Genomic DNA, 70460 nt, shown 5'->3' with positions numbered 1-70460 from the left:
CAGGGGCTGAAATATCAGTGGGACTGCAGGGAGTATAAGGGAGGTAAAACCTGCCCAAATGTTAAGGAATTTTGAAACTGATTTTTTCATTTGATTGCAGGGCTGACATGTGGAGGAAGGAGGGAATAGAGGGAGTGTAGCTTCCAGCCAAGTTCAGATAAACAAAATTCCTTCTGAATCTCAGTATCACCTAAAACAAGACAGATGAACTTGCCTGAAATTGTCACCTGTCCTTGTCATTTAGGGATTTCCACTCTCCTTCCTGTGTGTTTGTTCCCAGCCTATTTTCCTGCTTTTACTCTGTGCCCCAGTATCATCCTGCAAACATCCTGAGCACTGTGTTCTCTTCTGTTTGGTTCAGGCTCCTAAGTGGTTCTGTATCTGCTTTTTCCCACTTTTCTCCCCACGTCTTTTTCTTTTCCTTTTTTTGTTTTGTTTTGTTTTGTTTTGTTCCCTTCCCTAACCTGTGACAATAGGAGTCAGGGGAAGCAGTGTGGGGATATGTTAAAAATCTAAGAAAACCCTAACCAACTGAGTGGCATGGGAAAGGTGGACATGGACTGGTTGTTTGCTGTCTTGTTCAACACAGAAAGGGGCAGGAGACATGTCTCTGAGAGCAGGTAGTTAATCTGTGGAACTCCCTATCACAGGATATTCTGTATGTTAAAAATGTGCATGTGCAAACCTGTAGAAGAAAAATGTGATGAATTCAAAGACATGATCTTAGTTCCAGAAGTCCTTGAGTCATAAACAGGAGACTGGGAGAGTATGCTGGGAAAGCATCACTAGATGCCTTTCTTACACTCTTACACTCTTAAGATATCAGGTATTGCTTGCTGTCAGAAGCAGAATATTAGGCTAGGCGGACTTCGAATTAACAAGTATAATATGTCTTAAGCTTTTTATTAAGAATAGAAGGCAGGAGGCTTTAGCTGTCAAACAGGACTACAAAGTGTAGTTCTCCTCCTACTATCCACCTCTTTAACCAATCCAGGGAAGCATGGTAGATGTTTCTTATATTTTGTTGCCAGCTACTCTAAAAAGTTCATACAAAAGCTCCTCTCATCAAGAAAATTTATGTGGTGATTCAAGAGTCCTTTCAGCAGTATGTTGAAGCACAGAGACATTATTAAATTAGGTTAAAACTGATTAATTCAGTATAATGGGGGTAAGCTCTCAGGGATGACTTTAAAAAAAAAAAAAGTAGTTTCAAACACTAGTTGATCTGATAAAGCCTAAATAAATATTTATATACCTCCAGTCATTATCTTTACCATTGCAAATTTTCTGTAGAAACAGCAATCAAATGGTTAGAAAGCCTTGGATTGCCTATAGGCGATCCCATGCCTCAGGTTTTAACATTATAGAGGTCATTATCTCACCCATCCTGTAAACATTTTGTGTTTCTTGCATAGAGAGTCTGTACTGAAAATATTAACCACCGGTCTGTGGAAACCAAAAAGATGCAAAGGAAAGGAAACCAGTTTTCTCACTGAAAAGCTGGATGGTTGGAACTGGGTTTGGGAAACACTCAAATCTGTGTAAGTCGTCTGAAAAGTTAAAATCCTAAGAGAAAGGTGAAAACTTGTTGGTGTCACAAAGTGTCTTAAATAGAATTATCTGCAGTTTAAATGATCAAAATTAACCCCTTTATCACACATGTTCCAATGGGCTGTTCTATACAGATGACTAGATAAATATCACAGTTGATGTAATAAATACCTGAAAGTGCCTGTAATAAATACAAGAAATAACCTGTCTTGATTATTCAAGTAACTGCTGCTAGTTAATTAGCATGCTCACATTGTTTGGGCCAATGGATTTTTGCAGTTTCCTTTCAATAGTTTCTCTGTTCTTTCCAATTTTTTTCTTTATCCCATTGGACAAAGTGATGCAATTGTGCCCAAACAATTCAGTGAATTTATTATGAAAAGCTAATTTTTGATTCAAGGAGATTATAGTCAATATTACATTGAAAATTAAGCACTTCTCGGTTTCGCTTGTACAAAAAGAACTCATTCCTCATCAAAAAAAGGTATTCTGTCAACTACTAATTGCCTACAAAGAATTTTGAACAAAAAATGTAGCACATGGGTAGCATATGTAGCATATGTATGTATCATACATGTGTGATAAAATGTGTGTAATAGTGTAAATGTATAATATTGAAGTTAGAAGATATATGAAACAGTAAGAAACCAGAGGATAGCAATTTTTTATTTTCTATTAGGTTTTTCAATAGCAGTCATACTGGGATTTTGTTTTCATAGTTGTTGAGGAGGGTTTTGGTTTTGTTTTTCAAAGAATGCCTGAAAAATGAGTATAACATTTTTTCATAATTTTCAGCTGAACCTCCCACACTGTAATTTACGGCCATTGCTCCTTGTTCTGTCATATGACACTACCTACCAAGAAGAACTTGTCTATTACCTCTGTAACTACCATTCAGGCAGAGATCAGTCCTTGGCCTCTTTTTTGCCAGGATAAGCAAGCCCAGCACCTTCAATACCTCTGTTTAGGTCATATGTTCTTGGCCCTGAGCATCTCTGTAATCCTCGTCTGAACCTCCTTTAGATTCTCCACCATGCTTTTGAAGTGGAGGAGCCAAAACTGGGTGCAGTCTATCCAGCCCCATCTATCTGAACATGTCCAACCTCACTACGGAGTCCCCGCACTCCTCCACCACCGGTGACTGTCTGTTTTCTTGCCAAATTGTGCAGGTACACCAGATGTCTGGGAGTATGGTGTGCCTGTGCAAACCAGTGCAAGAAATGGTTTAAGAACTTCAGCCTTCTCCTCATTGTCATCTGTAGGTCACCTTCCCCAGCTGTTAGCAAAGCCATATTTTTCCTTACTTGGCTTTAGAGAAGTTGACTTCTGTGCAGGATACTCCAGTGACAGAAACTCCATCTCCCTATTACCACATAGATAGGGGCATGACCAGAAAAACCAGAGAGTATGACAGGTTTTTTCCATGGATTAAGAACTTCTGCAACTGTGCCCTGGGGACTGTAAATAGCTAGTATAAACCAATGCAAATGCGCCATTACAAATCTTGCCAGTAATGATGTGAGAATCAGTGGAGTACAAAGATGAACTTTACATATCGTTAGCACCAATCTGCCTCACTGCATTTATAGGCAAGGCTCTTACCTAGGAAGTCAGTTGGCACAACTTAGATTTTTTTCTTTTTAAAATTCTGATAAAAATTTACATTGTGCTGCACAGACATGTTTCTCAAAGATCAAGTTCATTTTGGGATTTTAGAATTATGAAAACTTAAAAGTTATTGATAATCATTTCTCAAACACTCAGTAGGAAGTATTTTTATTACAGTGTTTTAGCATGACTGACCTCAGTATATAATTTAATATATTTATTACAAGTGTGTCATACAAAACACTGGAACATATAATGTCAAAGTAAAAGTTTACTTTCAGGTTAACTTCTCATCAGAAGACTGAATGATCTGTAACACAGGAAAAAAAATAATCAAGACTTCATCATTGTTACCCTGTAATAGCAGAAAATTAGTATTGAATGAGGATGGTGACTATATATTCTGGAAGAACTTACCTTGTAAAACAGGCACTATTTAGTTTATTAAATGAGAACTTTTCCACTGGGGAGGTAAATCAGTTTGAATCTCTATAAATACTGACTCTTGCATTATGTAAATGATTTTTTTTTTATTGTGGTTTTTTTTTTTTTTTAATTCTACATTATCAGTGACTAAATCTTTCTGCTATGAGTACAGTGACCTTTTTGGTTTGTGTTGCATTGTTTTTCTCTCCGCACAAGGAAAGTAAGTACAATATGAATGCAAAATAAGTTCCCAAGAGATGCCTGCTACTGAAATCAAAAGATGGGCACAGTGTCATAAAAACCTTTTATCATTCATCTTTCAGACCTCCACTCTCTGAGTCTGAAGGCTATGTCCTAATTTTTCAAAATATATTCCAATAGAAAAAATAGAATTTTTTTTCTTCCATAATTCCACCTGTTTGCTTAACTGAATTCTCTTATTTCGGCCTTTCTTTGTCCTGTTACTTCCAGTTCTAGCCTGAGAGATGTCTAGTTTGGCTTTCCAACTTCTGGTTATCATTTTCTTTGTCCTAGCCACTCTCGGTTCTTTCCAGTGTAAGAGTGACATGAAAGGGTTTAGGTAATAATCTTGTAATGGATTGATGCACCAGACTGAAACCTCATTTCTTTTTTTCCCAGGACTCCCTGGGAATCCTTTTGCCACAGCCTTTTTCTCCCCAAGGAGGTTATACAAAATTGTTCTTGTGGCCATTCATTCTGTCAGTATGAGTGGACAATCTGATTCCCATCAGTTCCCGTGGGTAGGGCCATGATTCCCGGAAAAAATACTGTCAGCACAGCACTTCTTAGAACCATTACAATTACTTCCAAATTCCAGGCCAGAAATGCCTATATTTCACTAGCATGTCAGTAATCCCAATACATACACAAATATGTAGCGATCTGGATCCTTCCAGATAACTGATGTGGTGTAATTGTCTTCCTCCTATTATTTATTCAAATTATCATTTTACCATTAATATGTTTGTGTGAATCTGAGTATTTATATTCCTGTGGCAACTTTGTTTGTTTGTTTCTTGGGAAAAATGGCTTTATATAAAGTTTTGCATTTCTCTGTCAGAATATAAAATATATACAAATATGTAGATGAATATTTATTTTAGATTGTAAGTCTTTATAATCAAGAGTCTTTGAAAAACTGTAGAGAGTAAAAAATATTTTAAAAGTATCCAAGATGCAACATTTTGTTTTTCTTACTACTATCATTACATGTCACAATATAACTTGGCAAATCCAGCGTTCTGGAAGTCTACATTTCAAGAAATGTAGTCTCTATAAAATAAGCATGATCTACAGAAATTAACAGATTTTAATGGAATAATTTTTTAAATTATTTTAAGTCAAAATGAAGATTTTGATGTATTGGCCATCGTAATTTGGCTGAAATATCTAGAAAATCACTTTACTTAAAACACGAAGGAACAGTTCTCTCCTGAGTGAATCTTTAAGAGAGAAGAGCCAATATAGTGTAATAGCAGCTGTTCAGCAACACCTATTGCTTACATTACATCACTAATGTGAGGCACCCTGTCGTTAAAATAAGAGTTAGGAATTGGCTCTCCTGATTTTTTTCTTAGCATTCTATAATTTTGCTGAGGATATGATCTCATCCAGCTCTCCACACCAAATAAGAATCTGGATTGGTTGATGAGCATCGTAGTTTTCCTTCTGATGAAGTATCAAACTGTATTAAATGGCCGAAAGAAAACCTTCAGCTTAATTTATAGAGAAAGTTTTTAAATATTGGTTTTTTGGGACTAGTGGATGGATGATAGTATCTTCAGCAATGCTGTTTCTACACCAGTTATTTTTTATTTCTTCTCCTTGGCATGTTAGGGTCCCTATCTTGCATTCCTGGCACTCAAAACTCCTCGTGAGTGGATCCAAACATGGAAGCATTCCAGCACAACGCATGAGAGACCCTTTCACATTACAGAGCAGAGGACATGCAGGAAAATATTGAAACAATAAATTAACATTACATGAGATTTTTAGAAATGAACTCTTTCTCTGGGAACAAGTGCTAGACCCACCTGTCATTCACCTGTGCCTAAGGCACAGGCAGGAATTCTTAATCTAGAAAAGGTCCTGCTGACAACAAGTGGCTATTTGTTGTTTATTAAAATCAGTGTGCTAACACCAAAAAAGCTTGGCTTTTGCCGAGGCATGGAACTGTTGTACATTTCTTTCTAACAACATGTATGATGTTATCAGAAGGCTGATGACTGAGATGTGAGATCCGTCAATCAGCAAGTAATTTCATTAATATTTTTGCACTGATTTAATTAGATATGGGTTTTCTTAAATGATTTAGTTAAGCTGATGCAACATCCTGTAATGGACATAGCCTTTCAGATGTAGAGACGTTCTTAAGTAATGTAAGTAATCATAATAAATTATGGTAATATATATTAGTAAATTAAATAAAGGGTCTTAAATCAATTGCATCACTATCTGATTGAAAGTTCCCTTTCTATTTTACCATTTTGCCACATGTTATGTATCACACAAAAAGTATTCTTCCGTAAAAAATCCAAGCTTTTTCCTTACAGATATACGCGGGCACTGTGCATTTATCTGTGTGGGAAAAGTGACCACGATAGCTATTTCTGAATAAACTATCCATAATAGCTCCCTGTGTGGATATTCTAGTCTGGAAAAGTCATGGGTCAGACAGTAAGTCGTTGCAGAATAGCTTATTCTGCAATAGCAATTCCAGTCAATTTTCCAGCGTAGCAAAGCCCTTAGTCCACAGCTCCAAACTCCTGTTTGTGCCAGAAGATTTTGTCTTCAGAGAATAGTATAAATTTGTTCTATTCAATTCTTTAAGGCCCAAATTCAGCACTGAACTCCCTTAGGGATCAACACATGAGATCAGCCAGGGAGAGCTTTATATTACAGAATTTGTATTTATGTGCACAGACTCTGTAGTTTTATTAACCAAACATTTAATTCACACCTTATAGCTGTGAGCTGTACACATTTTTGGCGGTGGGACATCCTTGTGTTTCCTCTGGCCCAGTACCTTCTAGAGCCCAGTCCTAAACCAACTGACAGAAAGTTGCCTGGAAGGAGATCCATCAAGCCAAACTCAAGACGGTTGGTTGCTTTCATCGCCAACAGCAGTGAAACAAAGCAAAAGCGAGCAAAATGTCATACCTTCCTCCATGCCCAAATACAGAAGATGGTTTACAGCAGTAACATCCAGCTGACACATTTGAGTTTGCTCTGAGTACAAGAAAAGAGTGGTCTATAAATATACAGAAAGACTTTGAAAAATGTTTGAATGGACTAAAAATGTATTCTGGAAAGACAGCACAGAGAAGTGTTCACTGAAGGCCAGTTAACGGGCTCACTGCATCCAGAACTACTTATACAACGACTCAGTAAGACACATTTTGGGCTGGATTCAGGTTTATATTTGAATCATGGTTTTTCTCTCCTCCCCTAGTAAAAATAATAAAAAAAAGCAAATCAAGATAAGACATCTATGCTACTTTTTTATTTGATACATTTTTTACTGAGCTTTAGGACCCTCAAAAGTAAAGGTTGCCATTTATTCAAAATTACATCACCGTGCCCCTGGCATTTTTGTGGTGTGGACCAATTGACATGAGTAGCTTAATTAAAATAACCAAATGCATTTTAAAGGATGACATAAAGTTGATTTTAATCTAGGCTTCCAAAAATGAAGTCTGTTAATCAACCGCCTCACCCTTTTCGTTATTTATATGGCCCACAGTACTCAGTGTCAGAACAGACTCCTACGTCACCCTCTTACTTCATTTTCCCCAAACATTATTAAATAGTTAATAACAAAGGTCTAAAGTCCATCCCGAGTTTTACCTGTTGGCATAAATCTGGGGCCATGACAGCACCGGTGTAGCATTCATATAAATGAAAGAACAGATTTGGGCTCAAATATTTTAATGTACAGCAGCTGGCATTTTTGGGTTTAAAGAGCAAAATCACACCTGAGTTTTCATGCTTTCTAGGATTTTGCCCACAAAAGGAAAACAGAAAATAAACAGGATATTTTGCTTTTTGAAATCCAGAAGAAACGGTGCAGCTGTTTCCAAGACTGCTATGTTCAAGCTGTCACATGAACATGGAATAGAAGACATTCTTGCTTGCCAGTTGTTTTAGCACAAATGTCTTCCATTTGTGTGTTTCAACATATTTTCTCTTTAGCACATTTTTTTTTAATCAGAATTTTTCATAATACCATGTTTGTTCAATGATCAGTTAAAGCCAGATTTGGATTTTTACAAATGTGTAGATTTACAAATAAATTTTTAGTTTACAAATCAATTCATTAGATATTATTACTGCTTCTGTGGTATGACATGTAGCTACCTGAGAACTTACCACTGTTGACAAGGGGATTTGGTGAGATTTTTACCATATAGACGATAAGAGCAACTGATTTCAGGGAGCTGCCAGAGAGAGTGGAGGGAATTTACTCTAACTCACCTGTAGCGCCCTAGTCTTATTGTTTATTTATCTGCTGTATAAGCACTTCAGCCCAGATTTTAATTTGATTCCCATTCCTAGCAACGAAAAATGGGTAATAGGTAAATGATAGGTGTTTATCTCTGTTAGAAATAGATGGACATTAGGTGCAGAGAGTGGCACCATGTATTTGACTGATCTCATTTATTATTCAGCTGTCCTGGGATTTTGATATGGAAGACAGCAGAGAAAGAGTTTAACAATTTGTCCAAAATAACAGGCAATTATATTTATTATTTTTATGTGAGAGACCTGTAGGTTCCTCAAAAGCAAGGTAATCATTTTGTCTTGCAGCAGTCACTTACACTTAGTACACAGATGATGTGGACCTGTTAGAGCAAGTCCAGAAGAGGCCACGAAGATGACCAGAGGGCTGGAGCCCCTCTCCTGTGAGGACAGGCTGAGGGAGTTGGGGTTGTTCAGCCTGGAGAAGAGAAGGCTCCAGGGAGACCTTAGAGCAGCCTCCGGTACTGAAAGGGGGCTTGTAAGTAAGATGGGAACAGGCTTTTTAGTAGGGCCTATAGTGACAGTATAAGGAGTAATGGTTTTAAACTAAAAGAGGGTAGATTTACACAAGATATAAGGAAGATTTTTTTTTACTATGCAAGTAGTGAAACACTGGAACAGGTTGTCCAGAGAGGCTGGGGGTGCCTCATCCCTGGAAGCATTAAAGGTCAGGTTGGATGGGGTTCTAAGCAACCTGGTCTGGTTGAAGATGTCCCTGCTAATAGCAAGGGGATTGGACTAGATAATCTTTGGAGGTCCCTTCCAACCCAAACCTTTCTATGATTCCACGATTCTATGGTACATGAAGGCTTGGATGTTTCAAAGTATTTTCTCTATGTTCCTTCATAACTTGCTCTTCAAAAGAATAATAGACGTAGCAGAACGCCTAATTTCCCCATATAAAATCCTACTCTCATTTTCATCCAACTTTTTAACTTTTTGAAGCCTTAGAAGAGCTACAACTGATTTTTTTCTTCTTCTTCTTTTCAGGCAGCTTATATGCTTACAGCCTGAAGTTCCTGTTTTAAAACTGCAGCAAGTATGAAATGTTGCAAAAGTAACTGGGACTACAGAGGGAGAATGAGGCTGAAGGAGTGTCCTATCTTAGTGTAAGACCAGTTTAGGAATGAGAAATACTGGCTATGACAGTAATGGGCAAGCTCAAACTTCTCAGCATGTAAAAACTATGTCTTCAGATGTTCAGTCATATAAAGTTGCCTGTGTGCAGCTTAATTATTGTCAATGAACCAGAGTGTGCATGGCATTTATGTAAAGTGGGAAAGAACATTTTTTAATTTACTTTGTGTTTCTTTGTCTCAGATACCTGTCTTGCCCTGCCACCCAAAATACATTACTGGCCCTAAAAGCATTAGAAAATGTTGGATCTTAAAACCACTGTGACAGAGGTTAGATGAAAGTTACTTTTCCTTTTAAGGCAGGCCTGTTAAGAGTTTATTTCTGGCTGAAAGATAAAATGCAAAAAGAAGGGATGGTAACAAAACCCACTTCCTCTTACAGTGATTTGGCTCACCACAGAATAAATATTTTACAGGTGTTTCTCCCCCCAGAGCTAGGTAAACTGAAAACATGTATTAGATTTGGTTTGGGTTTTTTTAAACGACCATGTTAGTTGGAAGGAGATATCCCATTTGAAGTTGTTGGCTGTTAGCAGTGAATGACTTTTCATCTTCTATTTCTCTGGGCTTTGCCCATTAGAAAAAGATCAGTAACTTTTCATGTAACTGGCAGGTGATAGATCTGTCTCCTGTTCTGTCCTAACCTGTCCTAACTTATTCACAGTAAAATCTGTTGGCTCACAAAATGTCTGTCCTTCCAAGGATTGTCCAGATCACAACCAAGGAAGCTGGAAAGAAGTTGAAGCTTGCTGGAACACAGTAGGCATACTCCCAAGAATCTCTTAAATGGCTGGTAGGGACTTTTCCCCCTGTTCTTGCTGTCGCTTTTAAGCCTCCATCTATCTCCTTAGCACTCCTTTCTGGCCCAGATACTTCTGCTTGCACTGAATCGCTACCTTTTACTGAGGTCTCCCTTTTTTTAGGCTTGAGTGAAAGACTGCATTTCACATGCTGTTTGGCATTCGTTGAAAATAGGCATATCAGGTCCACTGGTATGCCTACCAGTCTATTGAAAGAATTAAGGCCAGAAGATTTTGGAGAGAAACCTTTACCATAGCAGTCATGAAAACTTAATGTAAGAGGCTAACTACATTTGAAAAGAGGAAAAATCTTTTCATAAGGTATGCAGTGAGGAAAAGGAAAAAGCATATATATGTGTTTACATATTTTAAGTATTATTTATTCTACTGATGCAGTTATTTATATATGAGAAATGAACAGCAAGCAACTTAAAATCTTGGCACTAAGATAAATGTACATTTTTGTTCTATATAGCTCTTTTATTGTGTAGTATGTAGTGATAACAACAGGTTTTGATCCAGACAGGTTCTTCTTCAGCAGTTACAGACAGACTTTGAAATTGGCGTCAGCTCATACAGACTATTTCATAGCACAGCTTCCTCCGAAGAGTATCCAGATAAGAGCATATTTTTAGAACAGGAGACAGTCTTAAGGGAACTTTTTGTTAACAGCGTATCTTTTAAAGAAACCAAATCTGAAAGTATTTCATTACCCATCAAACTTGATTTATCAAGGATTGGTGAAATCACGGTGTTAAATTTAACAGCTTCGAAGTAGTAACTTCTTTTCTTTGCCATCTGTGGTGCCCTCTACTGCACATCTTTGTAGAAGCAAGACATACAGATAGCTGCATTGCTTACACCGCTTTTTTCACATTTTTCTTTACTTCTTAACATCTAATAATGTTTCGTATTTGTTTTCCTAATAATAAATGCATTCAGTATTTGTAATTGAAATGCTTTGTGTGTGTATGTGTGTGGTTTTTTGTTTGGGGCTTTTTTTTTTTTTTTTTGAGGGCTTTAGGAAGTGAAACTGCTAGTTCATTTATTGATTGTAGTTCATTTACTGGTTGTATTCTGGATACTAATTTATATGGTTATATATAAATATATATGTGTGCAGTATTAAGGTTGAAGCATGGAAGTGTTTGTTATTGTTGCTTGTTTTTCAATATCTGTTTTCTTAACTCAGTTATAAGTATTGAGTATTTTGGTTGTGCTTTTTTATAGTTGCTGTTTGCTGCTATGAAGAAGAGGTAAGTCATTAAATTAGCTTCCTACAAGTTGATGTCTATAATTTTGTTTTCAATCTATTGCTAGAGGCATGATACAATTTTGTCAGTTCTGTATCAAACAAAAATCTGTTGATTTTGATGTTGAATTGTTGGAAAGAGCTACAGAGATTTTACATAAATATTTCCGGAGTGATCTCAAGGTACCTAAAGGCCAAAGACTTAAGATGAAACATCTGAAATTTTCAATTTATTAATTCCTCTTTCTTTTGCTAGCTCCTGTTAATTGAATCACCTTGTGTTCATATCATCATAGCCTGAGGTCTTCCTTGAATAAATCAATGCATGAATTTTTTAATTACCTACCCAAGCTGGATTTGGACGGCTTGCTTTTACAAGTACCAAAGGAGAAAGGTTCAGCAGTAGTAGTGAATAGAACAGCAGGAGAAGCCAGCTGCCTCCAACATTTCAAACACTACATCATCTAACTTGCTAACAAGTCTAAGCATTGTAACGTTTGAAATGCTGTTAGCAGTGAGCTAGATAGAGCACAGTTTCCAATATTACTGACTGCTGTGCATAAAAGACAATGTTATCAACAGAGAGCTTTAAAAAATTTTCTCTAGAAAGGACAAGCCTTTAGATATTTACCTCCTAAGTAACTCTCAGAATGACCACTATCTGTCAGCCAATTATGATGACGATGACGTAGTTAGGAGCTGAAAATGCACATCATAACTGCAAAGGTAAGAGCAGTTTCTAGGATTTGCTTTTTAGCACCATTGAGCTATGTGAAGGAGCCAGTGAAGGAGCCCTGATCTCTGCACTCAGAACCCACCAAAGAAACGGAGCGTCCAGTTCTGCTGCGGGAGTGCCTGGGGCTGCAGGGGGGCTGTTCGGCCATGAACGGGAGCTGGCCACGCACTCGTGCACTCTTTGGGCCTTCACAAGGCCTCCCAGAGGTACCACATTTTCTCTTTAAAATCACAAAGAATTTAAACTTTCTGAAGTGAAAGAGAAGACTGGAATTTTCATAGGAAAAGGTGAACACCAATACATCCAGGACAAAACACACCAAGATGATAATTGCGTGTGGGGTTTCTTTTCAAATTCTCAGCCTGTGGCTGTGTATCATCCATTTTGAGGTGATGCCCTCTGGCCAAGCACACTACGTGAACCGTGGAAGTCCTGGTTCAGCCATAAAGCTTACAAAATTTAACATTTTTTTCTTACATCTTGGCTTCCTTGGAAGCCAGCAGTTCATGACTTTTAGAATTGGGGGGTTATTGTTTGTTCAGAACAGAAGTTTTTAAGAGTGTATTGAGAAAGATTTGAAAAGATATCACAAGTCTATTGTAAAACTTCAGAATTCTGAAGGCAAATGATAAAACCAGTGTTAAATCTTTAATCTCAATAGAGGTTGAATTCCATTTTGGCAAATGAAGCTGATTTTTCAACACCTGGAGTTGCACTGGAGCCTTCAGCTTTTTCAGCTTTCTTCCAGCCACGTAGAACACTCAGGAAAAGACATTGATATTAAGGGAAGAAAAAAATTGCTGGTCATTCAGAAAACACGAGAAAAGTATTGATGAGCCATGTGGCCACCTTCTAGCCAGTCTGGCCAGATTTATTCCAGAAATCTGGGTGCTACAGATCTTGTGCTTATGTATGTGCTCAGGCCTTGCAGCTCCAGAGACAGTGCTGAGGTTTAGTTCCCAGCTCCCAGTGGAGGATGAGGTCAGTCAGGAAGGGCGGGAGAAGGTCCTTGGCAGTGAGAGTGGGTGGGGCCATCTCCTGTCTATTAACAAGAGCAGGAAAAGCCATTGGTCAGTCAGGAAGAGTGGGAAAAGCCATTGGTCAGTCAGAAAGAGCGGGAAAAGCGCTGGGTCAGGCAGGGCCAGCTCCTCTCCCTTCAGGAGCGAGGGGAAAGCCCTGGGCCAGTCAGTCAGGAAGGGCGGGAAAACCTTGACTTTGGTTTCCACAGACATTTTCTGCTTTTCCTCTCTGGCCCTATGGTTTTACCTCAAATCATGAGTTTTAAGTCCAGCAGACTTAGCCTGTTCTAATTTCTTTGGTAATCTCTTTTGCCTTCTTTTAACATGGCTTCATGCCTTCCAGAGAAGTTGGATTGGTCTGCACCAACCTTCATGGTGGACCACAGTATGTGTTCCACTGAAGTGCCAGCTGGGAACAAGGCTGTCTTCAGGGAAACAAGTCTGTCTGGTTGTGAGAGCCACGTTCCTCGGTAAACGATGTGAAAAATAGCACCCACACTCTTTCTGTGGTAATACTCAATCAGGTAGTGCACCAGTGCACCTAATGGGCTTGTGCAGAACTGAAAAAACATACTCCCCTACAAAAACACAGGGGGCCTCACACTGCAAACAGCATCTCCATTCCCTCAGACCTCTCCAAAAAGTCTGTAGCTACAGACAGAAATACGGAAAACTGACAAAACAAACATACTGAATTTCACTAACAAAAACCACTCACAATTTTTTAAAAGACTACACAGTATATCAGCCTCAGAGGCTGGAACAGACTGGGAGCATCTTAAAAGTATTTTAAGAGGAAAAGGATAATAATAATAATAATTAATAGTAATGACTTGGAGAGTTCTTGGTCTTTGTGGCAGGGTATGGAAACAGCTTGGCTTTAGAAATGTAAGGTTCTGGGCTTTGGAGTGTGTTGGTTACATTGTAGATTTTTATTTGTAACTGTTTCTCTTGCGTATTTATGTTGCTTGCTTGCTAAAGGTGTGGTAACTTGAATCTTTTACACTATTAATGTTGAAGATCATTTCTTGAGCTATACAGAAAGAAGTATCTAGTCATGCTGCAACCTGTTAGAAATGATCAGGCAAACCCTGTGAAATACAGTCCCTACCCCTTCTCCACTCAGATTTCACTGTTAACTAAACCACAGTGAATTTTAAGTAGGCATACTTGGCCAGTCTTGTATGTTTGCTTATTAAAATTAAGTTAATCTCTGCAAACAGAGACAGAATACCAGCAGGAGGTACACAGAGAATCGCTGTCCCCTTCCTCCTGTTTTGCTGCATTTACAACTTCTGTTGGCCAACAAATCAGGAAATTGGGATTGGAACAGAAACCTGGACTTTCAAATTCTGCAGCAAACACTGAAGTACATCTGGAATATTAAGACAGTTACAGTGGCTGGAATGAAATTAATAAGTAAAATATTTATAAGTATCAAAACAATGACATGGTTTAGATTTCCTGTCTACCTATCTGGTTTTACATCCCTCTGCTCACACATATTTTTAATGTCTTCAGCACTCTAATTTTTGTTATGTTGGAGGTCTGCACCATAGTCAGCTTTGCCTACCTATTTTCCCACTTGCTGTATTACACATTCAGCATAATGGAATTTCTCTTTTGGGTATGGCAGCAAGATACGGGATTTAAATTTGGAGGTAGAGGCTGTGAGTCTGAAACTTAGGGAATCTTGGACTTGATTATGAAGGTATGATATAGTAGAAAATGAATTTACATATTGGCCGCATGACCAAGCCCTCTTGTATTATCAGCACTGCAAATGCTTCACTGTTTCACCTTTGGAAAGCCATTAGTCTCTCTGTGTCCAAGGTTACTAATTTGAAAATAAAAAAATCTTACATTGTGTTTATTGAACAGTTTAATATTATTGGACAAAAATGTTAGTAATACTGGTAGAGGTTTTTGGTATAGATACTGTCACGAATAACATTTTAAATTAAAAAGTTAATACTGTTCAGAAATTGCTTTCAAAAAATGATAATCTAGTTTCAGCAGAATGAGGAGCAAGTGGAGGCTGAGCTACAGAATTAAAGAAACATATTCAGCCAATAGAAGAGATTTTTAATGACACATCATTATTGTTTATGGAGACATACAGGTTTTAAAAATAATTCCTGCTGATTTTGTAATAGTGAGATAATTAATTTTGTGTGAGGTGCACTGGTATTGACTCATCTTTTCTTAGCATATTACTCAATGGCAAAATTGAACTTTGGTCATAAAAATTTGAGATAAAATAAGTTTTTTATATTCTTTTAATTCCTACCTAGACTTAACGATGGTATAGAGTACACTTGTAGTTTAAAGGACAGATGAGATATTGGAGTCAGATTGCTTATGAAAATAAAAAGCATCTGTCATAACACTCAAACCAGCCTACAGTTTTGCTGTAAGGGATCTGCTGCAAGGTTACTTTATCTTTTTAGGTGAAATATACAGATTTTATTCTTTTCACAATGCATCTGTTGAGACTAAGACTTCATCTAATTAGAACCCTTAACAGTTTGCTCAGGGCAACAGATCAAAAGGTTAATGTGCAATGGTACAACAGGAAGTATTTGTACTCTTCAGCATTTTTTAAATTAACAGCATTTAAAAACAACTTAGCCCGAATCATAGCCAAACCCAATATTACATCATTTATAGTAAAACATTAATCATTAGTCACAAACCATCCAGTTGGTCTGAAAGTTCAGCTGGTGAAAAATTTGATGGTTTCAGGATTGAATAGAAATGTACTTTTAATTGTGTCCTCAGTCATGCATCTGGAATGGAAAGTCAAAGATTTTAGGGGAACAAAATTAAAAAACAAAGGAGTTCCTCTACATTTTTGAAACAAATACATTCTTGAAGCAGTTTCTGATTGCACAATTTTTGTAGGAATGGGGATAGATGATCAAACCCCCAAATAGAACTAGATTTTATCCTATGGTCTGTATCATTAATTTTCTTTGTTTCAGTTCTGAAGTTCTTGAAGCAATAGAAAATGTTATTGAAGATGTACTTAAAAGTTTGGCCCAAAAAAAAGCACCTGTTCTCACAGTGGCTAATAGATCAGATTGGAGGAACATAGAGTAAGTACTATATTTTGAAGTCCTGCCTTATATTAATATAAATTACACGAATAAACTTTGAGTATGTAACTTCCAGAAATGTTAATCATACATAGTTCTATAAGTATTAGAATCAATAAATAATTTGACTTCTCAAAAAGTAATGGACAAATAAAAAGTAATGCTTAGTAACCACTTTGCGTGAACAGGCATCGTGTGTTAACTAATAGCAGACCATAACATAAAGGGGAATGTAAAACTACTGTAACAGAGGTTAGAAAGGAAAGGGAGGTCCTATAAACAGTGATTTTCTGGAAGCAGTAGAAACCAGAAATGATAAGTTGTTTTAAAGTGAAAAAATCTGTTTTAGGCTGGAAACAATTACTAGCAATTTCATCCTCCAGTGCCCTTTCTGTGCTCTCTCTTTTCTTGCTCCACTTTTTCTCATGCCACCTTATTTCCTAAAATGATAGTGATAAACTTATCTTTTTGTTCTCAGAGAAGATGCATTTCATGTCTTTCTTACCTCTGTGTTGTGTTCTAAGTTCATTACCAGGCAAATAAAGCAAACCAAATTTCTAATGTGTTATCTAAATTTCAGACCTTATGCCAGCTTATCTAGACAGGATCAGAGAAAAAAGCAACCTGTCTTCCTTTATAACACACTTTGTGATTTGCAGAAGTTGCTTTTGCTACAGTATTTTTCCAAGGAGCTCATTTAAACTGAAAATACTAGAAACTGAGAGATTGTGTTCTATAATACAGAAGCAAAAGGATATAGGAAGACAAATCTGTTTCTTGCCTTGTATTAGCTTTGGATGTCAGTGGGTTAAAGGAAATTTAGATTGACAAGATTGCAGAGGTGCTTGTAAGTGGACACATTACAAATGTAGCAAAGTTTCCATGGGTAACACTTTGGTAGAATATTCATTTAATGAGAACAATAAACGTCTGTCAACCAAAAAACCTGAGGGGCCTGAAGGTAATCAGTTAACTGAAAGGCTTATATGTTCCAGGGAATTTAATGGTTTGTATCTTGATAGTTTGACAAAAATGTTTCACTCAAATGTCTGTAAAATTAAAATACTGTAACAAAGTTTTGCAATTTTTGGCAGTCTTCAGGGAAATGGCATTCCAGGCTAGAATAACAAATGTGAAATGTTATTTGCCATCAGAACACATAGGCAGGAAAAACATTCAAATTAAAACAAGTTAACATCACAGTATGTTAAAAATAAGACTAATCGATCACATTAAAAAAAGCTGAACCATTATTTATAGTGGAGAAACATAATATGCATTTCTGTTGAATAGTGACCTATATCCTACTTTAATACAGCTGTTTAAGAACATTAAAATAAAAACAAATGGACAAATAAAAATAAAACCAAAATGCCAGAATACAATACGAAAGGAACAAATTATAGTCAGTGGGGCTTTATTATATATATTTTTTTTAAGGTAGCCTTTTCATACCTAACCTACTCAGCTCGAATCTGCTGGGAAGGAATGAGTAGAATGAGAGAATGATTTCATGTCTGAAATGTTCTTTGTAAACATTTGTAGATGCCCAGAGAGGTATTTACCTGAGAATTATGTCAATCAGTGAGAATGCCAGACCTGAGCAGTAGAGCTTCCATTGTCCAGCTATGTCTTTCCAGGGAAAAAAAAATAAATTAAAAATCCCAGTAGTGGAAAGAATATTTTATAGAGAACTACTCTTCTGGGGTAAATGCAATCCTGGGATGAATATCCAATTTAATGCCAGTTTGCCGTTGTCTTTGTGAAATGCCTGTGGGAGCCACATTGACTGGGTTCTTCAGTGTGCTGTTTTCTGAAAGGAGTGTTCCTTATTTAACCTGAGAGAGAAATCCTCCCATGAAGTTACAGTGTATGCTGCAAGTGAAAATAACAAATACGTTTTAAATGTTGCAGCACAAAGGCAAGAAAGTTACTTTAAACCTGGCAGGCAGATGCTGCGCTGTGCTGTTACTGCTGTCACTTCACAGGCGCGCACTGTGGTGTGGTCTGCCACCCAAAGGATGCACGGAGCAAAACCTTTGACAAAGACATTTAGAAACATCCTGAGGTTTTAGATAAAATTGTAGCCATTTAACTACCAATACTTTTTTGAAGTACATACAACACTCTGAAATGAAAAAGAATGCTTTAAAGACAGGTCTTCCATATCATAAGGCACTAAAATACTTTTAAATAAAATAATGAAATGTCCTTCAGAAAATAACTGATTCTTTCAGTGAAATGTGCCCCTTCAGACATGAAATGGTGAAACAACAAATTGTGGAGCTCATTTACATTAAGCAACTGTTTAGAGAATAGGATGGACCACATTTTTGTTTTGAACACTTAATAGAATAGAATAGTTATTCTGGTAATAATTTAAGGGCGTAAATCAGATAATATTGTTGTAATATGAAATACTAACACTTTTCATACATTCTACATCAGAAAGTCACTGTGTCAGACTTGATTTGTATTCCAATAATTATTCACCTATTTTTCCTGTCATTCATTAGTTTGCTTTCCTGTTAAATAATAATTGATGATGATATATTAGCAGTAATGAACATGTATAAAATATTTTTCTTGTCTCTGCTTTGTCTGAAAACTTATGTATTTTAGGCTTAAATTTAGTCTTGAAGCATCTTCTTGAGAAACTCTTCCATGTTCTGAAAGCAGTGATCAGACGAGGGGCAGCTCAGTAGTGTTTTGAATGGTCATTTTGACAGATGATGACTATTGCCTGCCTTTTTCCTTTGGCCACTCCAACTCCACCCAAGTTGGGGGTTTCTGTACCGAGTCTAAAAAGCATTAGCATATTTGATTATAGGAAAGGGGTCTGATTCTGAATTACCTTGCAGAGAACAATTTACATATACTCAGTAAGTTTACAGTTTTAATGTATTTGCTTGCAATGTCTCAGATTTAAAGATTCTGTAGGTCTACAGATGATACCGCATTGTACTACAAAACAAATAAGAAGTGACTGTCCTAGATCAGCACAAAAATTTGGTAAGTTAAAAAAGTCCAAAAGCAGAAAACTTGTTTTCTCTTGTATTTTGGTTTAAAACTTTGTAACAAAAACAACAAACCATAAAAAATATATCATGCACAGTGATTTAGAAGTGTATGGCTAATATAAGCTGGTATTATGACCAGCTCTTCAGCTTTTCTCTTCGCTGTTATAGTGAGTGACGACAAAATCAATACAGCATTCTTACAGTTCCTGCCTTCCCTGAATGAATATCAACTGATGGCATATTGAAAAGGTCCTAATGTAAAAACATCACCCTCCTTCCACAAGCTAGCTAGTAAAGGAATCTTGGAATTCAGAAAATAACCTAATTTCTTTTTCTAACTCAGTCATTTAATTATTTGGCCTGGACAGCAGGGCATACATTTCCTCACTTAACTCCATCACATTTTTTCTGATTTTGTTAGAAATTGAATCTATTAATTAGTACAGCCTCTCTGTATTTTCACAGCATGTTACAATATATGTCTCAAAGTTTTATTTTATGAGACACATATATGGGTCAATATAAAGACAATTTATTGTATATGCATTTCTGAAAATGGATAAAATATTTTGTAATATGTATTTTTTCAGCTCTGATACTCAAAGTATTATCTATGATCTATAAGATGGTGCAGAGCAATGCTTATGCAACTAAAAGGTAACATGCTACATTTCTGTAATTTCAAATAAAGTTGTATTTTAAGAATGTTACTGTGAAAAAGCAGCCTGTAGGATGCAAACCCGTAGGATAATGTAATCCTGTATGTAAAATGCTTTAGATTGATCTGATTATCCATGCCCTCTATAAAATTCTTAGAAACCTACAGCTGTATCAGTATTATAATTACAAATACAATATTTTGTCTTGATAGAGATATCTATTATTCAGATACACAACTGTTTGGTAGCCAAAGTGTTGTGGACAATATAATCAATGACATTTCTTGCATGCTTAAGATACCTCGGAGAAGTCTACATATAGTAAGTGGCTTATTACAAATGTTTTTATCAATATTTCCAAATTATATAGATCAAACTGAACGGTGAAATATCAAGAAAAGTTATCAGTAGGATAGGAAACACGTAGCTAAAATAAAAGGTGTCATTTGTGCAAATGAAACCTAGTTGGGGTTTATCATAGCACTCAAAAGGGTTTTTTTCTTCAGAGAAAATTCATAGTTTGCTTGCTCCAAAGAGTTTGGGACAAACTGCCAGCTACAAGCACAGGACCTTTTGCTATTAACTAGTGAAGGCAGTGCTTAAACTTCAGAGTGCAAGACATCTGTTTAGCAGCATGTACTCAAACAATTTGCTAGCTTGGGGGTTAAATGAAAATTTTAAGTACATCAGAGATGTAAAAACCTTTCAGATTTACTTGTCTCTCATGCCTTAAAAGAATTCTTTTGTATCTAAAAATGCAGTTGTTGACATAATTTATTGCAATTATGCCTTTATGTCCATTGCTTAGTGCGTAACGCAACAACACTGCATAGCGTTTAAAAGGTTGATGGCAGTCTTTTCAGAAGTTTCCTGTTTTGACTGCACACTATAGTAACATAACAGCATGTAACTTCCAATTTACTGTATACAACTTTTTTTTCAGCTGTCTACAACTAAAGGTTTTGTTGCTGGCAATTTAAGTTACACTGAGGAAGACGGTACAAAAGTGAATTGTACCTGCAGTGCAACAGTATGTATTATAAAACAGTAACAGTAATTCATAGCATCTACCTTTGCAAGATACCCTGCAGTGCTTGTAGCTCAGGTTACTGTATACATTTATTGTACAAAGCTGTGCTTGTGGCAAATTGAGACATTACAACCTGGGTGGAAAGAGTTGCTCAACTGTATTGCTCAGCTACATACTCACTGGGAATATATCCTTTGGATAAGGATTTTAGCACTGCCTTCTACCACGGCAGCCTTGCAGAGGAAGCCATATATATTGTGTATCTTAGGCTTTATATCACACTGTTCTGTCAAATAAGTGCTCTGAATCAAAGAATTCTGGGCACTCTAAGCATACTTTGCTTCTGTCACACATTGGTTTCTGGCAGAGCAAGAAACCAAGTCTTACAGCCTGAGTTAACACACTCATATGGTCCTCAATGAGCTGCTTCTACTACACTGGGCAGACTCCTCCAGTAGCAACAGCACAGATGAGAGACTGAACTGACCCTCTATAATTAGAGGAAGAAATCTCTTTCTGGATCCAACTTATGTTCTCTTTTACAGAAATTTTAAGATGATACTCCATCAGCATAAGAGCTGATATTGGCTTCACGTGCCCAGAACTGTACAACAAAAGATATATAACATCAAGCTGTTTGGTCTCAGGATTATTACTATTACAGGAATTACAGATAGTAGAAGGGCTTGTATTGTCAACTAATTTTATCAGAGGTGGTACTGAGCTAAAGGGAAGTTTATAACCATGGTTTTGTAAGAGTCAAGAGCCTAACGCGGTTTGAGGAGATGAGATTCAGCCAACCTAGTCCTGAAAGATTTCCTATAGCTATGCAGAATATGAAAGCAGGAACAGAACTTAGACTTGCTGACTGTTGTCATGATTTCCTGGAAAATGTGTTCATTGTAAGCCTAAATCAGTAATTTCAAAATGGAAAGATATCCTTATCTGCCTATTATACTTTGTTTTTAGGTAGAGTGTAAAGTCCCCTGTTATTAATGCTTTTCTACAGCTCTTCATATTTTTATTTGCTGAGTTGTTCCACCCTGGCACCGGAGGTGATTTAGCAGTCAGAAATCAAAACAGACCACACACTTCAATATATACATACTCTTCTGCCAAGTTCTTCCTCCAGTTCCTGTTTTCTCATCCATATGCTTGCCAGATTGAGCCAATCCTAATATGAGATGTGAAGTAAATATTACTATGTCTTCAAATTGTTGCTCTAAAATACTTATAAAATCAAGTTATTGTTAATAAAAGAAAGGAATTAATGATCTTCCAAAAAGAATACTTAAATATTTTAAGCCTGTATTAAATTTGCAGTCTTCACACCAAGCTGACTTTTTTTTCTGGCTGAGACATATAGAAAATTAACGAGGACATTGTTATCTCTGAAATGCCCTTATGATGAACAATCTTCTGTGACAGTAGCACAAGCGCTTTTGAAAAGCATCTTGTTATAACAGGAGGACTCCCCCACAACCATACAATAGAGCAGGATATGAATGGTCAAATACGCTTCTGAAGAGGTGAAAATGTCAAGACTGATCTTGTGTATAGAAGTTGAACAGTTGTTTCAGGATGCAATTCTGTCCTTCCTTACCTAGTGTTGTTATTTTAAAATATATCATTTTCTCTGTTTAAAATGTTTAATCTTATTTTTGCTGTTTTAGGCAGTCACTGTGCCATCTAATGTTCAAGGAATTAAAAGTATCCTTTGAGCAAAAACTCTTGTTGTAGGCTGAAAAAAAAAAAAGTAAAACCAAGGAATATTCCAAGTTAAACAACGTTCTGGTAATTTTTTCTTTGCTTGCTGGCTCTGAAATCGAGTCGTGAACACTGCTTTTGGCTCCAGAACAGGTATTTTAGAGCATTTAGTTTTAATTGATTGGTGTGATGGATCATTTTACATGCAGCTAGCCTTAACAGAGAAGATTTAATCTCACATGCCAAATTTGTGTTAATTGTAGAAAAAGATGCAACTTTTCAGAGACTGCTGGATGATGACTTCTGCAATAAATTGTCCCCATGTATAATGATTACGGTATGCATTTTACATTTCATATTGTCTAGCTAGATATAAGAATGTAAATAATACTTTAGCATTGTAGTGGTGCTCGAACTTGGTCAAAAGACCGTAACAAAATTAATATGAAACATATCTAACATTATTTTTTAAAATTTTATTGTCCTCATAGGAATACAAAATACACTTTCTAAAGACTTACTTCTTCCAAGCATCTCCTTAGACTTTGGTACCTTATCACATTCATGTGCTGCTGCGAAGTAGCTGCCCCACTCAGTCTCAGAAAGGCTTGACTCTTGAGTAACCTTTTGTCCTTCAGGATCCTAGGTTTAACAAACCCAAATGAAACAGAATTTTGTGATTTTGGATTGTACTGAAAGAGCTATGGAGCCTGGAGAATTAATAGGCATATGTAAATGGAATATGCATACCTACTTGTTCTGGGACAAATGTGGCCCACAATGAGGAAGAAACATATCCCCCTATCAAGAGAGATAAGCATATATCCTGTGCCACATATTGTCTGGTTACAGTCAGAGCAGGAGCTTGTTTGATATTGTTTCATTAGTGCCATAAATATTTTTGAGAAGAAAAATGTGGCCTTCTTACACCAGCTTGCACAGATAACAGGGTACATTACACATCAACCTGTGTACAAACTGACACCTTAAATAGAGGACTGTATGATACTTTCATGGTGTCTGTAATCCAGAACATCCGCGGTGCTGTTCTCCAGCTCGTTCCTCCTTCCCTCCTCACAGACACAAAACAGGACCATAGAACTTTCCCTGCAAAATAGCTGCTGGAGAAATATTTCTGCCATGTTTGCTTGCTTTTAAATAACAAATGTAAACACATATGTACCCAAATGTTGTTTTAATTAATTTTAAACTGTCTGCTTTTGTTTTCTTTCCTTAGGGAAGAGGCGTACCAGATCTTAATACACGACTTTTGGTCAGAAAGCTGTGGGATTCTTTTCAAATTCCTATTTTCACCCTTATGGATGCAGATCCACATGGTAAATCTGCAGAGGTTCAGTGACATAAAAGAAAAGCAAAATTTGTTTAGAATGTCTTTTCTTACTTTTGTGGGAAAGTACTCAGAACACAGAGATCCAACACAATCAGAAGGTTACTGGTTTATGCAGAAAATATGTAGGAGTACAGAAGGAGTTTAAATGAAACATCAGTATTGGCTTTACATCCCCACTGAATATACCATTACCCTTGCTGCACTTTGAGGTATTATTAAGAATCTTACCTTGTACCTAAAAAAACCCCAAACCACAACAACTTATATGATACATAGCTCAGAATAAAGCTAGATTTTGAAAGTACCTGTGGTCCTAAAAATGAAGGTAAGTGTAACAGAATCTTATGATCCATTGCATGATTCCATTGATTTTAATGCGAGTTAGGCACTTGACCACTTCTAAAGGTCTCAGGAGGTCCTAGTTGTGTCTTTATAGAGTTAAATATCATTGAAAATGTTGCTCCATCAAGGATTCCAGCTGTGGCTACACTATTCCTTTTGTAAAATAAAAGAACAGGAACTTTTGTAAACGTTGCTCTGTTCGGTATAAAGAAAAATTTTTAACTACATTATGATCCTTAGGCCAGACAGACATGAAAAAAATAGATGTTTGAGCAAACTGAGTCTTTTATTGGTTTTAAAGTAGTTCACATACACTTATAGTAATAATTTAACAATCAGGTCAATAGTTTACAGTAGTGAAAGCTAGAAACTATGAGTCTGATGCTATCAGGAATAAAGCTAATCTTAAAAAAAGTTCATTGCATTCTGAATGTGCTATTCTATTACATCAGTGGCAGGTCTGAAATTTTTCTCATTTCATGAGAGATTCTATGTGAGTGTGTATGCCTTAGTTTGAATTCAGAATCTGAATTCAAACACACACAAAATGTAGAAAATTTCTTATCTGTCTACACTGATCCCACCTGAAATTAGGGAGGTTGCTGCAAAATAAGAAGCAGCTGTTCAAGCAATAGTATTAAGAGATACAGATTACACAGGATAAAGACATACACTTTTTGTGATAGGTGTTGGAAAATGTGTACAAGAGCTGATTATCCTTGGTTTTGAATTGATTATGCAGACAGAGTGAAACATTTAACTATATAAAGGTGACATATTATGCTTAAATTCTGATTGTTTTGACATACTCTAAAAATAATTTTAAAACATGAAGAACCTAAATCATAAAGCTCTAACTGTTACATGATAAAATTGAATTCTTAATGCAATCTTTTTAAACATGCCCAATGTGCAGCTAAACAGAGACTTGACATTTGGTATTCTGCAACCTAGGTGTAGAAATAATGTGCATCTACAAATACGGATCTGTGGTGAGTATAATTTTTCCACTTCAAATACACTGTTTTGCGTCCCAGCCTTGGAGCAGGAATGTATGAAATGTTATAGCCTTTGTTAGAATGGTTACTGCCTTGTATCATTTTGTTTCAATATGAAGACACAGGTGTTAGGCCTTGTGTATCTGCAGAAAGGGCTTCTTGCAACAAAAAGAAACTAAGTAACAATGGCAGGTGTTTCATTTAACTATATTTCACAGTTTTCCCCTGCTGCACAGGGACAGGCAGTCAAAACAGAAAAATGTTCTGCGTTTTGCTTTGCTTCTGCCTTAGAAGAGAAATGAAGGCTGGAGGGGCCCTGGGAGGAGGAGGAGGAGGACATAACCTGGGAGATGGGTGATTCTCCGCAAAATCATGTTATGTTGGTAAAGATTTTGTTTTGGGGTGAGAATTTGCTTGTAGATACATGTGTTAGTGTGGAACGTTATGGAAGAAGAGGCAAAGGGAATAAGAAGGCATTATTATATTACATTGCTAAAAGACATGGTACAGGATGACAATGTGGAAGGCAGAGGGCAGAGGCAGATGTGTGATCCATTTAGTAGAGCATTGGAGAAAGAACATTCAAAGTAAAAACAAAACAAAAACTTCAGAAAAGTGCCAGCAATCAATGATGTCAGAGTTCAGATATATGTCACAACATATGCCTCAAGGACATCCAAGGAGACAGAACTTCCAAGTCTTCAGGTGAGCTGTCACGCCTGCAGCTCTCCTACAAAGGTGTGTAAACTGCTAAAACACCATATTCCAGGATTAAATGAAATCGTCGGGTTCATTTGAATGTTTATTTTGTTCAGTTACAGAGCAACAGGTGTATCAAGTGAAATAGAATATGTCAAGTTCATTACAAACAATGAACTTTACTGTATTCCTTTATGCAACATGTAATTTAACTGTGATACTTTGCTGTAGGGTGCTATAGATGACAAAAGTTTTCACGGATTCTAAAATGCAACCTGACAAAATCAAGTATTACACCACCACCACTTCTGGCTCAGAAAGTTGGAGTCACAAACCATTGGGAGCAGGGGGAGTATCCTGAGAAGTATCATTAACTGCTTATTTGGTTTTACACTTTTCCCTAAGATATTTACTGTAGCCATGATACTGGACCAGATGAATCTTTGTTTGGGCTGGTTTTATGTGATGTGGTATTTTCCAGTAGAAAATATCAGAGACTTCCAGATTTGATTGCTCTTCCTGGTTTTTTTTTTTGTTGGTTTTTTTGGGGTTTTTTGGGGGGTTTTTTGGGGGTTTTTTTGGCAATCAGACTCATATTGACAGTAACAAACAAAACAAAATTATTCAAACTAGACCAGCCTAAACTGGACTAATTTAGAATCTGTCGTAGGCTGAAGGGTGTAAATCTTAGCAAAGCAATGGTTTCCAGCAAGGGGACATAGTCAGTTTCAGTTGCACTATGTTCTCCTATATCATTCTGATAGTGAAAATGCCTAATTATCTTTGCAATAAAATCTGACCATGACCTTGGAAGGCATGTATCTCAGGTAATTTAAACTAAAAGTCACTGAATGTTATAGTTGACCTTTCTTATTTTAGTCAATGTCTTTTGAGGCCCATCATCTCACCGTTCCATCTATAAAGTGGCTTGGTCTCCTTCCATCTGATCTTGTAAGGTTAGTTATTTCCCCAAAAGAAACAGAAGTATTCTTTTGTTTCATAGACAGGAAATGCACTCTGACTTAATGCACAAAAAGACAACTGACACTTGAGTCTGTTATTCTTTTAATACAACATTTTGGCTTAATATACGGAAATAAATTGAAATAAACATTTTTAAATACATGAGAAAATTTAACAACTTTTTTTCTTTTCAGATTAAATATATGCAAAGATGTCCTGATTCCATTTACAAAGCAAGATCAAAATAAGTTAGCAAGTATACAAAAGAGACCTTACATTGCTTGTCAGCCAATGTGGAAAAAGGAAGTATGTATAAACCCATTGTTTCCTATTTCTTACTCTTCACAGGACAAATCCTATTGTCTGCAGTCCTGTTCCTCTTTATGGTGATAAACCCTTAGTACAGTGGAACCAGTAAGGTTTGGCAGCCCTAAAGGAAGGCGAGACTGAGAAAGCGCGTAGCCTGGGATGTGTCTCTAAACCAGTGGGCCTCCATGGCTCACAGGCCAGAACTGGCAGCATTTTAAGCTTTCCTGCCATTAGCCATCTGATGATCACATGGGATTGTACTGCTTTCCTAAATATTACAGAATATATTATGTCTTTACAAGTAGGGGAATGCTTACAGCAGTTACTTACTCAGTACTACACCTCTAATCTTGCCTGTAGCTTTTAAAACATATGTCAACTCAGGCCTATATTGTGTGAAGTGGTTAGAAAGGAAGAAAAGGTAACATGTACCTTCTTCCTGTTTATACTTGTAAATTGTTCCTGTTACTGTAAAGTACACACCAGAGAAGACATGAGCATACGATACAATGAATCTCAGCTTAGTGATAGGGATTTTGCAGCATCATTTCCAGTAATACTAACTTTACAGTTCTACATGCACATCCAATAAGTGTAATTCTTACTTAAATAATTACCTAACCCTGGACCAGGCTGTTACAGCATCACACTTTCTTTTTTTGTTCTTTGGTTTTTTTTAGCTGGAAATTATGGCAGCATCTAAACTGAAGGCTGAAATCCAGGTTTTAACTTCTCTTTCACCAGATTACCTTTCAAGAGTCTATTTACCAAACAAACTGCGATTTGGTGGATGGCTATGAATGCAAATGAAGTGTTTTTCTTTATACTGATTTATTTTGACTGCTCTTAGAAGAAATGCAGAGACAGAGGAATATGCTTCAGCATCTCATTATCACTGTAGCTAGATTATGATCATCTCTTTTTCCTCTCTCAAACTGTAAGAGAAATAACTTCTTTATTTCTTTTTCATGAAACATACCAGTGTTTCCATTCTGTGGCTTCTGCAACATTACAATGCCAAATGTACATACATAAAAGGATAATACGTTCTTTCTGGCCAGAAAATGTTAAGTTCAAAAAAGTATCAGGGAATTGCTTTGCCTTCTGTCTTGAAGCACAAGATGATGTTGCACTGACCTTTTTATTTTTGAAGAGAGTAAAAGACTTTCTTAACAATTTATTGCACATGACTCCTTTTGGAAATTATTTTAAGTGCAGCATTGTGGCATTTTGTGTTTGCTGTAAATTCAGACTGAAAAGTCAGAGATAATTCTTCATTACTGCATCTTTCAAGCAGCTATAAATGTTCCAGCAACTAAATTACTATGTCTCCAATGAACAAGTAAGCAAGCAGATGTTACTGATTAAGAGTTTAATAAACAATCCTGTTAATGATGCACATCATAACAGAATCCCATTTTCATTTTATTTAGTTGGCTCTAAAACGGTAAAAAGGAGCAGGAAACTGTGGTGATTAAAGCATACAATAAATTTTACGTGAGGAAACCACATCGACTGCATAGAAAATACTTCCAAAATTGATTACAGAGTCATCAGTGTGGATCTCTCAGTATTTTCAGCAGACTTCTCTACTTGGGAGGTTTTTTTACTAAAGTTCCTCCGCTATTATATTCAAAAGGAATTTAAATTCCTTTTTATTGAGTGCCCATTAATTCCCGGTGCCCGGGTGCACAGCCAGCCCGGCCTGGAGCCAAGCCCAGCCGGCGGGGCGAAGGGCCGGCTCTGCGGCAGGGGGCAGCGCAGCCCCCGGGCCCTGGCCCCGCGTATGGGCCGCGCACCGGCCGGCCCCGGCGGCTCGCTCCGTCTTCGGGAGAGCGGGTGCCCGAGCGGGTGCCCGAGCCGCGGCCCAGCCAGCGCCCCGCCAAGGGCCAGCGCTGCGCGGACTCGCCCGGGGGGCGCTTCCCGCGCTGCGCCGCCTGTGCCTGACCCCGCCTGGCCGAGGGGCGCGCAGCCTGTCTCCAGCGCTGCTGCCCGCCGGGGACCGGCGGGGCCCGCCCCCTCACCCCGCCCCGCCCCGCCCCGCCCCGCCCCGCTCCGCTCTGCCCCACCCCGCCCCGCCGGCCCAGGGCGCAGGCGCCGCCCCCTCCCCCCCCCCGGCCGCCGCGCCTGCGCAAAGGGACGCGGCCTGCCTGCCGGTCGCGCCGCGTTAGCTGCTGGGCCGCGTTGCTGGAGGCTGCGGGCCGGGCCCGCCACACGGGTGAGTGAGGGTCGGCGTCCGCCGCCTCGTGTCCCCAGAGGGCCCTCGTGGAGCGCTCTCGGCGCCGCCCCAACGGGCCTCCCCACCGGCCGCTGCCCGGGTCTGCCGGTGGGGAAGCGGGGCCCCCGCGCAGCGGTACGTCCCCGCCCTCGCCTGCCGGGCGGCTGCGGTGCCGGACCGGGGGGCCGGTGCCGGGGCGTGTGCCCGAGGGGAGCCCCGCTGGGGCGGGCTGGGCTGGGCCGGGCCGGCGCGGGGTCCCCCGGGGCGCTGGGGCAGGGCTGGGGGGCACGGCGGGGTTAGCCTTCGCCAGGGGACGGCTGGAGAGAGGGACCCCTGACAGCGGGGGCAGGGTGGCCGACCGTGAGGTGTCAGGGATCCAGCAGCAACGAGAAGCGTGGCGTTATTTATTTTCTTAAATTTCGTATATTTTTATATCCCTGGGCGCCTCTAGGCAGGGTGAGGGGTGTGCTGGCGTAGGGCTGCGGTGGGGCGCCCTGGGGATGCCGGAGGGCCTTACGGGCCTTGCGAAGGCTTTTCCTTGTTTGCAGGGCAAGGATGAGTCTGTTTGGATCAACATCAGGCTTTGGGACAGGAGGGACTGGCATGTTTGGCAGTACAACTGCAGATAACCACAATCCAATGAAGGTATGTGTGTTATACCCCTGTGGGGACACTGTTCTGTGCTTTCATGTGTCACAGTAGTCCCTACTGACTCGCCCTATAGAAGCAATAGCATCTCGGTGCACAGTTTTCACATGTGTTTTCAATTTTTTTTTCTTTTGTTCTTTATAGGATATTGAAGTAACATCTCCACCTGATGACAGCATATCTTGTTTAGCATTTAGTCCGCCAACGTTGCCGGGTAATTTCCTCATTGCAGGATCATGGGCAAATGATGTAAGTACTTTCAATCAAACCTATGGATGAATAAAGTGGTACTGTTAATGACTCAACTGCAAAATGTGATCCTAAACACTTGTGCCAGGGCACCTGAAAATCTTCCTCATTGTAGAATGCAAAATTTGTGTCTGGTGCCAAGACACTAACTTTTGACATTGCTGAACTGCTTCAGCTGAGAAATTCATTTGTGATCTCCTGAGAAGTTATTCCCCTGTGTGTTTCAAGCTTCAGCTCAGTATATATAGTCAGTGTTTTCCCTGTTGGTTTTTTGAGTTTGAATTTTCTTTTTCCTACTTGTTTGGGTTTTAGCTTCATTTTCTTATACAGTTAGGCTAACATAGTTATGTTTTGTCCGGTATAAGAACCATTAACACGATGGTAAATCATCCAGTTTGACAGTGAAATCTCAGAAAGGTTAAGATTCTAACCTTATTGAAGCTTGTTTGGATTGAAGGGTGAGATTCCAACTGGCACAAACAGGGAGGGAAGACAAACACAGGTGCTTTTTTTTAACTGTTCTGCTTGGTCTGTTGGCTGGAAGCCTGCAGCAGGTAGCTCCTTCCTAGCTGATGGTTAAGGGTTCTCCAGGAGAGCACTGGGAGGTGTTATGTACTCTTGAGGTGGAATTGAAGTTGTGGGGTTGCATTGGGGCTGTACAGATAAAAGGAACATAATCAGAGAAAATAAGGTTTCACTAGTTCTGAAAAAAGCTTGGCGTTTATAATCATACTTTTCACTGGATAAACTAAGTCTGGGATCTTCAAGAAGTCTTTTTAAATTCTTGGTGTTAATATGTCTGTATGCGCTCCTCCTGTTACAGGTTCGCTGCTGGGAAGTTCAGGATAATGGACAGACAATTCCAAAGGCTCAGCAGATGCATACAGGGCCTGTTCTAGATGGCTGCTGGAGTGATGTATGTTCCAATTTAAAAATAAACAATTTTTACCAAAACTCTAAATAAACTGGCATGTGGTTTCCAGACAGACATGAATGCCACGGGTAGATGCAGCCCATGATTATTGTATAGACTTAAATGTGTGCTTAGTATGTCCTAATAGAATAGACTAATGTGGGTGTAAGAAGAGTAAAAGCAAGTTTAAAGTAAGAATGTCTCTTAAAGCTAGGCAATAGCTAGCAGTTTTCTCTTTTACAACAGTCATAAATGAATTTCTATTTTTATGTTTCTTCTTTGTCTTGCAATCTCTGTATATATTACATTAAATTTATGCTATTACTAGAAGAGAATAAGACTTGACAGTTTTCTAATACATAATATATGATAGAGCTGTTTAATCTCTTGGCCTTACTCGTCATTTTTAGGATGGGAGTAAAGTATTTACTGCTTCCTGCGATAAAACTGCAAAAATGTGGGATCTCAACAGTAATCAAGCTATTCAGATCGCACAAGTAAGTAAGCAAGCCCCAAGCCATTAGGTGGTGGGGTTTTTTTCTTTTCTGTTTTTATTAAAAGCTATCCTTATTAGCAAATCAAGCTAATGTTTAGTGCTTCTAAAGTAGATACTGCTGTATGGAGAAGAGGTTGTAGCGCACTTTTTATATTTTTGAGGTAATGAAGTTCACATGAATAGGGAGACCTGCAATCAGTGATTTGAATAACCTGTGCAGCTGTTTCCTCTCTTTTACTTGAGAGTTTTTTTGCCATTGCTGCAGTGATCTCACTAAGTCACCCTGCTGCATTATAGGGGAAAAAAAGTTTAATTTGCTTTCAGAAATGCCAGCTTTCTGCTGCAGCAGTAACAGGGATTGTGATTTACCTTCTCAATTTAGTAGTTAATGTCTGTTCATAGAATGTGTAGTTATGGTGGCTAAAAGGAGTAACCAGTTGTATAATTTAAAAAGTTAGTCCTTTTAATGATTACTTCTGGTATCTTATTTGAGGTGATAAAATTCAGATTCTCAGCCTTGATTTTAAAATTTTGTTGGTGCAGTTAACATAGGCCTTACTTCTGTAGCTGTTGTCAGAAGCTGGGTTTTTTTATTAGTTTAATACAGTACGTAATTTATTACAAAGTGTTGATTTTTAGCATGATAGATAATATCCTTTATAAATGAATAGAAAGTCCTGATGTTTGTAATTTTTATTTCTGCTGTGACAATCTTCCATATGTAGGGTGACTTGGTTGTAGCTCTTCATTTGTTGTGGTTTAACCCCAGCCAGAAACTAAATACCAGGCAGCAGCTTGCTCATTTCCTCCTCCACTCCAGTGGGATGGGGAGGAGAATTGGAAAGGAATATAAAACTCAAGGGTTGTGATAAGAACAATTTAATAATAGGAGGAAAAAACCAAACCAATAATAATAATAACTATAATTAATAAGAGGGAGAAGGGGAGAGGAAGGAAATCCAAAGGGAAGGGAGAAAAGAAAATAGGCAATGCACAGTACAGTTGCTCACCACCTGCTGACTGATGCCCAGCCAGTCCCTGAGCAGCTGTCAACCATGACATCCCATGGTATGGAATACCCCTTTGGCTAGTTGGGGTCAGCTGTCCTGGCTGTGTCACCTCCCAGTTTCTTGTGCCCCTCCAGCCTTCTTGCTGACAAGGCCTGAGAAACTGAAAAGCCTTTCCAGTTAAACTTAATGTAAACACTGCTTAGCAACAGCTAAAAACATCAGTGTGTTATCAGCATTGTTCTCACACCAAATCCAAAACACAGCACTGCACCAGCTACTACGAAGAAAATTAACTCTGTCCTAGGTGAAAGCAGGATGTCGTGTTGGAACCTTTGGTTTTTTAATGTGGGTGATTTTACAGCACGCAACAACACAGAAAGGTCGTGACCAACTGTTATCCTAACTGCTGTAACTGAAATAACGAATCACTCTTATTGGATGGATGAAAAGTATAAATACATACCAAAAGTATGAGGAGCGTAAAGAAGGAATGTGGACTGTTAGTAAATGTATGTGTGTTTGTCTTTTTTTTTAATTCAGCATGATGCTCCTGTGAAGACTATCCATTGGATTAAAGCACCAAATTATAGTTGTGTGATGACAGGAAGCTGGGATAAAACTTTGAAGGTATGAGTTTTACCTGAACAAATGGACACAAAGCATGCTAGTAATTGGTGTATGAAAATATTTGTGAAGTGAAAATACTTTATTGACACTAATACAAACCAGATTACTGAAATAGCCTCACTTCACAGAGAGTTGTGGTATTCTGACTACAGACAAGAAAGAAACAACTTAGTAAAAACAATGCAGTTGGTACCAAAGCAATTTAAATGATGTATCGTCAACTCCAAGCATTAGTTCATTTTTCTGTTTCCACCAGTTCTGGGATACCCGTTCACCAACACCTATGATGACGTTGCAGCTCCCTGAAAGATGTTACTGTGCAGATGTGGTAAGTCATGATTTACAGTACACTAGTGTCAGCTAGATGACTGGGAGTGTGAATGAACTGGGAGTCCCTTAAGCTTCAGTAGGTTAATACTAAATACTGACTGTTAGTATTTGATCTCTGTGATTTTAGCAGTAAAACATACACCGATCTTCTCGATCAGGCTCTGGAAGATGGGTATTTCCATCAGAGAAAACACGCTTAGTATCCTTTTAATGTCACAAAACCAAATCAGCACTAGGGCTGACCTACCCTTATTTCTGGATGAGTTTTTATACTACTGTTGTGATTGACATTGGAAGAGTCACCTAATAATTAGAAGATTTTTGGTATGTTTAGTTTCTGAATGGTAGGGAAAAACAGATTGTTTGAAGATATGTCTAGAAGTGAGCTCTTTTCCCCTTCCCCTTTTCTCTTTTCTCTTCTTCCCCTTTGCCTCCTTCCCCTCCCACCAGAAAACAGTCTAATTTCTTTAACTTCTTCAGGCATTTCTGTAAAATAATAAATAGAATTCTGCATCATGCAATTAACACAAGTGTGTCTCTTCCAAACTATTTTACAACCTTATCCAGGTTCATCCTATGGCTGCTGTGGCCACTGCAGAAAGGGGTTTGATAGTTTATCAGTTAGAGAACCAACCTTCTGAATTTAGAAGAATAGAATCTCCTCTTAAACACCAGGTAAATTGTAATACGCTTGTAATAAATATTTATACAGATTGTTGAAATTCTGGCCTTGCCATTGTTTTTTGTGAAAGCAAGCTGTGTTTCAAAACCAGGTTATCTTAGTGTGGCACATGTCCTGGATAGCCATTGACCTGTTACTGATTTTCGCAAGGTTTTAGAAATGTAAATACTGCGGCCCAAATTCTTAACAGAATGTGACCTATCTCTTGACCTTGTTTGTGGTTTTGCTTTACTTGCATTGATATATGTGATGTTTTGTGTCCCCATGGAAAACAGATACCATTCAGATAATCTGGCCTTCAAGACTCTTGTCTAAAGTCCTATCTTTTTCAAATTTAGCATCGCTGTGTTGCTATTTTTAAAGACAAAGTGAACAAACCTACTGGATTTGCCCTTGGAAGTATTGAAGGAAGAGTAGCTATTCATTATATCAACCCCCCAAATCCGTAAGTATCATTTAATAAAACATCCTTTCTTTATTGCTCGGTTTACAATGAGGAAAGTAAAAAGACCTTTTTCATTATTATTATTATTATTTCCCCCCCCAGTGCAAAAGATAATTTCACTTTTAAATGTCATCGCTCCAATGGAACAAACACATCAGCACCTCAGGATATCTATGCTGTAAGTATTCAGCATACACCACTGTATCATGCAGGGCAGTATACACTCTTGATGTAAAATTGGCTATGAATTGTTCGTTCTCCTTGATGCTTTATCTTGCCTAAAGTTACCTTAGACATGTGTTTCAAGACTAGTCATACTTTAAGAGGAAAGACAAATTGTTTTACTTTCCTCAACAAGCACCAGATCAGCCATTCATTAAATCATCTTGGTGGAGATGACACTTGTTAATTTTGCTGATATTGAAACAATACTTAATATATTTGTGTAGTGGGGTTATGCATTGAATTTTTAGGTGCTACAAAAAAGATGATGCTTTCCTTGCTGCTTCTGTGGTTTTTGTTCAGTTGGTTTTCTTCCTCCGAGAGCATATCTGAAAATATTTAAAAAAAATAAGAACTCTTACTTGGAAAAAAAAAAATCTCTCCTGTGTGTTTACTCTCTAAGGATTCAGCACATCTGTTAGTGTTCCGATCATCTGTTCATATGTGTGGTGTTTTACACTGTTTTTTATGGTTCTGCAGGTGAATGGTATCGCTTTTCATCCTGTCCATGGTACTCTTGCAACAGTAGGATCTGATGGTAGATTCAGCTTTTGGGATAAAGATGCACGGACGAAGCTAAAAACATCAGAACAACTTGACCAGCCAATATCTGCTTGTTGTTTCAACCATAATGGCAATATATTTGCATATGCTTCCAGTTATGATTGGTCAAAGGTAAGAAAGGGTTAGATTCATATTCATACTTGCAATCAACAGCTAAGACTCCTTTTCCTATGAGGATTTCACTGTTCTTTATAAATAATAGCTGAACCTTTCTGATCTCACAAAATTTACAATGATCATTTTAGGCATCTGGTGAAATTTAACACTGAAGCAAGCGCATTCTTTGGTTTTTAGCTTCAGTTGGATAAGATTGCTAAACAATGCTATTATACAAATGTGGATGAGTAAAATGTCAATGACTTGATTTGGGAATTATTTTAGTTGCTGACCCACATTCTGCTGTGGGGAGTGTCATGGGGCAATGGGGCACCCTAACAGGTTCTCACACATCTCTTTGAAATGCACATCTCTGCTTCTTGTGCAGACTCTTAACTTAAAAGAGCACTGTGACTGTGGATATAAACACTTTAAACCAGTGCTTGAATTCCCTGGACTAAATTTCCAGTGCCACTCAGTGTAGCTTGCTGGTGGCGCTTATTTATGTATTTCTCTTCCAGCCTTGACTCAACAATAAATCATAGATGCAAGAGAATCACAGCAACCCATAATAGGTGGAAAATTAATTCTACTTAATAGTTTAAGTAGGGGAGTAGCAAAGTTTAAATGTAACAGATTTTAATGGAATGGCAACTTCCATGAAAAGTATTGCTTTCCTCTTAACTAGTGCTTTTAAATTTGAGGATAATCATCCTTGTGTTTTTGACTGAAATGAATGCAGAAATCACACAGATCAACTTGACTGCATGCCACAAATAGAGCAAAATTTTCATTTACTGCGTTGTATCTGGTCTTCTGAACGTTGCCTGAAGTATGGTAACTTTGTTAGGAGCTAGGGCAGATGAATTCTGCTGTTCTAAATGCTTGGGTAGACTGCAATGGTAGATACGTACTGAGGTATCTTTCAGATCTGTAAACCAATACTAAGTAGTAAAACCAGTAGGTACTAAGTACTACCGTTCTAGAACCATTTCTGTCAAGTAGAGATAGTAATTTTTAAGTTGTGTGTTGAACTTTAATAGCTTTATTACTGTTTATTCTCCTCGATTTGAAAACTGTGTATTGAGTTGGTAATGTGTATGCAAATAATGTCAACATGCAAAATAGTATATTTGCACCTGCAGCTGGGAAACAGATATTTTTGCAGTTGCCTGTGGAACTTTTGCACTTTGAAAAAATGTGACCCTATTTCATTTAAAAGATAGAAAATACTATGTGAAACTGGGTGGCCATTAAAGTTTTAGTTTCTTCCCTGCAAAAAATCATATTGAGCTCTTATGCTGCATGTGTGAAGTAGAGCTGAGGGGTATGTAGTTATTTTTTTTATGAAAAGTCTTTTTTAGACTTTAAAAGTGGATAAATGTCCCTTAAATTTTACTTTATATGCACAGTTCTTGTAAATACTTGTTATAGTAAGCTGTTTCTATTCCACCAATGTTGTCCGATATCTGGTCTTAAAAACCTTAAGATTAAATCTTAATAAACCAAACTAAAGAAATTTTCATATTCTAATATTCTAAAGTAATGCTGCTATTTATTATTTGAAGAGAGTAAATACAGATGATTTTTCTTTTTAGGGTCATGAATTTTATAATCCACAAAAGAAAAACTACATTTTTCTGCGAAATGCGGCAGAGGAGTTAAAGCCTAGGAATAAGAAGTAGTGAGTATGAGCGTGACTTGCGTTACTCTACTGGTTTTCTGCCATTCTTGCCTCTAGTCCACTGCTCTTCTGCCATTTGTGCCCTGTTGCACCACGGTTCAGTCAGCTTTGGATCGCTAACATTTAGCAGGAACTGTGAAAATTACATTTAATGTATTCTGATTTGCTGGAGAAGTTGTTCAAATTAGATACTCCGATGTGTATGAGAAAGAGGCAAGTATTCATGGCTTAACCACTTCTCTTCCACAGCAATAATGTAATTGCAGCAAAATCTAAATCTGGGTTAGCTATTCCTGCTTAGAAGTGCAACCATTTGTATCTACGAATTTATTTTATTAGTACTACATTAAAATATGTTAACTGTAATAGTTCTGGAAAAGTTGTATAAATATTGTATTTTTTTGTAAGTACTTGAAGAATTACAAGTAATTCTTCTCAAAGGAGGCTTGTTGTTACCTATTGTTCAGGGGTTCTTCTGTTGCTTTCTGTTTTTTAAAATGGAAGCATTGCCTGCTGTATGCCAGGAAGATACGCTTTGCAAATTGTTTCCCTCATTTTTTGGACAAATTAGGTCGGTATGTAAGTGGCCAACAGCAGTGACAGAAACTCGAGACAGAAGATGGGCACAGTGCAGATGTTACTTCATTTTTTTTCTTATGCTCCAGCAACAGACATGACTCTTGAGCCAATTGTACTCATGCTTATTCTAGTTCCAAGGAGAAATTGCCAGCTGTGCCAAGTGGTGTGGAGCTCAGTAACATGAGCAAACCATTAAAGGTTTTGCTTTCTTCATGACCAAACCAACGTGTGCAAAGCACTTGTGGCCTAAACTGCTTTAAACCTGATACCCTTTTAGAGTTAAAAGTCGGTTCTTTTACATCTCTCCTTAACAATTTTGTGTCCTTTAACGGGGGATTCTGGACTGAAGAAAAGTACTCATTTTTGTATTAAGTAGAAAATAGTGCTGGTGAGTTTCATCCTGATCAAAAATGCTGTGAAACAAAACAAGTGGGTCTTTCTGACTTGAATCTACCACTGTTTACTTTTAACTAGCCAGTTGTATACATGCCAAAGTTTTCTTTTTAGAAGTGAATGCTTACTATTCCTGTTTAACTATTGTTTGTTTGATAATAATAATAATGGGGAGGGGCGCATGTATAGACATACCTGTCATATTGTACAAATTCTCTGTAAAACTGTATGTTGCAACACTTATGGTTATGGATTCATGCTGCATTTCAAATAAAATTTTTACTAAATGCTTTTTTTATATTCAAAAGTTCTGTTATAATAACATGGGCAAGGTGGTGTGATTCACTTCTAAAAGCAGCTTCTTGTCTTTCACTGTAATTTAGACACATTTTCTGCAAATAAAATACTTTTCACCCAGCTGCTTGAGCTGGAAATCTAATACATTTTCCAGTTGCTATTTCATTATAAATTATTCCTGTGGTTTTGTGTCAAAGAATTAAGAGGACTACTGTGAAAGGCCTTTTGTTGAATCAATTTCCTTGCTATGAACACCTGAAAATTTTGTCTTCAGTATAAATGAATCATACAGTCTTCAAACTCTCTATAGCCTACTGGTCCTTTAACTTAAGACTCTCTTCTCTTTATGGTGTTCCATCATTTTTTGCTGCATGCATATTTCATGTCTGGTATGGTTGTATAGCTGAGGAAGGTCTGTTACTGTTGGCATTGTTTTGGGATGCTCTTTTCTGGGGTTTATTTCTCAAGATACTTGGGTTTTTTTCCTTACTTCCATGTTTTACATGGTTTTAGATTGCACGTTTGTGGACTATGTGTTTTCTTTAAGATAGGAAAGAATTTCCAGCAGCTACATCAATAGCTGGTCATTCGCCTAAACACTGCTTTTGGTTTTGGTTTTTTTTTTTTTTGAAGGTTGTTATTGCTATGTAGTAATCTTTGGTAGTTAGTGCATTTTTCTAGGCTTCTTGGTCAAATGAATACCAACAGGCAATTGCAGGCTCAGGATTACAATTTTATTATTTTTTTGGTCACCAGTGATCACATCCATTTAATCTCCTCTGTGCAGAACTCCCACTGGTGTATCATCTGTTTCTTGTTTAAAAAAAAATACTTTTTTTTTTTGTTTAAATACTTAAGGTGAATGAGTGATGAGAAAACGGATTCACTCTAGTTCAGCAGGTGTGTTTCCACTGGATCTAATGGAGTTGCACCTACTTAAGCAGATACAGAGTTTTTGTTCCAAAACACATTTTCATTATGAGAAGCCAGCACTGTCTTTAAGTCTCCCTGCTTTGGTAATACAGTTCTGTAATAATATGCTGAGTACTTGTTCTCCTATTCGAATCTATTTCTTTTTGTCTGTTGGTGAGGTTTCAGAATCATGTAGTCATCACGCTAATTGTTCAGACTAGTCTTAGAAGGGCATATTTTCCTTTACGTTGCTGTGCATATTAGGTATATTCAATGGGGAGGACAGAGAACTTCGATTTTATTTTTTTTTTTATCCCCCCCGCCCCGTTACCCAAGTTAAGAGAATGCTTTGGTAATTTACTCCTCCTTGGAATTATTGTGAGGTTCTGGTGTAAAGTACACACAGCTGTATCCCTTCAAGCATCAAACATGTAGTAAGAGCTTATTCACACACAAATAAGTGTTAGCGCATGTTCTGGAAATGTATCAACTTGCTATTCTGTGGCAGTTACCTGTCCAAAAAATTGTGAATGAAGAATGTAAGAGTCTAATGTGCACCCAGAGATAATTGTAGGAATGTTAGATTTATAGAATAACTTCTTTCATCAATTTTTTTGTAGGAATGTTAGATTTATAGAATAACTTCATCAATTTTTTTGAAAACTTGCTGTCAATGTTTGTGTGTTATTGCAGAAAAATTATCTTTGGTAATAAGTAGCAACTCAGTTAAGCCTTCCGCCAAATGGATACATTTATAATAAACATTTTCAGATAAGCTATCTTAACCTTCCCCGTGCTAGCCTCATGTGTTGGTGGTCTTGAATGTTGGTTTAATGAAGTGTATTTCAGAAAATTAAGCAACTGACAGAAAGTTTGTGTGCTAAAGCCTTTCACAAATGAAAGCAAGCCGTGTTTGCACAATGGCAAGCAGGCAGAGTATCCCAGTTTACCATCTGTCAGATGAAATGCAATAGCTGAATGGGTGAGTACTCCAGCCTGGCTCCTAGGCTAGGAAAACGGGTTAGTTTGAGTCATTCTCCACAGAAGTATGGATTTGGGATAGAGGTGGGGTTAGGTGGGAAACTTCAATAAAACTATTGCTTAGGCCTTCATTCATTAGGCATTCAGTTTAGATGTGATTAAATGCTGTTTACACATTGTCTGCAAAGGCAACTGCCCCCTATAAGGGTTTGTGTCAAACTGCTCTCAGAAGGTTTGCGCTGTCTGGCCTTTGAAACACTGGCAGCCACTTCTCGCTTGCTTTTCTGCTGTTGCTGTTTGCAGAGATGAACCAGGGCAAAAGGAAATGTTAAGGCTGATGCTGTTATGTTTTTACGTACCCAGACTGGCTAGCTACATGTCATTTGCAGCCTGGGGTGAGACTAACTGCTTTCAAAAGTTTTTGATGGAGGTTGACTCTGTAAAACATTTTCCCTAGGCTGTTCAGCTCGCCTGCCGGGGGCGAGTCATCCTCTAGCGCTGCCACACAAAATAACGAATGGAACCAAGTCAGAATAAACCCCATTCCCTAATGGAATGTTCAACGCTGGCGGGTGCAGCATGCGCAGAAGGCTTTGGAAGTGCATTTCAAGCTGTTATGTAGATCTCCTGCCGTGCCAGGAGATGGCAGGCATTGATGGCTCCTTAAGCGCTGCTGTAGCACAGCGCAGTCCCTGGCCGTATGGAGCTGTCCCAAATTCCGCAGAGAATGGAGGAAGATAACATGCAAAGTGGAAATACTTTTTAATTTGAGTTTTACAGGCGTGTAAATGATGCCTATCCATAAATACAAACCTTTTTATAACAAACGGAGAGATGCTCTTTTAGCTGCTCAGAGACACCTCTGCCCGGCTGCCTGAGTTTTGGGGACCCAGGTAGCCTTAAAGGTGTCGGTAGCATGTTGGGGGACCAGACATTTAAGGAGTTTAGAATGCGGTGAGGGTGGAGCTGAGTGCGTTAGCATATGAGCTGGACTGTTGGTTACTAGTGTTCTAATTAACTTCCTGTTTTGAGAAAAATCTTAATAATTTAGCTGGGTTTCTCCTATCATAGGAGACTGTAGGTTTAAAACTGGTGAGCAGCTCTAGGGTTTTTTTTCCTAAACTCGATTTCTTGAAGGCAGAAAGAAAAAAAGCCAATAAAAATACTTCACTAAGAACCAGACAGGTAAGCTCAGTGATAAGCTCTTAAATTGAAGGGCTATTTTTTTTTAATTTTTTTTTTTAAATTTTATTTTTTATTTTCAAAAATTTTGAAATGTCATCTCTTTTTCTATTTTCATTTTTAAAGCTGAGAAATGCACAAGATAATGAGAGGAAGAAATATTCTTGAATTACAAGATTTGAATATTTTTTTAAATTGCTTATTTAGCCTATGTAGCTATTTTTTCCCTGGGCCATGTGTGCCCAGTAGCCCTGTTCCTGACCTTAGCATAACTAACGCCATTTTATAAGGCAAGTAACCATTCTTTATGACCGAGTGTGTCATGTATCTGTTCCCTTTCCTTATCAGGCCCTGAAGGTCCTGTGAACCAAGCAGACAAACCAAATGGATTTCTTCTTCCCCTGCTGGCTGGCCTCAAGGCTCCTGGCCACCTTCCTTGCTAGCCTTGAAGGTCGCAGATGCCTGGCCAGCCTGGTGTTGGTGACCCCATCGCTGAGCAGGGAAGCGCAGCAGCACACAGCGCTGTCTGTAAAATCAGGCAGTTGCAAGTCCTACCTGGGCACCTTGGACCCAAACTGCTGCTGCTGGACAGTGAGACCCTGTGGCCATGGATGCTTCCACCATCATCTGCTTCCTCCAAGGCTGAGTAACTTGTATTCTTTTATATGAACTTTGAATCTAGATTGTTATATTCGTACAGCAAACCACATATTAAGATCTGACCCAATCTGCAGATGGCCCAGGTGATAAGAAACTACAAGGTAAGTTGTATTATAAATTCTGTATTATGCTACTTATAGGCTGTACTATATTGACTCTACTTGTAGAAATCCTGTGCCATTCCAACAATGAATTCTGTGCTACACTAATCGTAGTATCCCATTAAGAAAATAAAGCTTTAACTGTAACTATGATGTAGTGCCATCATCATTCCAGCAAGGCTGCCTAAAAAAACCTGTCTGTCCCCTTTGTGACAGGAGTAATTTGAAAGAACACCCCCCCCACCCCCCCCACCCCCAGTAATATTTGTATTGACAGAGCGTTGTCTGAACACCTCAGGCTGTGAGCTGGAGCTGCTAGAACTGTGTATTTCATCCTACAGCTCACATTCAAACAGCTGAAAGCCATCTGTTCTTATCTCCAGTTAAGCTTAGATTTATGTAAGGGCAGTACGGAGACCATCCTACTGCTCTGAGCAATAGGACAACCATTTTAAATGTGGAAGTTGCTACCACTCTTCCCTTGCCAGGTCAGAATAAACGAAGCACGGCGGCTGGCTGGCTGTGATGGCTTCAGCAGGCAGATGCTTGTGCTCTCATTGTGCGGTATGATCTGCGTACACATGGAGTAGCCCGTGCTCCCAAGAACCTGCAGCAGGAAAGGAGCTCCTGAGAATACAGCTGCTGGAGTGGCACTCTGGGGTACCACAGCTACAAGTGTTATGAATCCGAAGGTGCCCTGGGCAGGTGCCGCTGGACGCAGCAGCAGGGGCTGGAGTCAGGCTGGCAGACAGCTACTGCAGTTTGGTCAGCCTCGTTCCCCAAATGCAAAGCAAGCCTTGTACCTGCTGCTGAAACAGGGCCAGGGCTACACTGGGGAAAAGGAATTTGTGCTGTTTAAGACTTGCTTGTAAGGTAACATGAGACAGAGGCAGTATCACAAGGGGGGGCGTGTGCCTCGGCAGCACTTGTGCATTGACAGAGCAATTCCCAATGTTTGTGTTGCATCAGTTCTGCAAATACTTATTACAGTGCATAAGACACAATACCCGTCAACGTTAGCTTTGTAAAGAGAGACCGTTTTCTTCTGTTGACTAATTATCCACCGAATATATTCAGTTTGAAGAGACACTTCAATAATTTAGCAGGCATGTGCCAGGTAATATAGGAGCTTTTGTCTTACGAGTGGCATAGATCTTCAATCATGTGTAACTCAATCTCTGGCTTTATGTATTCAAGGAAGTGTTTCGTATAGCTCCTGTATCAAGTGCCACTGAAAAGCAGGCCTAGATAAAAGATTAAGGTAATGCTCTTAACTGTGAATAGGGCAAGTTTACCCCTTAATGTCCAGTATATCTTTTGCAGGCAATACAGCTTTATACATATGAAATGTATATGCTGAGATCTGATGATGAGTTTGTTGTAATAACAGAAAAATGCTGGAAACTGCACGTTAAATACCCAGGTCGGTTAAGTCTCCTTATGTTATGGTGTATGAACCAATGCTTTGTAGTTTGAAACTGAATGCTTTCTGTCATTAACGTTTCTTAAATGCAGATCGTTAGTGCTGCACAATTTTGGTTTGCTGGACCAGATGAGGACAATGGTAATGTTCAGTTCCTGGGAACACTATAAGGCAAAACTCAAGCAATGGGTTTTCTTCAAACCCTCCCAAGGTACCTAATCACAATTGTGCCATCTCCCAGAAAGTTGTGAGTTCAAATGTCCTTTTCCTGAGCCACTGTCAACTCTGTAAAGTGCAGAGATAATGCAGTAGCTCAAACTACTCTCAAATGACTAAAACCGGAGTTAAAATACAATCTTTTTTTTCTTTGGAAGGACAGCTGTCTGCCATGCTCCAGCTGTCCACCATGCTCCTGCTGTAACAGAGTGGGATTTATAAGAGCTCAAAAGGACGGATATCACTTACTGACAGGTAATTGCTTTCTGCAGGTATCTGACTCTTTTCCTTGGAGATTTTTTTCTACATAAAGTTCATTCATAGTCTGAAGCAGCAGGGTTGCAGACAGTAATTGGTTATTTATGCATTAATGTTTAATTTATGGAACAGTACCTATACATTTGTAAAGAACCACTTTCACATCTGTTGAATGTTGTCAGACCAAACATTAGTATGTAGCATTTCAGAAACACATTCACTGGACTGAAACAAGTTTTCACAAAAACACAAAAATATGGAAGGTGTGTATTAAAAGAGAATAGCTCAGCAAAACCTTTTCATTGAACACTTCTCCTATTGAGCTTTTCTTCAACCGTTGGCAATTCAAGCCATTCTGTAACGCTGCCCTATGTCTTTCACAATAGCTTAGGTCATCCAGTCCATCATCTGAGCACCTTTCTTTGGCAGTCCTGCCAGCAGCAGTGGGGAAATGAAAAAGAAGGTGATTGAACTTTCCTAACTATTCTGAACATGGCTTGGCCCAAGGAAAGGTTCCCCAGTAGTAACTTGCCTATCACGGAGTCATCTGAGAACCTACTTGCTACCACCTGGCTCTGACTAGGCCTCCTTATCTCCATGAACAGTGCTGCCAAAGCTGCCCTTTGGTAAGGAAACTTCAGAAAAGCTGGGTTTTCTTCTTGTTGGCTGATGAAAATGTTCTTTGAGGCTGGTCTCCTTTAGCACCCCCAGGCTGGCAAAAGGAAAAGCATACTCCAGGAAAGAGGATGGATTTCCTGATTTAGTACCAATCTATAGGCTTCATCCATAAGCTTGACTTGACTTTAAAAATACAGATCAACTGACCTATCGACCTTCTTGTCTTTCTGAGAATGTATGTAATGCCTACCCTCTTTATTGTCTTATGCTCTTCTCTATGTGCTTGCCCACTAACTGAGAGCACGATGTAGTGGCTGGGCTGTGATTTAGGAGGAAATGGCCTGCCTTCGTTTCAGTTGTCACATTCAGCTGATGTCATTGTCCTCCTGTGATGGTGAGGACATCATATTGCTGGCAATTGCCTGTTGAACTGTTGATGGCTTTTCCTCATCAGCGATGGCTGCGATGCTCCAGCCGGCTGCTGTGGGTGTTGTACTATAAGGGGCTGGATGGCATCACCCGAGTGAGATTTGACCCTTGCGGCCTGCGACTGTGCTGCCCTGTGGCAGTGTGGTGACGGGGATTTTTGTAAAAGGCACATTTCAGGCCTTTTGGGAAGTAGAAACCAGAATCATTCTGCCCAGACTGCTGTCCAGGTAACTGTGTTTTTCATTTTAAATACCTTTGCAGGCTCCATGGATATAGCTTTTGTTTCCAGTGCTGATATGTTGTTTTGATGTCTTGACAGCTCAATTGTGTTCATATCCTGTTCAGAGCCCCTGCAACGGATCTTTGCTGCCTTGTGTTTGAATAGAGTAGACATGGCAACTAGAAGGCTCTAAGAGTTTCTAACTAAACCTGTAAAGAAGTTTAATTACATACCATGCCTATCTTTTTTTTTTTTGTGTGTGTGTGTGTGTGTATGGTATTCTCACTTGGCCAGGTTCATTGTGGGTGTTAAATACCTTCTAAAAGTATGAGAAAGTGGAAGGGTGATATCAGAGTAGATGTAGATGGATTATTTATCTTATTGGATGTGACAAGGCAGAAGAGTCTGTATTAGTAAAGTGTGAAATACAGCAACCTGGAGAAGAGAACAGCACTAGATTAAGGAGGCGATCCAGATGGGTGACACCTGGCTGTGCTCACTGTGGGAAGTTGGATAGAAAGGGCCCACCTGAGGTCTGATCCAGTGCTGTTGATGTGTTCCAGCTCTGAATTCACTTTTCTTCAGCTGTTAAGAATGTCTGTTATGCCCATACAACTGTGTTGTCTGTCCTAGAGCTGAGACATCTTGTTCAACATTCTGTGTCCTGACTACTCCCTGGTTGGAGTGGGTGGGCAGTTCCTGCTTGGTTTGTGCTACCAGCGTTAGGTGTAATCCCATGAAAAGGTCCTGGGTGTGGAAAAGGGATGTGGCCCTGGCAGCTTTGGCAGAGATTGTTAGGAACTTTCTGGAATTTTCTTTTCCCTTTTTTTTTGATCAGAAAATACCACTTAGTTTTAATGTAATGGCTCAACAAATATTTGAAAAAAAAAATTATTAATACTGTTTCAAAATACCTGAAAATTTCTGCTTCCTTCCCTTAAAGAATACAAAATGATTCATTCCTCATTTTAAAATGCAGTTTATGTTTTTTCAAAACACTAACAAAAGTAGGAAGTTACAAATAATATTTTCCCAAAGTACAACATAAAATTGAAATAGTGAAAACATTTGTTGAACTATTTTGAGATGCAAGATTTGCATTTGACTCAAATGGAATGTGTTTTCTAAATGAACTTTTTCAGGGAGGAAAACCCTTTTGTCTGATAATTAAATCCCAGCCTGAGAGAGGTGGGACAATACTTCCATTAGAGCAAGACAGAATTTCTGTGCAGAAATTGAGGAGAGGAACAGTATCTGTATTGGAGGTTGTGTTCAGGAGACGATGACTAGTGGGTTTGTGTCTTTGTCTTTCCCTCCCTTCTCCCCATGCTCTGCTCAGCCTTTCAGATTTGGGATACCTGACCCTGTCCCTGAAGAGGTTCTTCCTCCATGGCATTGCCAAGGTAAATTTGAGGAAATGGGCAGTATTTTGTCCTATGTATTCAATGTTTTTCTGACATCGCCTAGTGCTGTCAGTAGCAGGAAAACGTTTGCTGGATCCCTCTTTCTCTTACAGCTTCTGTTCACCATTATTTACTACCGATGGAGGAGCTGTGGATATCTGGATAGAAACTTCTGGTCCAGAAACCAACATGAGTCGTTTGCTTTGTCCTGTTCCTTTCCTGCCTTCTCCTACAAAGGAAAGAAGAAACTAAAGTAAGCTCGTGCAGGGTTTCATGGATTTGTTGCATGATTTAGTTGCAATATGAACATCACAGCACTTTTCATTAGTTTATTCACTAATAGGCCAAAAAGCGACTATCCCCAAGGTCGCAGGGAAGGCAAGGGTTACTATTGCTCTAGGCCAAGAGTTTACAATACTGATGATAACAAAACTATTTGGTATAGATGCCAACAATGCCAGAAAGCAAGTCACTATTCTAATCAAGGACAGTATTTTCACTGCTCAGAAAGCCAGCCCAGCTCTCTGCTGTCCAACCATGACAATCCCTGTTTGGCAGGCCCGACCAGATCTACAGCACCCTTGGTGCATTCTCATTCCAGCTCCCCACGCTTTGCCAGGACTGGGTAGTCTGTTTGCCTGGGACATTCACACACACAACTCCCAGGAGGCTACCGATGATAAACAGCGTGCTGCAGATCACGGAGGAGAAATTGCCCAAGAGCAGAGTAACCAGTGCCACTTTGCTGATACCAGCACCAATAAATGTAGGTTTGACTACTCCAGGTGTACTGCAGCACATGTGCACCACTAGCCCACTGAAGCACCCTTCCTTGCTGAGCCAGTCCTTGGTCCCAGATGGGTGGTTCGTTCTTCCCCTGTGACAGGCATGACAGACACAAGAGCATGTGGAAGAAGGGCCAAGCTACTGCGAGCAGCTGAGGCTCCAAGAAACTCAGGAAAGGGTGATGGTGGCGGTGTGAGCTGCAGGGAGTCTTCCTGCCACAACTCATCTGGTAGAGAGAAGCAAAGGAAGCTCTGACAGTGGCAGCACCCAGCAGTAGCAGTGGAAATCCATCCAGTGGACTTTGATTCCTAACATTACCTGTTGCTCCTGGGAAGTGCAGGGCCAGAGCAGCGGCAGGGAGAAACAGCAAGCTCTGGACACATACCATCCATAAAGAACAAAGCACAACGTTCCTGAATGTGGAAGTCCAGTCTTTGCTGATAGTTGCAGGTGTATGATCAATGTGATGGCACAGACTCTTGGTTTCATTGGCCATTATTCCTCTTATGCCTGTTTTTTATTTAGACTCCTATCAAAGGCTTACATTGCAGCTCTGCTTTCCTGCTGTGGCAAGACCCTCCAAGCAGCTATGAGCTCTGCAATTTCTCTCCCTAAACTCTGTTTAATTTTTAGGGAATCCTGTTAGCTGCTGCTGTGATTCAGTTTGTCCTTTGTCATGGTACAGACACACAACTTTCATTTTGCAAAGGGATGTCAAAGTGGGAAGGCAGGACAGTTTGGAAAAGTAGAACTAGTCTTTAGGACATTTCTTTTCACCACTCTCTCCAAAACGTGTGTGTGTTCCAGCAGAGTCAGGTGTCCCATTTGTTGCTTCTGTCAATCCCAGATTTACCAATGTTCGTATCCATGTAACATCTTAGTATGTTATCGCAGGTTGCTTGCATCATTCAGATCATTCTGTGACCACTAGAGCTGATCGTCTGCTCCTGCGTAACTAGTGTAGCCAGCAAAGGAAATAGAGCTTACTCAGCATCCCCAGTACTGAAATACTTCAGAAGAGGAAATAGTCCTGTTGGAAGATTCCTACCAAAACAAAACTCTATTCAAAAAGCAGTCCTGATTAGGAACATCCTCTACTCGAGTATTTTGTTACAAGTGGCCCAAAGGGGAAGAATTTTTATTTTTTAATTCTTGTTGCAGCAGCAGCTCTGAGTTAAGCAATGCTCATGGTGTGTTCAGGGCATCAAAGCAGAAAATCTGAGACAAAGGGTCCAGATGCAGAATTTCCTGCTATAACCTAAACCAAATGCCACTGAATGCAGCGTCCCTCAAGATCTCCCAGCTACGCTACTGTTCACAGCCTAGCTGGTGGCCAGCATCCAGACTGAGCATTAGTAAAACTAACAAACCAAACAGTTCCCACAGTAAGTCCCTTGCTCTCCGGCTTACTTATTTAACTGCGGAGCTTCTAAGAGGGTTGTTTCATCTACTCTTGTTGCAATAACCAGTAAGTGGGTATCCATGACAAAACCAAAGGGCACCACCCTACAGCAACGAAGTCTTGGCTAAGCAGCAGCAGAAACTGAAAAAGGTCAGAGCTCCACAGTAGCCCTGCTCCATTTTAAAGATAAAAACCCATCGGTTTCATAGAATCATAAATTGTTTAGGTTGGAAAAGACCTTTAAGACCATTGAGTCCAACTGTTTCCTAAGAAGTGAGGGAGGGTCTTCAATGGCTTTCACGTCAGACCTGGGCTGTCTCAACAGAATTCTCCCAAAGACACCAGGGGAAGAAAGGGAAATGCTCAGACAAGTACACAAGGAGAGCACAACAGAACTTCACTGACATTCATTCTACCTCTGCCTCCTAAGGCAGAGACAAGGACAGAAAAGGTGGCAGAGGGCAAGGAACAGGGCTAGCGCTGCTCCTCCAATGAATATGCTACTCTTTCCCCATCTCTCTGTCCTGTTCTTGTGTTCCCAGAGCTACAACTCTCTCTGCCATAACTTGTGTTTTTTCCTTTAGACAGGGACCGTTTCTACATGGTTCTGTACCTGGATGGTCTTGCAGTGCCACCTTCTCTAAGATTTTCAGTGGAAGCCAGGATGCTTGGCTTGGTGATCTGCAGCTGCTCCATTTCGTCTTGGATACTGCTGGTGAAGTCCACCAGAAGGAGCCTTTGTGTATCAGTTTTGCATAAGCCTCAAGGAATAGATTAACATGTAAGTAAAAAAGCCAGTGAGTTCTCTGAACTATGTTGAGTTATCATAAAATTAATCTTCCCAATCTGTATGAGGAAAGGATGCTCTGGATTTGCAATACAAATCCTATACATTAAGAATATGGATGGTTGGACACCGCTGCTAGAGATGACTTTAATCCCAGCCATCTCATTGATTGACCAGTGTTTTATTTCTTAATAACTACAGAGAACTAAATACAGCCCTACAACAGCATGTATCGGATATGTGTTCCCCTTTTTGCTCGCAGTCTGCTTCAGATTTGTGTTAAGCATTGTGCAGCGTTCCCCAAGGCAGCTTCGTACCTTGAGATGCGCCTGTCTCTGCAGGAGCGCTCTTTGACCAGGGAAACTTGAAACATTCTCTTCTTGGGTACTCTCCTGTGATTTTACTACAATAAATGTATCAGCAAATCAGCTCTGTTGAACTCCTGCAGTTTTGATCTGATGGCTGGATTTAATCTGTCAGTGTTTTGGGGAGGATGACTGCTTATCAGAAGAATGAGGGGGAAAAAATGTCAGAAAATTTAAAAATCAGTTCCCATAAAGTTACCCTTACTTGCTCTCTCTTATCTTCTCTGCTGTGTTTGTGGTAACAGCTCATCAGACCCTGTGCCTGTAATATCTGTACCATGAGACTGCAAGAGAACTTCTGTTCCTCTAGGAAAGAACAGGAACTGGGATTCCTCCTCTGAGAGATGTGGGGCTCATGCCTGAAGAGGATGTATGTGATGTTTTTCTCCCCGGGACCAATGTAATCATCGAGAACTGAAATACTTCTGGTAGCTTTTGCGAACTCTGTGAGCCTTGCCTTCTTTGCAGAGGAGCCAGAGTCTATGTGGACGATTTGAACCTTTGCCATCATTTGGAGCAGAATGAAGCTCTGTAAAAGGACAGCGACTGAATGCCAACTGGGTTGTCATTAGCCCGGGCGGCCCAGGAAGCAGCTGATGTGCAGTTTGTGGTGGAAGTCATGCAGACACAAGGGGTATGACTCAGTGATGGAGAGGCCCCGGCCTCTGGCTGTATTCCAGACTGAAGGTGGATTCTGGGCTTGCTGTCGGGATGGACCAGGGACAGCTAGTGGCTGCACGCACGCACATGGCTGCATAAAGCACAAAGGCTCTGAGGATTCCCCTGTGGCCCTCCCTTTCGCAGAAGGCTGTTAATGTTGCAGCGATGTCTGGTGCTGCTGGCCCGGGTCCTCCTTTCTTCCACAGTAATCAATGGACGCATGTCCTGGTCTTGAAGTCTGGCACTTTAGGAATGAAAAGCTTAATGGCTTTCCTTGGCTTTTTTTCCCCCCCTCTTCTTTTCTTTTATGAAGCATAGGGTGTTTAGAACTATGGAAGCAGTGCAAGAAAAATATTAATGAATAACTATGGAGTGCAGACATTAATGCATTCCTTTCTCTTGAAATAACTGGCTTTTCTCTGTGGGCTCTGTAAAAGAAAAATGTCTGCGGAGTCTGAACCTGCTGTATAGAAGCCAAAGAAGATGGTGATTTAGAACTTCACTGGCTTTTTTGTTAAAATGTTACCTCTGCATTTATCATGTGGCCAAAAATCATCTCTCTTTCTCCACACAATGATAACCCTGAGGAGGCAAGGTATGCCTAAGGCACAGGGGTGGTTCCTGAGGTACTGGCTGATGGCAACTGTGAGTGAAAAACGATTTCTAGGACCCCCCTCCCACCCCCCAGACTCTACCCGATGTTGGAGGAGAGGAATTAAAGTGTTGCGAGCACTCTACCATGGGAGTGCTCTGCAGCAGTGGATTTTGAAGCCCCGAGTAGCTTTTGCTTCCCGGCAGGTACGGAGGGGTACGCGAGCTGCGTGTGGGGCTGCGCCAGCAGCAATGCTCCAAGGTTTGAATCCAGCCTTCCCGGGCCAGGGCTGAAAACCGCAGGTCGGCTCAAGGCGGCGGCGCCTGACAGCCGGCCTTGCTCCAGCTGGTCCTTCGAGGGAGCGGAAGGCAGAGGGTGCCCGCGGCGGAGACCCCCGTGTCCCGCCGCCGGTGGAGCCGGGTGGGTGCCTCAGTGCCCCACGGAGCCCGGCTGCGCGGGCAGGCGCTGTCCGGCGCCCAGCGGAGCAGGAGGCTCAGGAACCTGCCCGAGATAGTTGCGGGGCTCAGTTCAGCGTTTAACCCCCCCGGCCACCTCTCCCCGATGGCGCCCACCCCTCCCTCAGCTGCCTCACCGCCTCGCCCACCCCGCCCGCCGCAGCGGCTGGCGAACGGGGCTTTGTCCCGGTGTCCCGGCCCGCCGGGACTGAACGCTGCAGCTGGGATCATTGTGCAAGGGACGGGGGAAGGGGGGTGCGACGGTGCCTCCCGCCAGGCGGTTTCCTTTGGCGGCCTGCGGCCCCCCTCGCCTGCCCCCTCCGCTCCCCGGGAGCCGCCGGGACTTGTAGTCCGGCCCGGCCCGAGGGGCTGCCCGCAGGGGACCCCCGCCGCCCCCGGGGGGTCCGCAGGGCCCAGCGCGGCTCCCGGCCGCCTGCCCGCCGGGGCCGGGGCCGCTCCGGCCGCCCCCTGCGGGACGCCGCGGCCCACGGCGACCCCCGCTGCCGGGCCGGAGGCAGCGCCCGGGTCCCCCGCGGCCCCCAGGGCCGGGCAGGGGCCGCGGCGGGCGGCGGGCGGGCGCGGAGCCGGACTACGGGCCCCGAGCGCCCCTGCGCGGCGGCGGGGCGGGGCGGGGCGGGCGCGGCCCTACAAAGGCGGCGGCGGCGGCGGGCGGCCGCTACTCACCGGCACCGGCGGGAGGGCGCGGCGCCGCCCGCGCTCCCGGGACAAAGCGCGGCCATGAGCCGGCTGTAGGCCCCCGGGACCCAGCCGCCGCTCCGCTCCCCCTCGGCCGCCGCGGGGGCTCGGAGGGGGGGGTGGTTGTTCTTCTGGTTGCCGGCGGCGCGGGGTGGATGCCGGCTGCGGCCGGCCGCGCCCGGCACCATGCACACCGTGCAGAAGGACACCACCTTCACCAAGATCTTCGTCGGGGGGCTGCCCTACCACACCACCGACTCCTCCCTCAGGAAGTACTTCGAGGTCTTCGGGGACATCGAGGAGGCGGTGGTGATCACCGACCGGCAGACCGGCAAATCCCGGGGATACGGCTTTGTAAGTGCCGCTCCGCTGCCCGGGCGCCGCGGTGAGGGGCTGGCGGAGCCCCGCTGGCCGGGCGCTGCCTGGTGCCCGCCGCCCGTCCCGTCGCTGCTGCGCGGCCGGGGAGGCCGTGCCCGGGGCTGGGCGGGGGCCCGGCGGGGAAGCCCCCCGCACCGCTCGTGTCAGCGCCTCCTTCCCCCCGGTCCCGCCGCCTCGGGCCTCCGCGGTCCCCGCCGTGCCGTGCCGCCCGCCCCCTCGGGGCGCTGCCCCCCGCCTGCCCGCTGCCCCGCACACCGGCCTGCGGGGGCTTTGGGACCGGCTCCGTCAACTTCGTCAAAAATCCTCGGGGGGAGGAGGTGGGGAGGGAGGGCAAACAGCTGGCGGGAGCCCAGCGGAGCAGCTGGGCGAGGGGGGAGCCCCCTGTTTCCTGGCAGGCCCCTGGGAGCCCTGCCCGCCTTTGCTGCCCCGGTGAGACCGCGGGGAGCGGAGTGTAGCTCCTGCTTCAAAATAGAACGATAAATAAACTCTGCTTGGTGCCTGTTGCTGGGGTGTTTACGAAGCGCTGTTGCCACAAACAAGGCTGTGCTTAATTCCAGGTGACCATGGCAGACAGAGCAGCAGCTGAAAGAGCGTGCAAAGACCCAAACCCCATCATTGATGGCAGGAAAGCGAATGTGAACCTGGCATATTTGGGAGCAAAACCAAGAAGTATTCAAACTGGTGAGGCATCCAGGAGATCCTGTCTCTCTGTTAGAATAACAAGTTACTCAAGCCGGATTCATCTCATCCGATGATGCGTGCTTACCCCTCATAGTTCTGAGGATGCTCTGTAGTCCAGTTACCTCTCTTCTGTATCTTCTTACTTGTACCTCTTCTATATCTTCTTACTTGTACCAGTTAACACTGGTGTTAGGCACCTAAGGCCGTGTAACAGAGTTAAAACTGTTTTCTTCTGTGGCTATGCTGTCCTCCTGTTATCTTCTCCGTTACACTGGTATTAGCAGTAAGATCCCTTCTGTCGTTCTGCCCTTTGGTTTAATGACTGCAGTAGCCAGTGTGTAAAATACGGCATTACACCCCCTTGTCTGTTCAATAACAGCACTTTCACACTGTTCTTTAATCGGAATTCCCATCTGGTCCTCGTGCATATCACATACACATATTAAGATTGACTCGCTTCTAAGTGGGGCTCTGAGTTTGCTCACATGCATAGCAGATAAAATGCATGTACATGTGGTCCGAGGTGTATACGCATTATTTATACGAGGTGTATATGCATTAATTATGCATGTATATTAAGAGTTGAACAGTACAATGGATGCCATTCATTAATATGCCTTTTTTTCTGAACTTTTTTTTTTTTTTTTTAGGTTTTACCATAGGTGTGCAGCAGCTACATCCAGCCTTCATTCAGAGACCCTTTGGGTAAGTGGAAACGTTTCTTAACAGACTGCTTGAAATCAAATTCATGAATCAACTTCCTCATTATTTAAAATATGTGAAAAAAGCCTTAGTTGTCAAGAGTGGACAGTTTCAACAGCTGTTGTTAATGTTTGGAGTACTTTATTTCTGGTGAAGATTTCAGAAGTTTTGTGCGTTTGTCAGCTTTAATGTAATTCCCAAAGATCCTCCTTTATCCTCAGTAATTCTTAGTCATAATAAACCCAGTGCATTGCTTGCTGCTTTGCCAACTTCAAGAATTCACAGGAATTAAAATAAATGGAAAATAGTTTCTCTATTATAGTACATAAGGTGTCAAAACAATTAAGCAAATTCGGTTCCCGTGTTTCTCGAATAAGATCTTCTGCTTCCTCTGTGCTGTTTCCCACGTAAATAATGCTTAGGATACAGTTTTATCCCAGAAAACAAATTGCATTGGAAACAAAGTCTGTTACTTAATGAAAGTAACATTAGGTCAAAAATTGATTTTGGACAGATGTTATACAAGGCTTGAATAGTCTGCAAAAGTGGGCTTTTGTCTGCTGTTTTCAATAGCTTATACCATCCCTACTCGGTTAGAAAAGTCCTCTTTTTATACATCTAATAGGATCTGGCAGCTGCTCGGCAAAAGACAAGTGTGCTTCACGAGAACAATAGTGACTGTCATACTGCCTTCATTTAACTGTTTAATGATTGATGCAGTTCTTTTTTTACGCCATTTCAGAAAGTGAATATTGATAGGGCTTTTTTATTACTATTTTGTAAGAGCATTAAGAAAGTAGGTGCATTTTTAAAAGCTTTTGAGCGCTGCTCTGTTGTGTTTTTTGTGTGACTCAATATAAATAGATGGGATTTTGGCCTTTGTCAACAGAAATAGTTCATCTCTTTCCTGCTCTGCTCATGTTTTTCTGGGGTGTTTTTTTTTCAAAGAGAAAAAAATTCTGCTAAAAACAAAACAGAAACTTTCACTCCTCTGCCCTCATGGCTGCAGTTGCCAACTGCCTGGGTAATCTCATTCCAGTCAGTTTATGGATGTAAGAGACTGTGTTGCCACAATAGTGCACACCCAGTGTACGTGTGTTGTGTACAGTTCAAACATGCCAGTTTTCATAAGTGGTTATGGCTTTGTTGGAAAGACTCGAAGAACATCTGTCATGAAATGAAGAGGATTTTTTTTTTTTTTTGTGCAAGAGCCACAGTAGTCTACATAGACAAGATGCTGCTTTTTAACAGCCCCCAAAGTAGGCAGTAGTAGTGCCTTTGAGATGGGAACCCCAGAGGCTTTCCAGGGGTGCACAAGAGCAGTGGATGGTAAAACCAGCCTGTTACAAGTTTTTCCGTGCATAGTAACAGAAAAGAGCAAAATGGTGAAGCATGTTAAACAAAATGTGTTGGCAGGAGCGCCAGCGCATGCCTGCTCCCCGTGCAGATAATCTGCTGTTCCTGTGGGTGCAATACAGGAACCCAGGAACCGTTCCTGCCCAGCAGCCGCAGCCCTGCAGCTCTGGAAAATGTAGGTTTTGGGGTGGTTTTTTTTTTTTTAACAGTTTGCTTTTAGTTTCACATACAGAGGAGTGTGGGATCGACTGACGTACATGTTCCTTGTGATCTAGACAGTTACTGTTCCAGTCTTTAGGCATTGGTTTCATCATTAAGCCAGCAGCGCTGCAGTTAGCACATACAGCAGAGAGCACTATAAATTATTTATCAGTTGCCAAGAGACAGGAACCAGGAGACTGGAGGGTTGGAGGGAGGGGATTATATATCATTATTTGCAAGCATCAGTAAACAAGAATTTCATTGCTTTCAGTCATTGCTGCAGCAGAATTGCTGGAAATGGGGGTTTGGCAAAATGCAGAGCCGTTTACCTGAGCACTGCGACTGGGGCTGCTCTGTGGCTTCTGAGCAAAGCATCAGGTGCTCAGTCAAGCAACAGAGCTTGGCTGCCGGTTCCCTCTTTGTCTCGTCAGTAGACCAACAAAATTAAGAGCATGCGAGGCTTCACTCTTGTGTTCCCACGAACCCGCAATTTCCTTGGCACTCTGTGGTGTTTGAGGATAGATGAGTTTATCAGGGTCTGTCTGTCTTCTGGAAGCTTCGTCAAATCGCTGTTGTCCACTTGCTCTGTGCTGCGTAGGGTGGATCCTGACCTTCCCCAGACAAAGCTCAGTGGCTCGTCTGCTTTGCCCGCAGTGTAAGACACTGCCTGGCTCTCACCCCTGCCGTTCCTGTCTGTGCAAAGTATTTGTGTCCAGGGGTTGGCATGTGGTTTCCAAAAGACGATTGTTATGGGATATGGGGTAGTAGGTGTGCAAGCTGGGCTTGGCAAGGAAGAAATGAATGAACAACCCATAAGCTGCTAGGCAGTAAAGTAAGAGAAAGCCAGCCAGTCACGTTCCAGCTATCAAGCCACAAAACACAGGTTTTGGTGAAACCTAAAATGAATGGAAACTATGAAAATTACCCAAACATCAGTGAGGATTATTTATAAACTGAAGGCTTCCCTCCCGAGCCCCAGGCACCCAAATGCAGCTGTAAATATTGCCTGGGGTATGCGGAACAGAAAGAGAAACCATGAAGAGCCTCTCTCCTTCCTCCTGCTGTCCTGGCAGGGGAGGCATGCAGCAGACAGCATGGAGTCGGTAGTAAATCCTGTTCTGAAAAGTAGTCCCTAGGTTGTTGTAACCGGAGATCTTGACAGTAATGCGAAGCAAAGGATGCGCTTGTGACTTGGAGATCTGGCTTCTGAGTTTAGGGAAGCAGCGTTAGGCCTGGGGGCTCAGCCCAGAGCTTACAGACTTCACTTTGCTTGGGTGCAGCTGGTGATGCCGCCGCATGTCCCTGCAGCCTCTAGCCAGCACAGAGCAGTGCTTACATGGTCAGAGGAGGTGGAGACCTTCTCTCCAAATGGAGCTGTCTCCTACTGCGGCAGCGTCCCTTTTAAGAAATTCTGAGAAACATGTGAAACGCTGTGGAAGCTGTTAGGAGCAACTGTGTAGATGACTTGACCAGGAGTACATGGTGACGTGGCAGAGCTGCTTGGTGCCCCCCCTCTTGGTTTTCTTTTCTGGGACTATGGTGCTTGAGACAGGTTTGAGTCTGCAGGGAATGGAGCTTCCCTGGCTCTCTTTGCAGCTGTGCTTGCTGCTCTGGATGCGAGCAGTGTATGGCAGATGCATTCCTGTGGCTGTGCCTCAGCGGAGCTATCTGTGTGGGAGATCTACCAGTGACTGAGTAAGTGACCGAGCTCTTGGAAGCATATAGCTGTCTCTTGTAGCAGGATCCAGCTCTCTGTATCTGCACATTGGGTGCCGCTGCTCCAGAGACCCTGCTGCCCATCCTTGTGTAGTTGCTTATTTTGTGGCCCCCTAATTCTGTCCCACATTCAGTCTTGGGCAGCATCAGAAAGAGTTAAATCTCTTTTGAGTTTGCAATTTCATGCATTGATGCTGCTGCAGTTAGGAAGTGAAGAAAGCCCCTCTTTGTGTCAGCCCACCCTCCCTCGCAGCTGTTTATCCTTAAAACTTCTCTACTGGGTTAAAAATAAAAGGAAACAAACTTTCATCTTTTCTGTGGTTATGCTTATAAAATGGCACACGCTGGCCTTGCTGTGCTCAGCCTCTGTCAGCTGGCATCCCCCTGCTCCGACTTCCTATTGCACCACTTACCAAAAAGCTGTCCCGCTGCAGGACCCCAGCCTGCTCTGCCGGTCACACGTGGCTCCCATGGGGATGACACACCCGGCACCTGTTGTTTATCATGTGACAATAACATGAAAGCTTTCGTGGGGGGATTTCCTAAGAAACGTTCAAATCCATTTTCCAAATGGCTTCAGCTGCTAGTTCTCAGGCATGCTGACTGCTGTTCAGACCAAACACTTGCCAGTCAAAGAGGCCTTTTCTTTTTTTATTTTAATTTTAAGAGTACACATGTATTTACAAGCAGATCAGATGACTTTGCGAATTTTCTTGAACGTGTCCTTCAAGGTGGCAAATGCTGGTATCAGACCCAAGGGCCTGATGTACAAAACTTTCTGACTTTGGGCACAGTTTGCTCATGTCCTGCCTCTTGTGTAGGCCTGCAGAACCATACAGAGGAGAGTATCGTTGGATATACTGACCTTACGCTTGGCTACGTAAGTGGTATGCCAGGCTCAAGGCAGTAGTAGCCCTCTTGCAGGGGGCAGGCTCTGGGTGAAGGGTGCTGCTGCCATGCCAGTGCCATCGGGGCACAGGGCTGCGTGTGATGGCGAGCGAGACTGATCTGGCTCTAGCTTTGTCTTTACAGCACGTGACTTGAGTTGTGCCATCTTCTCTGCATGATTCTCCTGCTTTGGTGGGTTTGCTCTGCATCCTCCTTAGCAGCAGAGACTCAAGTCCCCTTGTTGCAGGAGCTGGGGAGTGGCAGGTGGAAACTTCTCCTATTCCGATCTGGCTGGTGCCCTGTGGTCCCAGTGTGGGAGATGCGTGCACCTGTCTGAATTTTCAGAGCAGTCCAGCTCGTACTTGATCTCATCTTTCCTTTGTGCAGCTGTTGGCATACTGGTCCCCGACTCTGTAGTATTAAACGCATGCCCAGTAATTCGAATGATAAATGCAGCTCTGACCAGCCTGCCTGTGAGCTGAGGACACCAGCGGGGGAACTAGACAGTTGTTGTGCTGATAATTTGGTAGCAAGGACACTGGGTCACTTCTAAATATGACTTAGATGAAGAACTTGTTCCCCACAGATGGGAGCAAGCTACATACCAGAGCTAAATATACTCTATGATCACAAAAGATGAAAAGTTGAGGACCTCAGAGTTAAAACTGAGCCTCCTGTTTTTTGGTCTCTAAATCCTGTAAACAGGATCGTGCTGTCCCCTGCAATCTCCCTGTCACCAGCTCTCCTGTGCCATAGCTGAGCTGCTGCTGGCTGCGCTCTGGCCAAAGCACCGGAGGCTGGGAAAGCCATGCCGGGGGCAGGCTCACAGCCCCCCCGTGATTCCAGCTTGCAGGAAGGTGCGGTGAGAGGTGTCTTAGGTGCTGTAGAACAACAAAGGCACAACTGGCAGCAGAGATCACTGGAACTCTTAAAATGGAATTTCTTTCTTGGCTGAGGAACTATTTGTTTTATCAGTGTAGGCTTTCTTTTATCAAAAATAGGTATTTCATTGCTTTTTCTGTAGCTAAAGCATTCTACCTCAGAGCGCTTCATCTATCCAAGAAATAGTTTTTGATAAATCAAATGTGTGGATGTTTTTAATTAAAAGTCAGCGGAAGGGATCATGTGTAAAGAAAGTCTGTTAAAAAATGGAACCAGTTGAAAGTAGTCAGTTTGATACATACTATGCCAAAACTTGTCAGGTACTTGAGAAGACTTTAGAGATCTTTCTGCAGCCGTTGGTTTTCTCCAAGTTGTAGAAGAAAATTGGCGGGCTTAGTTAAAGGCAGAACTCCTGGGGCTTCCTGGGTTTTTCTGTCAGAGCTTTTGGGTTTCCTCCTGTGTGGACAGGACGAATCTAGCATCTCCCTGGCTTTCTCACACTGATGCTGAAGGACTCAGGCTCCAGTAGTGTACTGGTGTGAGGCATTTTCTCTTTCTTCTGTCAGTTCATTTCTGGTTTGGCTGTGCTGATAACTGAAAAGGGGAGGGGTTTTTCCTTCTCTGGATAGCTGACTAGTTGTGGATAAACTTCCATGTGGCTTTTTCCTTGGTGCCAGATGGCTCTTGTTTCAGGCAGATGTTATCTCCTGCTACCTGAGTGTTTTTCAGCCTGCTGCTCCAAAACTATTTTTGGTCTGGCCCAACATGCCTTTGTTTGGGATTAGTTTGGGTTTGTTGTTTTTTTTTTTTTTTCCTTTGGGTGTGGGGGAAGCAAGATGCAGAGGATAAAGTAATTGCTGAGCCTGGCTAACTTGTGGTGGAGCTCAGCATGTTCTTCTCAGACTGTTGGTTAAGCTGAGAAAAAGGATTAGATCTTTGTGAGAAGATGTACTCTTACCTGCAGCCTCTTTTTATTTATTTATTTATTTCAGGTTTTCCCCCCACATTTCTGCTTTGGCTGTGGGGGAAGGTATAGATGGCATTTCTTCTTACTTGTTCTTGTGGGATCCACCTTCCTTTTCTATGGGCCATGAGTTTGTTGCATCATGAAGTCAAGTGATGTGCTAACGCTGTAAAATGGGGACGTGTCTGGGCTACAGTGGGATCTCAGCTGCTGCAGTGCCTCCTGTTCCTTGTGTTTTCTCTCTCCTGGCACAATGAAAATAAATTGAAATCACTGGTTGCTCTTGTACCCTTAAGTTGGCATTTGTATTCCTCCAGCAGCAGTTTTGGTAGGCTCAGCAACCGGCAGAGGTTATCTCTGAATCCTGCAATACACTCGCTTTTTCTCTTTACTGATTCCAGCCTGGGACAGTCAGTTGTGCCAGGTCATTCCCTGGTGGCTGCCACCAGTGAGGTGATGCCTGGTCCCAACTGGGAAGCAGGCAGCCCAGTGTACCTGTTTGCACAGGCTGCTATCTAAATCTCAGGGGGCCAGGGGAGGGCGAGTAGAAGGCAGTCAGGCAAATTACTTATAAGATGAGCAGAAATTGTGTTGGTTGGTTTGCTATTTTGTGTTTGTGTCAGCCTGTAGTAGGTGAGGATAAATACTGTACCACGGAGCTGCAGCGTTTGTCCTTGTCTTACTTAAGCCGGCTGCGATCGCTGGCTGCTGAGGCAGAAGCTGCTGAAATTTCAGCAGATGTTTCAATCTGCTTTAGTAAGGGACATTTCAGGACCGGAGGTTGGCCATGTCAGTGGTTGAAGCCCAGCCCGTGGCAGTGAATGGTGATGGATGGTGCAGTGGTCAGAGCACAGTGGATGTCCCAATCTGCGCCAGAGTGTTGGTGGATAAGCTCTGCATGATCTCTGGAGCAAGAGTCTTTGTTGGCAGGCAGGGACTGCTTTGGCCATGCTCCAGCCTGTAGCCCTCCCCCCCCCCCCCCCCCCCCCCCTCCAGTATCTGGATATGAGAACAGGACTTGAATTTTTCATGTTTCTACAGCCTGTCATTGTGGCTGGGGCCCATAGGATACGTATGGCCAAGCCAGCCACCGCTCCACACAGGCTTCCTTAAAGTGGCTCCATGAGGTGAGTGCTTGCTGGCTTGGGAGTGTCCTTCAGGAATGATGTTCTTGGGGCGTGAGTTACATCAGGATGTGTCTGTGCATCGCCAGCTCCGAGGTGGTGGTATGGCACTGCTAATGCGAGCATGGCCACGAGTAGCTCCTGCACTGCCACTGCTTTCCTTGGTGTTGCTGGGATGTGCTCCCCAGAGCAGCTTCTGTCGGCTGCTCTTGAAATCATCAACCCACTTCAAAATACATCTTAAAATCTGTCACCCAGGCTGCGGTTGGACGTGTTATTTCACCAGAGCTAGCTTTCTTGGTGCTGTCACGCACAGCTGTGCCTGTGCTCAGCTCATCTTCCAGTACCAGCTACCAACTGAAGCCCAGCACCGCCTGCCATCATGTGTTGTGGCAGTGTGGGTGCCCCTGCAGCAGCTAATGGGTCAGCTCTAGTGGAAATGGAGGCGAAATTCCTGGGGTCATATGCCAGAATTTGTGCCTTCACTGGCAGACACAAAGGGCTCTGTTTCTTTTATTCTTCAAGGAATAAAAGGCTGGTCGTCGCAGTGGCATTTGTGTGCTGATCTCTGTGAGACTGCCAAGAGCCCCGTGCCCTTCCTTGTTTGCCAAGTGTTTGCGTGATGCTGTGTCCCTCTTGACAGAGGGTTGCAGTTGTCTCCCACCTCTCTCCAGGAGCAGTGAACCACATCCCAGTGTGGCTGGCAGAGATCAAGGGGCTCAGATCTTGGATGCTGGTCTCCCAGATCCATGCGGCTTGCAGGAGCTGCTCATGGCTCATGTCCTGCAGGATGGGAGAGAGATGAGAAAGTGCAGCTAAAGCACATTTTAGGTGTAAATCTGATATAATCAAACATATAAAGTGCCTCCAAGAGCTCTGCCAGACAGAGTGCTGACAAGGGAGAGGGCCTCATTAGCTCCTTCCTCTTCCTTGCCGTTTGAGAAGAGGTGTGGGGTGCACGACCATCTGACTTGTCCATTCTTCCTGGCTGCCCCTGGATCTGCGGCTGCCTGCCAGCGCACGCCTGCCGGTGTGGTGGGGAGAACCCGGTGGTGGCAGGTTTGAAAAAGTCCGTTCCTGGAGCAGGCAGCACCCTCCAGGAGCCAAGGGCGCTGGCAGCTGCCAGCCCCACCTGATGCAGTTGAACATCTCCACCCAGGACCGCACCACAAACAGCTGCTTTTGTTCTGCCCTTCGTGTGTTGCACAGCAAAAGCAGAAGCTGAGCCTGTGTCTCCTCTGCCAGTGGCTCTGTAACGATCTGTTTTGTTCCTAATCTTTCAATTTTGGCTGCCAGGGCAGCGTCGCGTCGTGCCATGTAGTTAGGAACAGGGGCTAGCGTGGTGGTCCCGGCTGCCCTCCTGCACCACGATGGCCCTCCTGAGTCCCTCCTGCGGCCACCGCTGGCTCTAGACTTAGGTTTGACCATGCTCGTTGCATTTTGTGGCCTTTGCCCGTGATTAATCATAATGCCGTAAGCATCTCGTACTTCTGCTGTTCACGGGATGACTTTAATGTGTGGTGGCAATGGCTGATCACTTGGTTGATGTTTTATAATCACATTGTGTGTATTCTAGATGAAGTTCTCTTCTGGCTGGCAGGGTTCATCATGGGGGATGGAGGAAAACTGCAGGGAGGGAGGAAGGGAAAGGTGTCTTAAAACACAGATGTGACTCATTCTGTAGAAATTCAGATTAGAGTTTGCTGATTTCTAGAAAAAGAACTCCAAAAGAGCTTTTTTCTTTCCTGAAAGATCATCTTCAGAGATAATTGAAGGAGGGGGGAAATATTTTGGGACTTTTCTGTGGATGTGAAATGTAGCCAGCAGAGAACTTCATTGTACTGCACTGGTTTGTTTTGTTTGTAGCTGCAAGTCATCAAAGTGACCTTACCTTGGGCTGTGTGTTTTGATCGATGAGTTGCCATCTGTCCACCTAATTCAGAAATCCAAACTGCATAATACCTCGATTGAAATGTCAAGCTAAATTATTAAAACCCCACAGACCAAAAGAACCTTCCCTTTTACATAGAAGCAGATCCTGGAGTTGCTGAATGTGATTTTTCTAGTGCAGTAAACTATGGTGTGTGATGTGGGCTTGTGTATGCATTGGGCTGGGATGTATTTCTGGAAACAGTATACACGTACTTATTGTATTCATAGCTAATGGTGCTTTTTATTCAAAGTAGCATTGAAGAGCTGGAATTTTTCCTTGCTGAGGGGAAAAAAAAAAGTAGTGCAGGATGCCACAGATTTCCTGTCTCTCTGGAGCACACCGTGGGAACTGCGATGGAGGAGCTATGTACATGAAAGCAAAGCCGACGTGCGGAGTTTCTCAGGGACAGGTTGGGAGCGTGTTCTCGCCCTGATGGCTCCGTATACGGCCCCGTCCCGTGCATGGGGTGTGCCAGCTCCGAAGAACAGTTGGGTGGTAGCAAGGGACATTGGGGGTGACCTGTGGAGCTGCTCGAACAGGATGATGCTCAGGCTGGATGGCTTGGAGGCTCTGGGACTGTCCTCTTGGTCATTTTGCAGGCACGGGCTGAATGTCTGTGTGCAGGAGAAGTGCAGGCCCCTCCTCTGCTCCTGCTGGTGGGTGTTTCTCAGTGAGTCCTGAGCATGAGGGTTGTGCATTTGTTTTTTGTTGCATTTGTGGAGTGGTTTTAACACTTCGTCAAGCACCCTGGAGTAGCAGGAATCCTGGTAGTGGGACACCACACATAGGGAGAAGTGACAGGCAGCCAGAGATTGTCACCAACCTGAGATGCAGGCTGTTGTCTGAGCTGCCAATTTACGAGGGTGTAGAGCAGGAGGCATGCGTGGGGTCCACTCATCTCATCTCTCCTCCAGCGGTTGTGTGAGCCTTCTGGGTCAGGACTAGGTCCAGCTCCTCAGAAGAGGTGGCGGCAGCCGCTGTCAGATGCGAGTGCATGACATGAAGTGCCCTTGGTCTGAACTGGTGCGTAAGCTGTAGCTCTGATTTGGCTGTGCCGGCCTCAGTTGAGAGCAGAGCTAAACCAAAAAGCGATTCAGTAAATTTCTGCTGCCTCATCTTGTTCTTGTTAGTCACAGGGTGATTTCGGGTATGGTGCATTTATGGACTGAAGGGCTGCGAGGTCCCTCTCTCTGCACTACACCAGGAATAGCTCTGAGCTCTGTCTGGAGATGGTCTTGCACTTCATCAGCCGAAGGCTGAGGTGCTGCTTTCCACCATCCATCCCCCCCAGTGCTGCTCCTCAGGGGGTCACCTTGTTATATCTAAGGGCCCTGTTGCTCTTTGTGGGAAGGAGAACAATCATTCTCTCATCATGCAGATAGCCTCAAGAAAAAAGCAAAGTGCATATGTGAGTGGGGAAAAAGAAAAGTATTCAGATGGGCACTTGTTTGCGAGAAGCCTTTCTCCTGTCTGAAGAGCACGTTAAACCATCCAGTCCTGGTTGTAAAGCGAATGGGAACAGCCCCGTAAGTGCTGGATAGGAGGGACCAGCCCCACGTGGACCCCAGGACCTTGTAGGTGGTGGCTGAGACCTAGGACAGGTGCTCAGGTGGATCGAGGGTGGCCAGTGACCCATCCAGCAGAGGTGTCCAGTCCCTGGCTGTGCGTCCCTCCGAAGCAGCCGAGCACTGGGTCCAGCTGCTGGGCAGCGGGAGGAGGCTGCTGGGGTCTGCAGCCCCAGCGATCAGATGGGTGGGTGGGCAAGGTACCCTCCCCCTGACCCACTGAGCTTGGCTTTACAGAGCATGTATGGGCCTGTGTCTTGTGAAAAGCCTGTGGGAGGCTTTTAAAAGTGGTCATGTTTGAAAATGTGCTGTCACAGACATCCACGCAGAAATCCCAAAAATATTTGAATCTGCATAAACTCTCTGCAGAGTTTTACCTTGGGGGTTTTTTTTGTTTGCCAGAATGGGTTGGGTGGAATGAGCTCTCCTGCGGATGGCTTTTGGTTTGTGCCGTGGCCTCATTGATTCAGCGAGCAGCCAGCCGAAGGGACCTTTTCCACAGCGTGCAGGTTGCGGTGCACGTGGCTTTGATCTCTCAGTGGTCATGTGCAGTTTGCTGGTGGCAGCCTGCAGCCCCCTATTTCTTAAACAAGCCCCAGATCTGTCAAGCCTGCACACATTGGAGTGCTCTGCTGCCGAGGGCTGTGCAGGCGGGTACCGTTTGCTCTCCGCAGTTAATGTGCAATTGCCCATTTTTGTCTGGCCCATGGCAGTTTATGTGGATGGACCTAAACCTTCAGGTCTGCCCAGTTTTTGCTCTTGTTTGAGGCCTGACTTGTGGGCTCCTTGGAAAATATAGCCCTTTTATTTTGCTTCCCCCCCCCCCCCCCCCCTTCTTTTTCTTTCTTCCTCATTAGCAGTTTCCAGCAAATTAGTGGGCAATCCTGCATTAGTCATCTCCAGGATCTTTCAGTCTATGGACTTTAATTGACTGTGGCATTGTTAAGTTCCTTTCAGCAGCACGGCTACCTTGGGGCAGGGGCAAACCGGCTGGTGAAAAGCAACGCTTTAGGACCTGCATTAACAGGGCAGAGAAATGCCGGCGGCTGGCTGGCCACAGAGCCTGGATGTAGAACTCAAGGGCACATGAGCATCACTGCCAGGCTGGGGGCTGCTGGCGTGGTCGCTACTGCAAAGTGTTACTGAAGAGAAGAAACCCAGAATTAATGTATCGTGTTTTACAACACACACCCTGTAGCATTGCCCTAAACACCCGGTGTTATGGAAACATAGGCTTAAATGTGTAGTAACTGATAATAGCTGGCAAGCTGGAAGGCCTGCATCTGTGCCTGGGGACAGCAGTTGTCCCTGGTGGGATGCTGCTACCCTGATGGGATGAGCCAGGGAGTGACCAGGTGTCCCTGGGGCCGGGAGGTGCCCCACAGGGGCTGTGGGTCCTCAGGAGCCTCCAGCAGGATTTGGGTGGTAGTGGGGAGCGTGGACCTGGAGGATACAGGAGGTGGCAAGGCTGCCAGCACTGGCAGGGCATGTGGGGGCCAGGGACATGTGGCGAGCCAGTCAGGCAGTGGGGCTGTATCGCAGCCATCCAGGGAGGTTATTTTGGGGACCAGCAGCCTGGAGAGTGGGAGACAGAAGACTTGGAGACCAGGGTGTGTGTCTGTTTTTGCAGTCCGTGCTTCATCTTGCACTACTGGGGGTCATCTTCCAGCCTTGGGGTCTAGGAGTGGTTTGCTTTCCATTCCCTCCACCCCAAGCAGCACCGCTCACTCGAGGGCAGCACTGCTGGGCAGCACCGTTTCTGTGGCTGACACACGTGGATTTGGGGAGAAGGAGGGGGACATGCAGGCTGGAGGGAGCCCAGCCCCTTGCTGACTCTCTCCCTTTGCCTCCACAGACTCACGCCTCACTATGTTTACCCTCAAGCTATCATCCAGCCCAGCGTGGTGATCCCTACCCCTGTGCAGTCCATCACGTCTCCCTACATTGACTACACCGCCGCCAGCCAAGCCTATTCCCAGTACACCACAGCTGCCTACGATCAGTACCCCTACGCTGCCTCTCCTGCTGCCGGCTTTGTGGGATACGGCTACACGGGCACAGTCCAGCCTCCCATCACCGCCAGCAACCCAGCGGCGCCCGCCACCGCTTTCGTGCAGTACCAGCCCCAACAGCTGCAGCCCGACCGCATGCAGTGAGGGCCCTCCCTGCGCCTTCGCCACCGAGGACAATCTTTTACAATGGAAGGATATGACTAGGACAACAAAAGCGACAAAAAACCCCCAATAAAAGAAATAAAACAAACAAACAAACAAAAACCAAAAAGAAAAAAAAACACCACCCCACCCCTTCATCCCCTTTACATAGGTGCATATCAATACCTAAGCTATTTATAGTGTTGAGGGCAAACCCAAACCCTTGCAGTCTGACTGTGCTTATGAAAATGGACTTCTGGTAAGGTTTGGTTTTTTTTGTATTTTTTTTTCTCCCCTAATCTGGACAGATACTGTCTTGAAGATGTTCTAAAAGTGACTGAAATGTTTCACAGGAAAACTACAGATTCTTGCACACATCGTGGTCTGCTTCCATCACCCGTGGTCTTCTTTCTGCCCCTACCCTGTCTGCCCCGTCAGCCCTTCCTTCCTCATCAAACCTGCAGTCCTCTTATTTACTGTTGAGGTACAGAGGTACTTGGAGAACATGGAAAAAAGCAATCTTATTTTTTGGTTGTACAAAAACTTTGTAATACTCAGAGATGCCTTAGGAAAAAAAAAAAAGAAAAAGAAACTATTTTTTAATATTTATTGCGATTTTATTCGCATGAGCTGTGAATTACAGACAGAAGAATAGTAGTAAGTATCTGCCTTGTTTAATTCTCATTTTACTAAATTATTGTATGTAGGTAAAAGTTCTTAAGTAATTGCTGAATCACTTCAACATGCAAAAGGGAATATTGGCTTGAAGGAGAGCAGAATATTCCTTTAGTCAACGCACTGTACTATTTTCTTATTGTAATTGTTACTCTGTTAAGATTATCTCAAATTTAGGTATATTTTTAAATGCAAAAAACCAACCAAGAATACTGAACATTTTGTCTACTTTGGTAGATCTTTTGTTACAATGCTGCAACCTATGGAGACATTTACAGTATTTATGTAAAACAGATCTGGGGCTGTTGGCCAGCGATGCTTAGGGGAATATCATGAATGGAGCAAAAGAGAAAAAGGTGTAATGTCATTGAACATGTGGGTAAAGGTAACCTTTTAATGCCTATAATCCAACAGCCAAATAAAGGAAGAGAACAGATGATGTAAATTAAGTGCATTTCTACAAAGAACAGCAATAAACTATTTTAACTTTTAAAATTATTTGATACTGTATGGTACCATGTTTGCTTGGCTGAAGCCTGTTAGGCAGTACTTTCAAACTGACCTGATATGCTGGGGCCTTTGCCCGCGAGCGTGCCAGAGTGGGCTGGGAGCCTGGCAAGCACCCCCGCCCGCATCCTGACCTGGCACTGCACCGTGCAGGCGTTGCAGGGTGCCTCCGTCCCTCGCAGTGTGTCCTGTCAGCTGTTACTTGCTCTGCATGTCCCATGCTTGAGATTTTTAAGCTCCTGGAGCATCGTGGTCCCCAAGGCTTGTGCCTAGTGCTGGGCACTTGCTCACAATCAGCACAGCAGAGGGTGTAAAGTGCTGCCATCCTGGTGCAGCTCCAGCAGGACCTGGGACGGCTGAGGTCAGACCTCATCCCAGGATCCTCAGGATATGGCTTTCCTTCTGTTATTTGCTTGGAATAAGATTTTCTTACCCAAAATTGAATCCATCCAGAAAAGAGTGGCCTGCCAAAGCCTTGCCCTGGTTGAGGGCCAGGTTGCTGAAGTCCCCAGGATCCATCGGGGTTCGGGTGGGCTGCAGGCAGCGGCAGCAGCAGGGACCGGCCGGGTTCTCGCCCCCCGCAGCCACCTCTGCGCTAGTGACACGCCTGCGTGTGACTTTACCCAACCAACTTGCTTTAGAAATTTGGTTTTCAGATTTTGACAATTGCAAACTTCAAGTATCAGTTTTTTAAAAGTAAATAAAATTGTTCCATTTGATCATGCCGGTTACCTAGTTCCTCTTGGTAAAGGTTACAGCAGGACCGGTGCCAGGAGGTCCCAGCATCTTTGGCACTGGCACGTACCGCTGTTGCAGGTGACGATACCCAAAGCCATCCTGGGGGAAGAGGGTGCCAAGGGTGAAAGCAAGAGGCAGTTCAGCACTGCAAGCAACCGCCCTGGCAAACTTAAAGGCACACAGTGGGCACGTCTAACGTCGTCGGTAGGCCTCAGAGTAAACAACCCATCTCAATGGATGGAAACAGCTCATTCCTCCCTTGCTCGTACTGTGTGAGAATGCAGAACCTGGTGGGGCTCTGTTCATCCTGCCCAGGGTTTTGCTTACAACCATGTGGGTGACATTTATTTCCTTTTTAAGTAATTACTTTCTGGATACGGCTGTGGGTCTGCCAAAGGAGTAAGAGCTGAGCGCCGCATCCAGCACAGCGCTGGCGGGGAGTGCAGCCTGGCCTGGGAAACCTGCCTTTGAAGTACTATCAGGGCCAGAGATTATTTCGTAATTACTCTTTTTTTTCCCTGTCATGAGTCTTTCTGAGGAGGAGGAGGAGGAGGGAGTGGAGGATTTTGGAGGCAGACGGAGGTGCTGGGAGCTGCCAGGGAGCGTTTGGCCCTGACCCCATGGTATTGGGGTGCCCATCCTCAAGCAGTGCTTCTGCCCGGCTCTGGCGCTGCTGCACGTCAGCTTTTGTCTTCACTGAGGACCCCCATCTCCCCTGGTCAACAGGCAGATCAAAGCCTCCAAAAATTAATTTGTTGCTGAAAAAAAACACGTGTCCAATGTGTTTTGAAGTGAGGAGAGTGATGATTTTCCATTTAGCTGATTCCCTGAGAGGTGGCCAAAACTGTGAGGAAGCGAGGGCAGCAGCCACGGCCTCCTTCGCCCAGCACCCAGCCTCGCCACTGCCGAGTGCCATTCCTGGATCCCGCTCAGTTTGGCTCCAGGCTCATTTCAAGAAACAACCACATCAAAACAAGAGCCCAACCTGCTGCCTTCCTGTTTGTGAAAACCCAGCTGTGAAATTGTGGCCAGGCAGAATAATGAAATCCGCCGGCCAGCTTCCCAGGTGGAAGTGGGGTTGCAGTGGCAGGTGGCAGGGAAGCCTGAGGTCCTGGAAAAGGAGCCCAGGCACTTCCTTAGCCTGGTGCTAGGCTG

General features: G+C 42.4%; 3 protein-coding genes and 1 long non-coding RNA gene across 6 annotated transcripts; all 4 read left to right on the top strand.

The window, feature by feature from the left end:
- Positions 1-13439: 13439 nt before the first annotated feature.
- SPO11 (SPO11 initiator of meiotic double stranded breaks) lies at positions 13440-29185 on the top strand. Its single transcript, XM_005235993.3, has 13 exons — positions 13440-13537; positions 16052-16165; positions 19089-19177; positions 19776-19842; positions 20057-20165; positions 20788-20874; positions 22548-22584; positions 22809-22918; positions 23819-23918; positions 25229-25266; positions 26851-26927; positions 27129-27240; positions 27924-29185. The coding sequence occupies exons 1-13, from the start codon at positions 13440-13442 to the stop codon at positions 28041-28043; spliced, it is 1158 nt and encodes a 385-aa protein (XP_005236050.2). The 3' UTR covers positions 28044-29185.
- A 172-nt stretch (positions 29186-29357) lies between these two features.
- Positions 29358-38691, top strand: RAE1 (ribonucleic acid export 1). The gene is made up of 12 exons (XM_055814426.1): positions 29358-29461; positions 30010-30106; positions 30254-30358; positions 31182-31274; positions 31682-31768; positions 33318-33404; positions 33661-33732; positions 34302-34409; positions 34755-34861; positions 34964-35039; positions 35564-35758; positions 37342-38691. The coding sequence occupies exons 2-12, from the start codon at positions 30017-30019 to the stop codon at positions 37426-37428; spliced, it is 1107 nt and encodes a 368-aa protein (XP_055670401.1). The 5' UTR covers positions 29358-29461; positions 30010-30016; the 3' UTR covers positions 37429-38691.
- Positions 38692-41951: 3260 nt separating this feature from the next.
- LOC114011733 (uncharacterized) lies at positions 41952-46975 on the top strand. Of its 3 annotated transcripts, XR_003553795.2 has the most exons (4): positions 41952-43955; positions 44048-44166; positions 44335-44426; positions 44816-46975. It is a non-coding gene; the product is annotated as an uncharacterized LOC114011733 (long non-coding RNA). The 3 variants fall into 3 exon arrangements; XR_008748780.1 differs by having other exon boundaries at positions 41952-44166; XR_008748781.1 differs by having other exon boundaries at positions 41952-44166; positions 44330-44426.
- A 5841-nt stretch (positions 46976-52816) lies between these two features.
- On the top strand, positions 52817-68558 carry RBM38 (RNA binding motif protein 38). Its single transcript, XM_055814150.1, has 4 exons — positions 52817-53196; positions 53778-53901; positions 54552-54606; positions 67088-68558. The coding sequence occupies exons 1-4, from the start codon at positions 53029-53031 to the stop codon at positions 67386-67388; spliced, it is 648 nt and encodes a 215-aa protein (XP_055670125.1). The 5' UTR covers positions 52817-53028; the 3' UTR covers positions 67389-68558.
- The last annotated feature ends 1902 nt before the right edge of the window (positions 68559-70460 follow it).

The sequence above is a fragment of the Falco peregrinus genome, chromosome 9 (genome assembly GCF_023634155.1).
Source record: "Falco peregrinus isolate bFalPer1 chromosome 9, bFalPer1.pri, whole genome shotgun sequence".
NCBI lineage: Eukaryota > Metazoa > Chordata > Aves > Falconiformes > Falconidae > Falco > Falco peregrinus.
This window is presented reverse-complemented; position numbering and strand designations above follow the sequence as displayed.

Bases quoted from the DNA above. Each gene is read 5' to 3' on its own strand.
- SPO11 (XM_005235993.3), top strand. From the start codon at position 13,440: ATGGTGGACCACAGTATGTGTTCCACTGAAGTGCCAGCTGGGAACAAG. The intron at 16,166-19,088 runs GTAAGTACTATA...GCAATGTCTCAG, and splicing joins TCAGATTGGAGGAACATAGA to ATTTAAAGATTCTGTAGGTC. The intron at 25,267-26,850 runs GTGAGTATAATT...TTCTTATTTTAG, and splicing joins TCTACAAATACGGATCTGTG to TCAATGTCTTTTGAGGCCCA.
- RAE1 (XM_055814426.1), top strand. From the start codon at position 30,017: ATGAGTCTGTTTGGATCAACATCAGGCTTTGGGACAGGAGGGACTGGC. The intron at 30,359-31,181 runs GTAAGTACTTTC...CTCCTGTTACAG, and splicing joins CAGGATCATGGGCAAATGAT to GTTCGCTGCTGGGAAGTTCA. The intron at 31,769-33,317 runs GTAAGTAAGCAA...TTTTTAATTCAG, and splicing joins AAGCTATTCAGATCGCACAA to CATGATGCTCCTGTGAAGAC.
- RBM38 (XM_055814150.1), top strand. From the start codon at position 53,029: ATGCACACCGTGCAGAAGGACACCACCTTCACCAAGATCTTCGTCGGG. The intron at 53,197-53,777 runs GTAAGTGCCGCT...GCTTAATTCCAG, and splicing joins AATCCCGGGGATACGGCTTT to GTGACCATGGCAGACAGAGC. The intron at 53,902-54,551 runs GTGAGGCATCCA...TTTTTTTTTTAG, and splicing joins ACCAAGAAGTATTCAAACTG to GTTTTACCATAGGTGTGCAG.